The 71,590-nt window shown below is 44.8% G+C and overlaps 5 protein-coding genes across 5 annotated transcripts in view; 3 read left to right on the plus strand and 2 right to left on the minus strand.

The window, feature by feature from the left end:
- Positions 1-5,528, plus strand: part of cacnb1 (calcium channel, voltage-dependent, beta 1 subunit) — a gene marked incomplete at both ends in the record, with an annotated part of 29,885 nt that extends 24,357 nt beyond the window's left edge. Inside the window, 6 exons of the mRNA XM_080524296.1 lie at positions 830-910; positions 1,056-1,114; positions 1,212-1,321; positions 4,218-4,369; positions 4,933-5,028; positions 5,244-5,528. Of these exons, the coding sequence (XP_080380422.1) occupies positions 830-910; positions 1,056-1,114; positions 1,212-1,321; positions 4,218-4,369; positions 4,933-5,028; positions 5,244-5,528 (783 nt within the window). The remainder of the gene's footprint in view (positions 1-829; positions 911-1,055; positions 1,115-1,211; positions 1,322-4,217; positions 4,370-4,932; positions 5,029-5,243) is intronic.
- Positions 5,529-11,255: 5,727 nt separating this feature from the next.
- Positions 11,256-14,726, plus strand: arl5c (ADP-ribosylation factor-like 5C). Its single transcript, XM_080524398.1, has 6 exons — positions 11,256-11,313; positions 12,044-12,104; positions 12,286-12,433; positions 12,896-12,979; positions 13,470-13,621; positions 13,730-14,726. Exons 1-6 carry the CDS (start codon positions 11,268-11,270, stop codon positions 13,776-13,778), a joined length of 540 nt encoding a protein of 179 aa, XP_080380524.1. The 5' UTR covers positions 11,256-11,267; the 3' UTR covers positions 13,779-14,726.
- A 24,516-nt stretch (positions 14,727-39,242) lies between these two features.
- On the minus strand, positions 39,243-41,273 carry LOC308151017 (E3 ubiquitin-protein ligase Praja-2-like; the record flags this gene model as incomplete). The annotated part of the gene is made up of 1 exon (XM_080523823.1): positions 39,243-41,273. The coding sequence occupies one exon, from the start codon at positions 41,271-41,273 to the stop codon at positions 39,243-39,245; it is 2,031 nt and encodes a 676-aa protein (XP_080379949.1).
- Positions 41,274-50,202: 8,929 nt separating this feature from the next.
- On the minus strand, positions 50,203-51,211 carry LOC308151018 (N-acylneuraminate-9-phosphatase-like; the record flags this gene model as incomplete). Its single annotated transcript, XM_080523824.1, has 1 exon — positions 50,203-51,211. One exon carries the CDS (start codon positions 51,209-51,211, stop codon positions 50,474-50,476), a length of 738 nt encoding a protein of 245 aa, XP_080379950.1. The 3' UTR covers positions 50,203-50,473.
- A 16,574-nt stretch (positions 51,212-67,785) lies between these two features.
- The window catches only part of LOC308150543 (plexin domain-containing protein 1-like), a gene marked incomplete at both ends in the record, with an annotated part of 4,995 nt that continues 1,190 nt past the window's right edge, over positions 67,786-71,590 (plus strand). Inside the window, 9 exons of the mRNA XM_080523361.1 lie at positions 67,786-67,821; positions 69,181-69,315; positions 69,669-69,812; positions 70,411-70,480; positions 70,606-70,728; positions 70,810-70,928; positions 71,041-71,152; positions 71,272-71,367; positions 71,561-71,590. The exon at positions 71,561-71,590 is cut by the window's right edge and continues 52 nt beyond it. Of these exons, the coding sequence (XP_080379487.1) occupies positions 67,786-67,821; positions 69,181-69,315; positions 69,669-69,812; positions 70,411-70,480; positions 70,606-70,728; positions 70,810-70,928; positions 71,041-71,152; positions 71,272-71,367; positions 71,561-71,590 (865 nt within the window). The remainder of the gene's footprint in view (positions 67,822-69,180; positions 69,316-69,668; positions 69,813-70,410; positions 70,481-70,605; positions 70,729-70,809; positions 70,929-71,040; positions 71,153-71,271; positions 71,368-71,560) is intronic.

The raw sequence follows: 71,590 nt of genomic DNA on the forward strand, positions 1-71,590 counted from the left end.
CATGTCAGCTGTGGATTTACAATGTGCTGAAGTCGGTGTCAGAGACAAAGATGTTAGTCCACTCTGTGCTGTATGTTGAACCAGAAAGAGATATATGTTTAACTGTTTATCCTTTCTCTTAATCTATTTGGGTTGGAGGCAATGGACCCATTATATGCGACAAGGAGTCTTGTATACTGATACACACATGCACACACACACACACGCACACACACACGCACACACAAAGGGATGGGGTTTGGGAAATTGTATTTGAATTTGGCTGGACAAAAGCTGACGAGAGAGAGCTTTTTTATATTAATAATGTTCTCTGCCTCTCCCCATAACTCATTCTGCTCCCCAGACGTCAAATTTAATTATGGATTACTTAATTTGTTATGACTGCTGACTGAGAAATTTAAATGAGTGCTTTCTGTAAAAAAAATGTACCTCCTGGTTGTATGCCTTTAATCTCCAACAAAATAAATGGACTGCGATGTCTGAAATACACCGTATGTCTTTTGGATTGTAGCACATTGTACAGAGGGAGGGGAAACTCAACAGAGGGAGTGGGTTATAGTGTGTGTGTTGAGTGTGTGTGTTGAGTTTGTGTGGCTGGCCACAGATTGTTTGTGTCAGTGTCCTAGATGTGGTCTAAGCTCCATGCAGCTGGGTGAGTGCGTGCATGTGTGCATGTGTGCGTGTGTGCGTGTGCGTGTGCGTGTGCGTGTGTGTGTGTGCGTGCGTGTGCGTGTGCGTGTGCGTGTGCGTGTGCGTGTGTGTGTGTGTGTTCAGGTACAGAGCAACACAGTAACTCACCCCACTCTTGGTGCTCTCCCTGCTGCCTTAGATGGAGCACGTTCCTCCCTATGACGTGGTTCCCTCCATGAGACCCATCATTCTAGTGGGGCCTTCACTCAAGGGCTATGAGGTACAGCAGTCTCCACCTATCTCCACCTTCTTTCTTTCTTTCCAGCAATAACACTTTATTTCCATATCAAAAAAGCTTATTGTTTGGCTCATTGGATATAAGTATACCACAACTAAGCTGTCTGTTTCCTCTCCTACCACTCTAGGTGACTGATATGATGCAGAAGGCACTCTTTGACTTTCTCAAACACAAGTTTGAGGGCAGGTGAGTCTCAGAGTCGCCGTATGACCTGTTATCACGTGTCTGTTTCGACACACACGTTCCAAACTCAACGCCGATCGGTGGATATTGTTTGTTCCAGGATATCCATCACACGGGTGACAGCAGACATCTCTTTGGCCAAGCGCTCGGTCCTCAACAACCCCAGCAAACACACCATCATCGAGCGCTCAAGCACTCGCTCCAGCCTGGGTAAGAGAGGAGAATCAGGCCAAGACCCATCTACCTAAACACCCCGTAGACCTTAATACACACCTGACTACACCACATGTGACGTGATGTGGTGGAATGATCATCAAGTAGGCAAAGTCATTTTTCTGTTTTTTACATATGCTTAAACTACAGATTGTAAGCTTTCAAATTATGCGTCATACATAGAAATCGGGAAACATTTTAAGACGACATGAGTATTTGAAACTTGTTAACCCTGAAAACTAAATCCTGAGAAAAGGGCCTTCAAAGATTTCGTACTTTTTCACACCTTCACACAGGCAGGTAATGGGCGGTAACAATAGCTGGTTAACCCCACCCCCAACCACTGCCCCTCTAGATTGACAGCTATCGGCTGTCAATACCTGTCAGTGTTAGTCACTGGGTCAGACAGCTATAGTTATACAGCTATAACATTTGTCATACTACACTGGGAAACTAGAAATTGGTTATGTAACACACAAACTGGATCACCATTCTGCGTCGCTCTCTGGTTGGTTTGGGAGGAATTAAAGCCACAAGGAAAGAACACCACAAACATTACACAGTGCTGGACAGAATCACATTCATGTAGCTTGTAGCTTCATGTTACTTCGCCAAGTAAACAGATTAGTCTTTTCCCCCCAAAATGTTTTGGTTTGTTTGTTTGTATGTTTCTTATCATCCATTTGGCTATTGCTATGTGTTGTTACCTTTCACAATTTGTGTTTTTCCATATATCAATATTAGCGTTTGAATCAGTTTTATCCCTCTGACAGAACACGTTTGTTCTCGGGCACACACATAAATGGTGTTTCCATAGTGTCCGCTTATGGGGAGGAAGATACAGAAAATTGAAGTAGTGTTGTGTTTGTGAAGTTAGTATTTGACACAGAAATATCTGTGATTTTTAGTTAGTTAGTTGGTTAGTCAGTTAGTTAGTAAGTTAGTTAGAAAGTCTATACCACCTACAGTATGACACACATTCAATCAGTAAACCAATGACTTACATTGACTGGGAATTATTCTACACACAGGGAATTATACATAGTTCTAAGAATGTGATATCCCATTCATTACCCTGACCATAGAAAGCTTCCTTATAAATGAATAGGGTTCTAACTGAGCTAAGAACTCCAGGCCTCCTCCAGAGGCTCCAGGGAGGATCCACAAGAGCATAAAAGGTTTACGGCAAAGGCCTGCTCTGTCTAACTGCCTGAGTCTGATCTAGCCTCTTCTCTCTTTTCATCCTGTCTTTCCTGCCCTCCACCCACCCATCCCTCCTTGCCCCCTCTCTCTTCCACCACACACTTCCTCCACTCTCTCTTGACTCAGACGTACTGGGTACGTATGCTATCCTTCCTACGTGGAAAAAAAAACAATCAAGTACCTCCCTTCCCTTTTCTCTCCCTTTCTCTCACTCCTCTTCTCATCTGTCCATACATCATAATGTCTGCCTGTGTGTCTGCCTTGTCTGCCTGCCTGTCATTTTCTCTGTTCCTCACACTTGTGCGTGAAAACCTGTTGCTTGGCCATAAAAAGAACATAACAAAGGCAAGTGAAAGGAAAAAGAGCAATAACACAACAGTGTGAAAGCGGGGTGGCTGTGAGCTGCTGGGCGTCTGCCATCTGTGGTTCAGGGGAAATGTGAGAGGGTGCCTGGGGGAGGGGGACAACTGTGGTCAGAGATGAGCATACAGGGGAAGCTGATACTCCCCCTCCATCCCACGCTGCCCCTCCACCCCCCACTTCCATCCTGTGACCCAGAGTCCTACTCCCCTAAACAAGGACTCTCCTACTGTACATGGAAGACTTACCTACCTAAGAGGAGCCTGTATGCCAGCTCAAACTCACAGACTCCGTCGAGTGAGATTGAGTTAATTACCAATCTCTCTAGTCGGGAACAAGTTGTACGGAGAGATGCAGTGTGCGAATTCTGAGAAATTGAAGGTTTCGCAAGGTTAATAAAGGAGAGGACTATTTTGTTAGGTTTTCATTATTTCTGGTGAAGTTAATTTCTCTTATCTGTCCCTGGTCCCCGAGCTGCCTCCAGGATTAATTCCCTTCTCCTCAGCCGGCTGGCTGTTCCCCCTGCAGATTACCTTTACCTGTTATCTCTCTCTCTGCTGCTGCTGGGCTGGCAGCACACGCTTACAGCCGCTGAAGTTTTGGCTAAAGATTAGGCAGGTGTGGAAGCTCGACACACGTCAACACATTTGAGCTCATGATAAAGGAGGGCTCATCACTTATCTCAAACTGCCCAAAACAACATACAGGCTCTTCCCAGGTATTGCTAAAGGACAATAATCATTTGTTTCTTTAAAAAAGCCTAAGCAGCCTAACAGGCTTGACTTGTTCATTGAATAAAGATGATTGCCTGGCAGTTCTGACAACAACTAACGTTACGCTTCATCAGTTTAGTTATTTTTTGTTTTTCATTCACATAATCAAGAAAGAGTACCCTTGTGATTATTTCAAGTGCTGCTGGCATCTCATTCTCAAGAGCCTCCTTCCTTCCCGAGTCCTTAGAAAGAACTTTTCGAACAAACTTTGTATTCACATTAACAATACACTCAGTGTGGCTCGTTGGAAAGTGGCAAAAGAATGAGAATGCCCTACTTTTCCATTTTGCTGTGAGTAAATGGAACTTCAAATGCGATGGGTTCTGGTCGCACAGAACCTTTCGTCCAAAATGTGAAATGCATGACACAGTACTAACATGCAAAGTTGGCACAACTTTGTGTGTGTCTGCGTGTCTGCGTGTCTGCGTGTGTGTGTGCGTGCGTGCGTGCGTGCGTGTGGTGTTCAATCTCTTTCCAGCCAGATTAGTTGTGAGCAAAATAATGAATATGTGTATGCATTGCTAACTGTATCCCTGTCTTGTTCTCTGGCCCATCAGCGGAGGTGCAGAGTGAGATTGAGCGTATTTTTGAGTTAGCCCGCACGCTGCAGTTGGTCGCCCTGGATGCAGACACCATCAACCACCCCTCTCAGCTGGCTAAGACCTCCCTGGCCCCTATCATCGTCTACATTAAAATCGCCTCACCTAAGGTACATTCCTTTTTTTAATAAACTTTGTTTATTGGGTTTTACAAGATCATACAAGAGACAGAGCATTTATTAAAAAAGTAAAAAGGTACATATACCCTCTATAGAAAAGACTTTTGTCTGAAAAAAAAGTGACAGTTGACATATCGTGATGTTAGAATTAGAAAGGTTCTATCTCCATTTTTGTCCAAATTTATTTTTTTACATAATCTGATCCATTAGGTGTTTTTTTATGCCTGTGTGGTGTTATTTTTCCAAATGTTTAAATGTTTTAGTTAGTGATTCATAAAATACAAAGGTTCCATCTCACAAAACATAACGGAATGTAAAACCTTTGACGCTCAATATCTCTGAACTACCCTAAACGGAGGTAGAACCTTATAATTCTAAGCTCACGATATTACAAAACACAAACTTAAGGGACATGCCTAAAGAGTTTATTTATACTTTGGTGGTAGATTTTTCACACCGCTTCACTTGGAGCGTTGACTGCAAATGGCATGTTATGTTGGACTGCAATGGCATGTGTCTGTGTTGACATGGACAGTATGCCTCTGTCTCTCTAGGTCCTCCAGAGGCTCATCAAATCCAGGGGGAAGTCCCAGGCCAAACACCTGAATGTGCAGATGGTGGCAGCAGACAAGCTGGCACAGTGCCCTCCTGTGAGTGTCTCTAACCTTGTGCAGAAAAGCCAGACGTTCTTACAGGCTGTTTGGCCTGCTGTTTTCCCTGACCCAATTAAGTCAATGACCAATATGACCAACGGGCAATTGAAATTGAAATTTCAATCGATTTTTTTACATTTCTTGGTTGCAGCCTCAAGGCTGAAAGGTGAAAAACATAATTCCCACATGATTTAAAACCCATCTGTGTTTAGGAGCTGTTTGACATTATCTTGGATGAGAACCAACTGGAGGACGCCTGCGAGCACCTGGCTGACTACCTGGAGGCCTACTGGAAGGCCACGCACCCCCCCAGCAGCAACCCACCCAACCCCCTGCTCAACCGCACCATGGCCACGGCCGCCCTGGCCTCCTCCCCAGAGCCCGTCTCCAACCTGCAGGTACAGGTGCTCACCTCCCTGCGCCGCAACCTGGAATTTTGGCCCGGCCTGGAGGGGCCCGTGGCCAATGAGCAGAAGGAAGCGGAGCACGCCCTCTAAAGGCTCGCCAGGGGAGGGATGGGGCAGGCAACCCCCCCCCCCAAAAGAAAACCCCCAGATGCCTGCTCTCCAGATATGCCCCCCTCCCCTCCCTCTCTCTCTCTCCCTTCCTCTCCCAACCCCCTGAAGGAAGGTGAACGGAGAGAGCACACACGCACACACACACACACCAATTATTATAAACCCAGTGTATTCCTTATTCATACATACTGTATATAGAAACACACCACATAGATGGAGAGAGGGAAGCAGGATGCTTATACTGGAGAGTTTATAAGAGCACATAAAGTATGCAGGCATTCACTCATCCACACACACATACAGTCACCATGCTCATAACCATACAAGCCCCGCACATGAACAGCCTCCTTGGTTCTACTACACCCACACACAAACACAGAGAGGACTGAGGAGTTCTTCTGAGAAAAAAAAAAAACTCTCTGCAAATTACACGGTATCTTAGAGCAACACACACACACACACACAGCAATGGTAGTTTTTATGGGCAGGCCACTGGATCCAGACCAAACCAACACTACTTCAACTCCACAGGGAAGGGTTGTCCATGAGAATAATACACTATTCACTCTGGGGTTCTGAAATGACCAGGGCTTATCCTGACGGCTGAACATCCTCCCATCACTCAGTGAGGTGCCTCTGCCTCTGGTGCCCTAGCTGTGTTTACTGATCCAGAGAAAATGGAGTCCTCTGGCCCCAGCCTACCCCACTGCACTCCTGAGCTCCATGGCCTCCTTCTCCCAGCACTCTTTTATCGTCTGGGAAACCGAGTCCAGTTTTTGCTTCCCTACTCCGTGTTGCCATGGCACCACCCCTGAAAAAAAGCGAGTCATCACGATCACATGTGGCGTGTTGTTGCTTCATTTCTAGTTGTCAGATGTGTGTGGTGTCGTAGGGATGGGCTGGGTGTGTTTGCGTGTGTGTTAAGTGATTTCGGGGCTGTGACTAACAGGAATGTCCCATTTCATTAACTCACTCTGCATAGTGTTAACAGAGGAAAGAAAGGTGGATTGTCTGTTTCTCATCTCTAATCAACCGCTGGCTGACAAATATAATGCAGGATGTACGAAAACTGTCAAAGCTGCAGCCATATCACAATGAAGTGGTGCCTGTTTAATTAGACATGAATGAACCATTAAGAACAGTGCACTTTACTACACCACACATACATTATACTGGAGATGTGACTTTCAGTAAGGGTTGCTTATTACTGATAGCTCAGCAGAATGTTGCACACTGACCATGAACGGAAAATGTTTGGTGATTCCAAAAATGAGTTCAAACATTGTATAATTTACTGTGAATCAGTAGATCATCAATAAGAACTGAGAACACGGTTTGGGTGTATTTCTCTATCATATAGTTTATCTGCCACAAGATGGCACTGTTTCAGCAGCTGAAAACTGTTTTTTGCTTACAGAGTGACAGCTAGAATGTTTCTCTTACAGCAGATGTGTTTGACGATTGTTGTATGAACGTGTATGTGTGTGGGAGTGTGTGTGTGTGTGTGTGCGCGTGTGCGTGCATGTGGGCGTGTGTTGTGTGTGCGATAGTAATTTTTTCAATGCAACATGGGTTTGGAGCATAGTCATAACAATAACAGTGTGTGATGTATGCATAATCGCTGAGTGTAATGCTTGTTTAATGTCAGTGCTGCTCCAGCTGACCTGAATTGTGGACTGACTGATTTATATATTCCTCCTAAAAAAATGTTTTAGTCTAACCCTGTTGACTAACTCACTGCCTGGGCTTGCTCTGCCAACTGTGTCTCTGCATGTTTGGCGTATGGCATGGGCGTGGCTTGCTGCAGGGGCCGTACCTGGTTCACGGAGAGCAGAAGCGGGAGGGCCCTCTGTCGGAGCGCGGTGGCAGCGGCAGTCTCCATGACTACCAGAGTGACCCGGGCGGGAAGCAGCAGCAGCACCAACAACAGCAGCAGCAGACATACCTGCGCTCTTCCCGTGGTCAGTTACGGGGCGGGGGTGGACGGGGCCTGTCGAGACAAGACACCTTTGACTCGGAGACACAGGGCAGCCGGGACTCGGCCTACACAGAGGCAGGCGACTCCTGCATGGACATCGAGACCGACCCGTATGAGGAGTCTGAGCCCTACCGCGGGGGTGGGGGCGGGGGCAGCCGTCTCCACCTGGCCCAGCACCACGGCCGCCAGGCCTCGTGGGAAGACGAGGGCGCTGAGCCGGATCAGGAGAACCTCAACCACCCTACTATGCCAACCCAGCCACAGCAGCAAGGGCGGGCCAAGCTGAGGGAGAGGTACTGCCAGGACCCCGCAGACACCGGCGCCAACATAGGCCGCAACAAGAACCAGGAGGACTGGGGGAGGGACGTCTACATCCGCTAAACACACGTCACACTGATAGGGCTAGGAGGTTGATGGACAGACTGAGGGAGGACAGGAGGAGAGGAGAGGAGGGGAGGGGAGGAGAGGAAAGGGTGGAGGGCTGGGGGTTCAGGGCTGAGGCTTTGGGTTAATGGAGGGTGAGGGGGGATTTGGGGGCCATGCCAATCAGAGGCTCATGAATTAATCTGTTTACAACCCTATTAAATAGGTACTTTTCTCATTCTCGAGTACGCTGTAAAGAAAAACAACAACTGCCAGATACCATCCTCATCCAATTATTTTAGCTCTTCGATTTATTTTCTGTTTCTTTCTTTCGTTAGTACTGCATGAATTCTACTGACAGCACGAGGACAGTTATTGTTATGATTGTGAATTTATGATTGTGATCTGTATGGCTCAATCACTCACTAGTGCAGAACATGAAGGATGTTAGATCTGTAGTCCGTCATGTCTGTCCTCTGCAGTCTTAAACAGGGTCTAATGTCCCATCATGTACAGTGTCTGGGTTTCTGTAGAGCTTCAGGCTTTCAGGAGTCATCCAGTTTCAGGATGTACCCAGACTTTCTGAGAGCCTCCAATTCCTCATCACCCAGACCTTAAAGCTATCTGGTGGAAAAGTTGCCATAATTTTGTTTAGATCATATGTTGAGATGATTGTTTCTTTGTTTTTTGAACTTTACCGTAATGTTAACGATACGATAGCACCCCAAAGATACTTTACTTCTTGTCCCTGATCTGCTTCAGTCATAGTCATTTGAATAGTACTGTACATGTATGGTCCCCCCGTCTGTTCTGTTTCCTGCCGTTAGAGGGTGCTGTGAGTGATAGCTTTGCTCCTGTAGTAGTCACTTGTACTCTGTTATTCAAATGTGGTACAGTTTATAAGCAGCACTACAGTAGTGTTTGTGTGAATGAAGTGTCCTGCCTTAGTCTCACACCCTCAAATTAACTTCAAGAAAACTCCAATCACAAGTGCCGGAATGTCTCGCCAAGCCACGTCCACCATTGTCACGGTGGGATGTCTTAACTCTTGTCATCCTGTATCTGTGTCTCTCTTTGTCTTCTGGGCTACTCTGCAGTGTAGCCCATCCTGTTGCTCCAGCACAATGTTCATCTTGTTTTATTTGCACCAGCTTTGTGTTGTCTATGTTTTTCTCCAGAGTGCACTAATGGTTATGAAGAGTTGTTTTGCGTGGTAAATCACTCCAAACGTTCACCCAAACAGCTAGCTTGTCTGAATATCAAATGCCATGCACTTCTATTCTTGATTTCTGACTGACCTTAATGTTGTTTTTTTCTTGTGGACATTTGCATTTAATAAATCCTCAGTTGTTCTTGTGAGATAGTGAGAGTATCACTGGGGGGATAGGTGCAAACATGGTCTTTACTCAGTTATCTAAATGGAGAATCCATGAATGTCTTTGGTGGGCTCCTTCTGCCCACCCTTTTCTTCAGTTAAATAAATTAATATTAAATGATCAGTAAATAATGTTATTGTTGCGTTATCGCAATTGTTTAAAATATGAAAGAACATGTATCATTGGTGCCTGATTGTAGCTACATTTTGCTTTTCTGCCTTTGATTTTTAATCTGTGGATAAATTCGTATTTTAATTAAAAATTGAATCAGAAAAAATGCTATTGCTGAGAATGTAATTGTGTCACTTATTTGATTAAGTGCAATTAGATCTCTTATGATCACAAAGAATCAACACCTTGGTATTCTGAAGAGCAGACACTTCAACTTCCACATGCAGAGTACTCTTTCTGCTCATTTGCAATTTAGATCTTTGTAAGATTATGTAGTTAAAAGAGCTCAGTGGAAAAAAAAGAGCTCAGTTGAATATAAATAATTTGTGGAACTTATTATTGCAGTGGTGCCTGACCTTCCATAAGTCTACTGTACCTCAGGCTGTTTTTGAACCAAAATGTAAATACAGTATATCTCCTCACAACAGTCATAGTGTATGCCATTGAATTATTAATAAGCAGTTCTTCAAATACCAAACAGAAGGCCCCATTATCAATAGGCTACTTACTCTACAGCTCAGGCTCGTACACATTTCTTATAAACTGTGGGTATAATCTGTCTATTTTTGTCTACCTCAGAAGGAAACGAAAAAAGCCTTTATGACTTGAGGTGCTTGACTCATCTTTGTTTAAAAAATAAAATAATTTTAAAAAAAGGCCACTAGCTCAACACGTTTCTCTGGCTTTCACCTAAGCAATGGAAGATTTTTTTTTATTTTTAAGAAAGAATCAAAACAGTTTTGAGAGGAAGCTAGTACCACAATAATCTCTTGTAGTTTTACAAAGGAAACGGCTCTCTCTCTATCTTGCTCTTGACGTTTGTGATGATGTGGTTCTGCTCTCTTTCTTTTCTTTCTTATTCAGGATAAACAAGTAACTTTAGCAGGTCTCAGACTAGATCCAGTACAGTGAATAATGATAATAGCGCGTTTGAGTATAAGGTAATTGGTCAAGTGAGTTGTATGGTCTCAGTGTATCGTGTTCAAAGGACAAGCATGTCCCCTGTGCCATAAACATTGCTAACGTGCCATCAATGTAGAGGGACAATCATTAGACCTTTAACTATGCAATAAGGCAGCTAGGACAAATACAGAGGCTCACAGTCAAAGTTTGGTGTGATAACTTAAATTCACATTCGCTAGGTCTATCTGGCACAGTCAGGTCTTCAATGAGCAGCTTCTTTTTATTTATAATAAGCATTTATCGAATGGGAACTCCCGGGAATCCCATCTTTCACTTTTGAAAGTACCAAGAACACCCAGCCAAAACATTTATGATAAGGAAAGGGACTATGACCCAGCTAAATTCAGCAGAATTCCCCTGAAGAAGTGAAATTAAAAGTACATGGTTCCCCTTCCATATTTGGAGTGTGTGGGAGGTCTGGTGTCAGAACTGCCGGTTTCATTGGTCACAGGTCTCAGATACGTCATTGTTTTTCCTACAACAGACCCAGAGCCACGCCCACAAGTTGAAACTGAGGAATTCCTATGCGCCGCCTTTTCTTGACTCATCCAGCTGAAAAAATCCGAAACAAACGAATGCCCATCACAGAATCAATAAGATATCGATAGTAAGCTTACCACCTGGCTCTTTTATCGTATGATCTATTGAACGTTTGAAAAACACCGGCTTTTTATTCTGCTATGGTGCTAACTAGGTAGCTAGCGACGACTAGTCTAGCATCGAAGAGTAATTTCGTTTGTTTGAATAGCGGATTGCCTATATTTCCTATTATAGCCCATTCTAGGCTAATTTACAGAACATTTGCCGTGTCGGAATAGTGTTGTTTGGATATACCACAGTGCTGTATTCATTCGCATCACGTTGGAAATGGGACTCCTTTTCACCAAGTTAATGACTGTCTTCGGAGACAGAGGTAAGTTCGTTGTTTTTTTTTTACTTTTTGTTGGGGGTCCAGTACTTTTACTGCGTTCCATATCATTAAACATGATTTTTTTCATTAAACATGATTTTTTTTTTTTTGCAAATTCGGAGGGCTGTCCATTGACAAGTGAGCTATTGTCCACTAAGATTTTGTAGCCTGTTGGCGACCTCCAATCATAATCAAAGTCGCTTATCGTTTGCGATTATGTAAGTCTCTGCTTCTGGCCGTGATTTGTTCGTCGTAGCGAGAATGTCCTGTTAACTCAAGAGTTCTGCACACGTGTCGACGTACACTTTCTCCAGCTGTTCGCACGCTGTAGTGATACTTTGAGTTATTACGCAATCCAGAAGATGTTCAGAGATAATTGATCGGTGCCTTGTTCTTGCAAGGCAAGTTGATGTGTATCGGATGGCCTACCTTTCCTCCTAGACTTTGATTGCCGCTTTTAGGATATGGTTATATAGATTTGTTTTTGCTTTAGTTTTTCTTTCTGTTTTATCTTTTATTTTATGCACTTTTACATTATTATTGTAGGCTATAATGAGAAGCGCTTCATACGTATGTAATACATTATTATTGTGATTGACGAAACTATGATGAATTAACCGTCGATAATCTTTGACATCATCATTGGATCATTAGGGTCACAAAGATCTATGATTGGCGTCCAGTAAACACTGTGATTGTGTTATGTTCTACCTAACCCGTTGATCTCCTTCAGAGCACAAGGTCATCATTGTTGGCCTGGATAATGCTGGGAAGACCACAATCCTCTACCAATTGTGAGTGATATGCACATGTAGATTATTTATTATAGATCTCAATTTGTTTCTCTATTTTGAATTGAGTATTCCTATCTTAATGATCTTGCAGGTGCTGTGTTGTTTGGAGAAATAACAATAATGAGAAGAATATGTTCACCATTACTCATAATGTATGTTATTGATCCTCCCTCATATTCAGTCTGACTAAGGAGGCAGTCTTCACTTCCCCTACCATTGGCAGCAACGTAGAGGAAATATCTGTACGCAAGACCCGCTTCCTGGTGTGGGACATTGGAGGCCAGGAGAGCCTTAGAGCCAGCTGGAACTCCTACTTCTGCAACACAGAGGTGTGTGTCACACATGCTTGTATTCAGCACAGCAAAACCACAATATAGAAGGTGTGTGTATGCGTGCTTGATTGTCCAGTTACAGCTGGAGTATGCAGCCAGGTGAAGGGCCAAAATACTACTTTAAATTAACTTAAATTCTCCAAGAGTGACTATTTATTTCAGCTACAGCAGCAGACAAAATTATCATCAATTGTCCAACACAAAGCTATTAATAAGCTCTTGCTTTGTTGTCGTCATTTCCTCCAGCATGGATAAAGCATGCTGGCATTGTTACATAAGCAGTTATAGAACAATGCCCAGTCTGCTTCTCTGTTGGTGATGAAGCCTCCTGTTCTACAGGGCCTTTATAGAAATCACATTTAACATTGATAACACAGGCATGCAGTGGAGCAGTTATTAAGTGAGTGAATACGTACTCAACAGTGTGTTAAGTTGGCTTGTATGTCTTGTCTCCCTCAGATTGTTATTTTGGTTGTGGACAGCACTGACCGTGAGCGCCTCACCTTGACCAAAGAGGAACTGCACCACATGCTAGCACATGAGGTAAAAACACCTGAGACTTCTTTGGGATCAGGGGAATGGAGTAAAGTGGATGATGTTCAAATAACGTCACTGCACTAATCAATGAGTTTTAAGAACAGAAACACAAGTATCTCCTCCCTTTTCTGTGTATGATGTATGATAAATATTTGATATTTTATCTAATTGGATTTCCTCTTTGTAATAACAGGTTACAGGAAGTTTTTTTAAGGACAAGCACCCTTTATTTGCAGTTACTCATCCTGTATTGTCGCTAACTTTTACTAGCCCTGAACATGTTGCTGCGTATGATATGCTCATGCTCTCAAGATGACTCATGGCACAGATGTAGGAACTGATTGCGAAAAGCTGTTGGCAGCGTTGTTCTGCTGATATTGCATCTTTCCGTTCTCGTAGACGTCGCAGAGACACCGTAGATTTCCGCAGGAAGCTTTCGGATGTGTTAATATCTACACAGAGACTCTAACCACATCTATTTCTCACTTATGCGTAGGAACTGCAGAATGCAGCAGTTTTAGTTCTGGCCAACAAGCAGGACATGAAGGACTCCATGACAGTGGCAGAGATCTCCCAGTGCCTCACCCTCAACTCCATTACAGCTCACTCCTGGCATGTTCAGGCCTGCTGTGCCCTCACAGGGGAGGGGTGAGTAGTACTGCCACACACACACACACAGAATATCCTTGCGTCAATAAGACACCATTCTCAAACCCCTTTCTCTCTGTGTATGTCTGTCTCTCTCCTAACCTCCAGTCTACCTGCCAGTCTGGACTGGATGAGGTCACGTGTACTGGCCAGCTAAAATTCCTTCTGTGGGCTCATCCGATACCCGAATGGAACCAGGACAGCTATCCCTTGATCCAACACAACCTGACATTGCAGAAGCCACAGTGCCCAGATCAGGACCAGGACCTCCACTCTGTAGTGACGCTGCCCATCTAAGCCTCAGGACTGGCGCTGGACCTGGCCCTGACCATGCCTTACCCAGCTCAGTGTCTCTACAGGGGCCACTCAGGGTCCGGGCCCGCCTCAGGATAGAGGAGGCTCAGGGGAACTTGTCATGCCCTGAACTGTGTGTATGGGGATGTGCAAGTGTGAATGTGCATTTGCAACTGTGTGTGCGTGCGTACAGCTTTAGTGTGTGTGACTCTGTTCTAGAGGTCCACCCACCATGTTTACATAAAAAGTCCTACCTGTAAAACCTGATTCCATGTGGGAGCCCTGTGTGGTTGTCCCACACGCATGCTGACTATGACAGTGTTGAAGACCTCCTCTCCTCATGAACTCATTGCTGGAATTGGAGGTTACACCTGATTTGTGTAACCAATTGATGTTCTCTGGACAAATTGTGGTTCCCTTGCACCACAGAACAAACCTCTATGAGAGAGGTCAGATACTGATCTGAGTGGTGCCCAGCCTTTCAAGCTATTGATTGCACAAATTACTTGAAGTATTTATGTCCAAGAAAAAAGGATGATTGCCTAATAGTGAAAAATAGTACTGTAGCATGCTGAGCGAAGTGGCAGAACATGGCTATTTCAAAGTATGGTAGTATGTTGATTTAAAAATGGAATTTTACCCTGTAATCCAGTGGATTTGTGGTTCTCATTGTTCAATAGCAGACACATTCCCAAAAAATGGTGCTTTAAAATGACCTCTGAGTTAAGATATCTTGCTTTCAATGCCCTCATCAGTCCTGATGTTCCAAATTGTCCTCTTGAGTCAAATCCTACATCTCCCAAGACCCCCCTCTCATGAGAGGTTCTTCTGTTGAACAGAGCAAGATGAGCTAGATCGTGCTGCTCTCTGGGGGGGGGGAGCCGGGTTGGAGTCCGGTATGAGACTTTTTTAGGCAAGAAACACAGACCTTGCGTTTTGATAGCTGTGATACGAAATGATGATAGTTCGAGACCATATTGTGGATTGACTAGAAATACTAAACTTCCCTTTTAAGGAGGCTGATAATGTATTTTTTCTACAGGATGATTATACTGTGTACAAGAGTTTTGTAACAATAAATATTATTGTTGGAAAATTGGTGGTCATGTTAGTTTGTATTTAAAATGAATAGTGGATTCATTTGCAGACTGTGAAGCCTATCATTTCAATCATTGATTCGACATTATTACTTCTAATGATAAATGGATGAGGGGTGATTTCATTAATTAAAATCAGGGAGCATCCGGATTTGAACCGGGGACCTCTTGATCTGCAGTCAAATGCTCTACCACTGAGCTATACCCCCATAGTAAATTCAAAATAAAATACATGTTATGATCACGTCGATGTTATTCATAGATCATGAATAATGATTTTGCAGCTTTATAGTTTGGCTTTTGGGAGAGAGAAAATATCGTTTATTTTCATGACGTCGACAAAGAGCAACCATAGAATTTGAATAAAAGCAACAAACGCTGTTTGCCGCTTGAGGGAGAAGTTGTACTCCTGCATTTTGAGGAGGTTTTGTGCTTTTAAACATAACGTGAAATTGTGTGAGTATTTCTTTATCACACTATTCCTTGGTTGCTACGCCCAGGAAAGTTATAGGCACATGCCATGCGTGCATGTAGAAAGTAAAACCACTGTGGTTTGATTAAAACAAGTTCTTTTTGTTCAGATGGTAACACCCTCTGCGCCTTGTCTGCGTGTGAAACAGACCAGCCCCCGCATTTCTTTTTTTGTCTTTTATTATCAAACATTTATAATTTACATTATTTACACATAACAACACATAGCACCAGCCCCCTATCAACTCAGAAAAAAACAATAAAGTAAAAAAAACACAACTAGCCCCCGCATTTCAAGTTGCTCCGACTGAGTCTCGAACTCTGGATCTCTTGACTCAAATACCCTACAATATAAACATTCTATGCTATCGAAAAGGTTGCATGTGAACACAATAGTGCTAATCGTTTCTGATACTCCCCCAGGGGGAGCTAAAGGGACTTTTGTCCCTGAGATCCCACCTGCTATGTGGGATGAGGAGATGAGCAGAACTGAGAGGTCCACATTTCATCTACTGTTGATTATAGCAGCACACAGAGCTCCATCCATTGGTGTAGGACATGTCTCTATCCCTTGAATCACGTCTTAAGCAGAATTGGCAATGTGTAGCTCACTCTAGAGGGGGTAGAAGCTCAGTGAGAGCCAATTCCACCACCTCCTCCTACGGCTCCACCAACAACATCTATTCTTGTATGCTTCTAGGCTTGTAATTGCATCACTTTCATCTTGCCTTCCACAGTCCCATTTGACAAGCCTGTCTGTGCCATCAGTCTGTGCTTGTGTAACAAATCCAACAGGGGGAGTTGCTAATAGTCCCTCATCATGACAACTGAGGTGGATGATTGTGGTGTGGCCATGACAAGTCAGAAACCCGGAACCTCTGAGTTATTTGTGTAGAGCTATTGGTTGATTCTGCTACTCTCCACATGGAAAAGTTGGGTATCATCTAAGTTTAATACCAACATGTCATAGACACAGCATTAGTCTGATCAAGCAGACCGACTTAACGTTTTGTTTAACTGAAATGAAACACAGTGTGAGCTTGCGATATCTACCTGGGCTGGAAATATAACACAATGGTTCTGTTAAGACTGTTTCCCTACAACGCAGTCTCCTATAACGTATATGGATGTACATAACGATGGAACAAGGCCTCCATTATGGCTCATCTGTGTCTTAATGTGGCGTGAAATCTGCACATTTCCACAAAGCACTACTAAAGGGTAAACACAAAATCTGCACTCAAATGCTCTACCTTTGAGCTACGCCCCTTTAGGTGACATGACGTCTTCTGAAAATATAATTGTAATACATTCATACATCATTACAGGATGACCTGTCCTGGAAGATCAACACAGCAGCCATCATCAAGAAGGCACAACAGCGGCTCTACTTCCTGAGAGTCCTCAGGAAAGACCACATCGGACAGGAGATGGTGGTGACCTTCTACCGCTGCGCAGTGGAGAGCATCCTCACCTACTGCATCTGCATCTGGTTCTCCAGCTGCACAGCCGCAGAGAGGAATGCGCTACCGAGAGTCGTGACATCGGCCCAGAAGATCACCGGCGCCCCCCTCCCCTCTCTGGAAGAGCTGTACAACACACGCTGCCTCAGGAAGGCCTCCAATATCTCCAGAGACCCATCCCACCCTGGGTACGAACACTTTGCTCGGCTGCCCTCGAACAGGCGGTTCAGGACCATGTTCGCAAGGACAAACAGACTGAAGCTCAGCTTCTACCCCAGGGCCATTCAGGCCCTGAACACAGCAAAGACCTAGGTTCTAGGCCCTGGACAATCTAGACAATTTGATGGCAGCTACTAGATTGAAATCAAGTGCAACACTGAAACACAACTGTGAACATTTCAAACCTGCAAACTGCGACACTTTAAATGAATGTGCAATAACACTATGTGCAATATGACAACCCTCGGGTACATAAGGTTCAGAGATAGGAAATGTTAGAATAGGTATAGCATAGCATAGAGTACAGCACAGTGTTTTATTTGTATAGTATAGTATAGTGGATAGTGTACATAGCCTTTATTTATGTAAACCAGCTCTTTTCCCTTCTTGTTTTTAGTTTTTTTCCCCTAGCACCAGGGGAGCCCCCCCTCCCAAATTTCGTTGTTTGGTACCTGTACTATATCAATGACAATAAAGACCATTCATTCATTCATTCATTCATTCATTACTAATAATGAATAATAATCTTCATGAAATTTGGCTTTTTGGAGAGAAAAACTAATTAGAATGAGCGCATGGTTGTACTCATGAATTTTGAGTTGAAGTCAAACCCCTTGTATTCATAAATGTACACACATGTTATTGTGAGAGTATTTCTTAATCACAAAATTCATTGTACACCCGGGAAGGTTATAGGCAAATACATGCGTGTGTAGAGTAAAACCGTTATGGTTTGTTTGATGTTTTTTTTTCTTTAGATGGCAACACCCTCTCTGCTGCCAGTGTGTGAATTTGCAATAAAAAAAGACAGTATTGCTGTCATCATTTTAAACTGCCTATGTATAATACATACTGTTGACTGTCTAGCTGCAAAGAATTTAGAAACATTCCCATCCTATTTGCTAATATGTATGTGCTACTGCAGTTATGTTCAATTAATCGTTATTAATATTGTTGTTTATGTAATGGTTTGATGGACAACTGAGAGAAAATAAGGGGGCACCTGGATTTGAACCAGAGACCTCTTGATCTGCAGTCAAATGCTCTACCACTGAGCTATACCCCCTTATTTAGTTACAATGAAACATAGGTGTACTCATTGTTCTAACAGCTGGTTTCAGGTATCAGGTTAAAATCATTAGGATACCACTTCCAATATATATTAATGTGCTGGTATCTTCTCTGCTGTATCCCCTAATAGCACAGACAGAATACAAAGGATGGGAGAGCTACACAGATGGATGTCAGTATTGGTTTACTCTCTTATTCTCTATTTGCCACTGTTTATTTGTTAAATTACTTGGCTTTTGCTCTACAGAAAATCATAAAAAGAACATTAAAAATAAAATGAAATAACAATACACACAACACAGCAAATATGCTGAGCCATGAGGTTTATTACTTGTGCTGGCCACAGTGGCAGTTGTGGTGAAATAAACATTCACCAATTCGTGTGAAAATGTTAACAGGCATGGGGTTAAAGGGTTTAATACAGAGCCTCCAGAACACAGAACCAATATTTACCCAGCTGGCTGCAAAGCACAGGAGGAAAAGAGGGAAGCATGAAAGGTAAACATAGGAAACAGGAACAAGAAAATGGTGAGAGGAGAAAGAGAGAGAGAGAGAGAGTTGGGAGGTAGAAAGGCAATCTGCCTTCCCCTTGTTGTTCTAGAAATGATCTCCCTCAATGTTGCTGTTCCCCAGATGACCAGTAGAGACCAGTGTAGGCGAAATGCATTATTCGGACGAGAGGAGCATGCTATTAAAACACTGACAAGTATCTTGTCTTTGTGAGAGTCAGTACTATACAAATGTTTTCTTTGTGCAAAGGTGTTCTGAGCATCCTGTTTTAATGAATAAGGCAGCTAGGGCTCCATCGTTAGCCGGCACAAAACGAACGCAAGTCCAAACGCAGGCAATGTGTATCTTCGGTAACAAATGAAAATACCACTGCCCTGTAGCGCTGTCTCGCCTGCGCTCACGTGGGAAGAGTAGCGTGTTCATTACAATAAGCAGGCCAAAGCCATCATGTGTGTCTGAAGAATCTGACCTTGAAAATAGCACTAATATTTCTGACCCTCGCGCTGCCGGCAGCACCCCTAACAGCGCCCACATTGACTGTTTTTTACGCCGTAAAAATATAGCCCCCTAGTGTTTGTGGTTAATGACATAGGATGGGCCACTGTCTGTAAGCCTCTTCCAGCCGTGGCTCTAATAAAGTTTCTTACTGTCATTTCCTCACTAGGGTTCCATAGCCTGAGCTTTTGAAGTGGAACTGATTAAAGTGAAACAGCTTGTTGAAAGAAAAAAAAAAGTGTGTGTAAAGCTCATTTAATCAGTTTACCAGACCAAACTAAGTGGTCTGGTAAACACAGGCCTGATGAACTCATCCAAAAACGTATGTACTTTTTGTTTCATAGGGCTTGTATTTTCTTATACTAAAGTCTTGAGTATAGCAGTGTAATGATGAATGGGCATGGAATGTCACTGCTGCTTTTGACTTGTTTATAAGCAGTGCCTTTGCCTGTCATTGTTAAAGTGGTTGGGTAAGTGGCTGTGTTAAATGGCAATGGTTATCAGTACGACCAAAGAGATTATTCACTGGCACTACTGCTGACCCCTTGACTTGACACCCAATGCCCTACAACTGAACATATTTCAGAGAGATTTTACATGAACACAGGGAGGCGCCATTGCTGTCAGAGACTGTAAAACACCAAGAGATGCACACTCATTTACTATGTTCATCCTTCAGTATGGCTCAGCTATGACACAACCAGTATCCCAGACAAGAGGGAGAGAGACAGAGGGAGGAAGGCAAAACAAAGTAGATATAGAAACACCAGAGAGTAAGGGCACCCGGGGTGAGAGAGACCAGTTTCATCTTCTCAGCTGCAATGCCTCATCGTTTGTTCCTTGTGTCTTCTAATCACCATGACAACAGCATTGCAAGGGAGAGAGAGAGAGAAAGAGAGAGAGGGAGAGGGTGTAATAAGCACTGCAAGGGGGGGGGGGAGAGAGAGAGAGAAAGAGAGTGCAAGGGAGGGAGGTAGAGGCGAGGGAGGGAGCGACAGGGTGAGAGTGGGACCAGGAGAAACCGTTGTCGAAAGAGAAGAGAGGGAGCACTGTGTTTTGCTGCTGAACATGTGTCTCGGTGCGCTGCTACTCATCTGTCTCTCCCAGGTTGAGTTGGGGAGTGTTTGGGCTCAGCAACAAACAGGTAAGTTGTCTCTCTCCCTCACCTCTTTACCCCCCTCTCTCTTTCCTCTTGTTTCCACTGACTGTCCCTCATCCCCTCTTCAAACTCCTTAGCCTCACCTATCTTCTCCTCCCACCCCCCCAGGCATACCTCTGTCATGCATACAGTACAGTCAATGGAGGCTGGTGGTGGTAGAAATCATAGGACGGATTCATTGGAATACATAGAGAATGGTATGAGCCTGTCCTCCGATTTCTACCTCCACCAGCCTCCCTTGAGTACACTAATCCTACTACTACTCCTACTTTACTCGGATCACTCAAGTAATGCACTACTGCCATACAATATCCTCTCTCTCCCTGCAGGGCATCCTCTACTCTGATCTCCCACTTACTTTATCTGAATCCCACCAATGTCCACACCATTCTTCTCCCTCTTGCCTCTCTCCTACATTACCTTTCAGAGCCATTTATGCACTCTTCACAGAGGGGGACCGTACTTAAAGTGTAATGCAACAAATGAATGTCATGATGATGAGAACAAATGATACGTATCATTTAATACACTGTGTAAATGTGTTATTATGGCATCCTTTTTGATCTCATGAATTCATATTGACCTAGATGGTATAGGGGTGTGTTATTATAACACACTATTTGTCTTATTTACTTGTGACTTAGTTACAGGTAGAGACTGCTGGTACATTAGTCTGTGTTGGAGTGGACAAGCCTCTACGTATTGTTTGTGCAGAAAAGTGAGTGTACCATAAAAAACCCACAGATTCCACAAATACGCAAATGACTCTTAAAAACAACCCACAGAACAGCATTGCTATGCTTAAAATTAGATTTTGACATTTTTCTCTCTCTGTGCCTGTTAGCCTGGAGATGTCTGGAGAAATCCAGAGAGGCAGTGGCTGAGAGGAACTGGGAAAAACAGTTTAAGAATGTAATGCTTGAAAAAACAAGTGACGAGCTGTGTTTTCATATATGTTATGTTTTAGACTTCTTAGAGTGTCTTCTTAGGTGTTGCAGGTGTTAGCGAAGTGCAGGGAGACTGATGTCTCTGATGTAGGATGCATGTGGGATGCTGTGATATAGCCTAGACGTGTCTACCGAACACACCCCTGCTCCAAGATGAATAGATTTGTTTCCACCCATGTAGACTGTCCTCCCTCCCTTCTCAATAAATCCTATCACTCGTATTGGCCCCACTGCTCCCAATCCTGTTTATCTCTTCCCCTCGCTTTTTATGAGACACCCTATGATTAAGGAAACACATTTCACCAGAACATCCATCAGTGTTTTATTTCTTTGCATGTATCTATACTGAGTTTTGAGTAAAATAAAATGCATCCACTCTCCCTCCTTGATTTACCCTAAAAAAGAGCTAAACAGCTATTCCATGAACAAAAGGAATTGCTTCTTACTCAGCATAAAAGGCATTTTGTTTTCCTCAAAAACAATAGTTGCTATATGCAAATGCAGTACGAAATAGAGCCAAGAGGAATAAGAGAGACATTTTCTGCATCTAAACCAGATTATTAAAACACTAAAATGAGCAATGATAATTGTGATACTGGATGGTGACCTCAGTGCTTGGCTCTTTGTCCCTTGTCCTGTTGAGAATTTCACTTAACAAATGGCTTGTATCTGTTCCAGGCATTTCGGGCCAAGCCTGAAAATAAATAAATCGAATAGATGAGTATGGATGTAAAAGAAATCCACCCGTAACAATACAGTAAGGGCTAGTGTGATAGCTTCAAATGCTTCTGACTCTGAGAGGTTTCCCCAGAGAAGACAACAATGAAAAAGGGAAGAAGAAAGAGCAGAGACAAATACGTTCTTCATGGGTCTTTGTCAGGGTTTAAGAAACATGTTTTTTTTCGGGAAGATGAGGCGTGATGTTGGAATTGGGAAAACGGCTCCTATGGGAATGGGTTTTGGCCTGGATCCTTATTGAGATTCCTTTGTGAATTGCACACATGGGCTTTTTCTAACCATGCAATGAAAAACAGACTCATCTCCTTTACCTCATCCACAGAGAGATTGAGTTTCACCAGAATACAGAGGGTGTGTGATGTCATCACGACACTCTTGTGGGTTCTTTTCAGAATAAAAAATCATGGCTATCTTATCATGTACATCTTTATTTATGTAATCTTTATTTATCCAGGGAGACGCACTGAGACTGATGTCTCTTTTGCAGGTGCACCCAATACAATATGATCACAATGCTTGCTTGCTAAATCACATGCTTTATGTTGTCAATGTTATAGCTAGACAACACTTAGTGTTGAGTTGCATTTATGGTTTTTAAGACTAATTTCAACATGTCATTTTGTTGCACAACTGCTGCTGCTGCTGCTGCTGGTGTGTGTGTGTGTGTGTGTGTGTGTGTGTGTGTGTGTGTGTGTGTGTGTGTGTGTGTGTGCATGTGTGACTTGTGTGCAGCATCTCCATAGGAAAGGGTGTGTCCTCTCACCCCAGTCTGGGCTGACCGCTCACAGAAAAAGTCATGGCAATTCAGTGGTTTTATGGCATTTGGGCTACTTTAGTGCCCTGGGCAGAAGTCTGTTTTACACTCTGTGCTAGTTTGCTGTACTTTATGCTCAAAAGGATGACTCCTATTAAATTAATTTAGTCTGTGTTTTTTATTTTATTTCAGTCTTTTTAATGTCTTTCTACTTCTTGTCCATGAATAGTTTAGTAATGTAAAAGACAGCCAGAGGTCTGTACTAATAATATACCTACTAGGTGACAGTTCATTGTGGTTTTAGGCCGTACCTCAAGAACAAAGCTCAAACACAGTACAAGGATGTGTTTATGTAGAAATAGTGTTCTCACTTTTCATATCCTACTCCTCCGTAATCCTGCATTCACCCTTGCCTGCTGATGTCTAAAGCAGACATTCTTGCCCGATTCAATATACTGTTCATCCACTCTCCTATAACTAGCATGCCTTGATGTGATCCTGTAAAACAAACCTTTATTCCCCCTTAGATGTACTGAGTGGGGATTATAAATGTAAATGTCACTGGTTGGACAGTAGACCCTATACTATAACATACTTAGAAACAACATGTAGACATAACAGTATTTTTTGTGTCCCTTTAGCTATAACTCTTCATTTTAGGTGCCTCATATTTAACAGCAGCAAACCAGCTGTTAAATCCCCAGAATCCTGCCATGGTGTTGGCAAACAGTATGTGATAGATCCAGTTAGCCATTTTATGTTCAAATTTCCTCTAACAAAGATGATCAGCTCCATGCCCTTGTCCTCAAAAACAAGACCATGGGCCACATTACCATTTTGGAACTTCTGGAATCAAATTGAATGAACAGCTGCCCTAGCCTAACCATTGTCCCTGTAGGAAGACTGGCCTTGTACAAACATTTAGTCTGGATGCAAAGACGGCCTTCAACTACAACTTGCCCCACTTGGAGTTCAGACAGGCAGAGTGCACTTCCCCCTCATCTTCAACGTTCTCTGGATAGGATGACTGCTCTTGTTGTCTTGGTGATAAGCCAAATAATTTAAGTACCACTGGCCCGTAGCACAGCTTCAACCCCCTGCTCCCTCCCTTTTTAGGCCACTTCTTGCAAGGTTACAGAGATGGTCACGATTAAAACTGAACATTAGGCCTATTGGAGAGTTATGTTTTATCTGCTAAGTTCAGACATGATGACCACTGAATGAGCCCCCTCTTGAAAAGCACAATTACATAATCAGCTGTCATAGTTCAGACACTGTAAGAGGAAGGAGCTGAAAAATGGCACATCAAGAAAAATATCATACTCAGAATGTCATGTGCAAACAGAAATTAAGCCCTGATGGATTCAACAGCTACAGTGAATATGGTTAATGCATTTCTGTTGTGACGTTTCCCTGTGGCTGGTCTGTTCTGCTAAGAGCTCTGCATCACTGATGATCACATTTGAAGAAATCAATGTGGTAGTGTTTGAATGCACTAGAAAGTTTGGAGCAGGCTTGAGTGTTCTTACCCACTGTAACTCATGCCACTAATGTTAGGGTGAGGTATGACAGCTGCACAACCAGTACCAGCTAACCTACCGTCACATACACCCACACACTCACTTAAAGCCACCATGGCATCAGATTATAATGCCAACCCACATTCCACATGGATGTTATTTCAGTGTTTGGTTTGTGCTTCTGTTTATATGCTAACCTCAAGCATCTTTTTAGACATTTGTTGCAGGGTCAACCACACAGACACTGACTATTAATAAAATGCCATCTTACATTCTCTTTATTGTTGCAGGTACATGAAGGAAAACCGGATTATTGTAATAAGAGAAGATGTACACCCAGGAGAACTTCTTTTTCATAATTTGGCTGAATATTAAATTCTTCACATAGGGATAGTTGACCATTTTATGTGAAGAATTTAATATTCAGCCAAATTGGGTGGGGAACCTTTTTCCTGTTAAGGGCCATTTACATTTTTAGAACATCCTTCGAGGGCCATTGTTACGGCCTGGCTCTGGACCATAACAAAAAGGGACACACACACACACCATGTATAATCAGAATAACAATAATTTAATAGAACTAAGGTATGCCAAACTGAACAATAATCCAATGGGGTATGAGAATCAGTGTAAGTGAGTGAATGCAGTGGAAGGTATGGCAAGGAGGATGTTGTACGGTGTAATATTGAATAATGGTGCTGGAGGAGAGAGAGAGAGAGCTTGTGGACTGGAACGCCTTTTAAGCTGTAACCAGGACACCCAGTCAGCTGTCCCGAGTCCTTCTTAGCGATTAGCTGACTCACCACAAAACTAGCATGCGTAATGTTGTCTCGGTCAGATTGTGGTCTCATGAAGACTGCTTGTTGAGCACCCAAACTCAGCCGAAGAGTGTTAACTTTATCCAAGCGTATTTGTCCTTTCAAACTTGTCCAGGTTAGCATGTTTCGAGTTGTAATGACGTTCCGAGAGCGCCTCCCGACAAACTAGGCATACTGGCTTGCCTTTTACTTAAATAAATAAATAATCGTTTGTCCATTTGTCTTGGAAAGCGCAACATTCTGCATCTAACTTTCTTTTCTTGACAGTCGCCATGTTTGCATTCTGATTACTTTCTGAATGAAGCGATGAAAGGAGATTATCACGCAATGACACATTACGTTACGCAAGTGACCATGAACTTGACACAGACAGATAGACAGCTGTCCGTCACTGACCCTGAACGTGACACGTTTTATAGGAAAAATAATCGCTCGCTGAATTTCTAATGTTGCTTTTCTCTATTTTTATGAATTGCCTCGCGAACCGGATCAAACGGTCTCGTACGGCCTTATACGGCCCAGAGGCCGGAGGTTCCCCACCCCTGAATGGTTCCTAACTGTTGAATCTTGATCTCATTTGCATACTCACGCGGTGTGTTGTCATACGCAGGTTTACGTATGCTAATTACGTTCATGTCTATAAATGTGAGAGTGCCAAACAAATCCTTCTCTTTCCGGGATGTTAACCGATGCGTGCAGTCGTGTGTATTTCTTGATTACACAGTTAGCAAGCAAGGCTTGCTCGCCATGTTCGCTCTTCGCCATGTTGTCCTCCTGCTGAGGTAAGTTTTATTCGACAACATGTAGTTTCAGGGTGATATTAGCATAAGTATTACCATCAAGTCTGAACAGAATTGCATTTGTATGAAAATATTTGATCTTTAAAACCCATATCAAAACGTGTTTTTGTGGTTAGTAGTCTAGCGTTAGCTAGCTAATACTAACTTTAATTTAGCATACTGTCGGGAGAATATAATGAACTTTGCTATCTATTTGCCACCGTTTTTGATTATAGTTTTTGTCTTAGTTTTCACTTGCAACGGCCGACTGGAGTGAGATCAGAGGGAGCACATTGGATCGGACATTATTCTTCAAACAACACCTGGAAGAAGTCAAGGCCAAAGTGACATCCAGGGCCGCGCTGATCCGCCGCCTTGCTGGTACAACCTGGGGAGCCTCCGCTAAGACGCTAAGAATATCCACCCAAGCCCTGGTCTTCTCTGCAGCGGAATACTGCGCCCCAGTCTGGAGCAGAAGCCCTCATGCGAGAAAGGTCGACGTGGCTATCAATACCTCCCTCAGAATAATTACTGGATGCTTGAAGCCTACCCCTGTGTCCCTCTTGCCAGTCCTCGCGGGAATAGCACCGGCCGGCCTCCGACGGGAGGCTGCCACCCTCGCCCTGGCCAGGAAGGCACAAAAGCATGACTGGCACATCCTGCACAACACCACCATAACACCAGCACCTCCAAGCCGACTCAAGACCCGCCACCCTTACAACAAGGCAGCACAAGCCATGCTCAACTCCACCTCTGAGGACATCTCCAGAGATGCATGGTTGGCAGCAGCTTGGAAGCAGGAGTGGGAGTCAGCCGGGCCCTCCCGAATCCACCGCTACATCTGGGACCCAGGAGATGGCGCCATTGGAGGAGACGACCTACCACGCCGGCAATGGACCACACTGAACCGTCTACGAACTGGTGTCGGTCGCTTTAAAACATTAATGAAGGCGTGGGGCCTGGCGGACAGTGCGGCATGCGAGTGCGGTGACCCAGAGCAGACCGCCGACCACAATCACCATCTGCCCCTTATATAGACCACCCTCAGAAGCCAGCCTCTTCGACCTAGAACCAGAGATGCGGGCATGGCTACGCGACACCGAGTTGGACCTCTGACGTTACACGAAAGAAGAAGAAGGAGCCGTTACAACCAACTACAGTGATGGAGGAGAGAAAGGTGCGTCATTTTTAACAGTTTTCTGAGTCACGTTAAAAAATACATAACTCCTGGCAACTTGTCCAGGTTTTAGGCAGTGGTGTGTAGTAGCAGGTTTATTAATAGTGTAGCGAACCTGGTTCCCTAGTTAGCCAGGACAACGGTAGCTAATCTGCATATTTCCCTGCATTTCCCAGTTCGGCCGGTGTTCGGGCCAGCCAGGGTATCCGCGGTGTCTTGAAAAGTATTAAAAGTTGATAAATCAATTTTGGGAAAATCAAGACCCTTAAGTATTAAAAAGTCTTATCATGATTTTATGAGGTCTTGAATTTTGTTGGTATTTTTCTGAATTAGACTCTGTCCAAAGAGTTTGAGTCCTAAAAACTTAGTAAAAGTTCGTGAATTTATTAGTTTTATTAAAAAACAAAGATGAAGCGGAAATTGTGTTGTTTGATAGTGGTCTAGTCTATTGTTTGATAGTGGTCTAGTCTATTGTTTGATAGTGGTCTAGTCTGTTGCGTTCACTAGGGTGACAGATGGGAGCTTACCTGGTCTTGAAGTAACCGGTAGGCCTGTAAGCTAACAAACATTCGATATTCGATATTTAAAAACGTTTATATTTACTGCTCTGCTGGGTTAAGTTGTTGATACATATGGGTCGGAAAGGTTATCGCGTTGGTCGCGTTGTTTAATGTTGTTTAATGTCCGATCGTGTTGCGCTGGGGTTGTATCCGTAACGTTGGCAACAGTCGAGGTTGTCAAGCGGTTCCTCCGCTTCCTACTTCCGCTGTGCATTGTGGGTAATGTAGTTCTGGAAGATTGAGACAATGTTTTTCAGAAATGACTTGATACTCTAACATTGTGATGAATTGAGTTGATTGCTTTTGATAACTAAACAATGTAAAAGCCTACTGTTTAACTGTTTGAATACAAATTAATGCAATAATATTTATATGTATTTATATATTTATTCATTTAGGAAAATATGTATTGCTGTGTTATTGGAACATGACTGTTATCTACATTTTAGATTTTCTGTTTACATTTTAGGTTTATAACCTGCTACTGCTACTGCTACTGACTGTGGTGAACATTTATATTTAAATAAACCACAAATTACCAAATTGAGTTATTCCAACGTTTGATCTCTTGACACCCCGTTCGGTGGGGATACAGAACCGAACATCTATTGCAAACTAAAACTGTTAAGTTAAAGGCGTCACTGATGTAAACGGTTACATCTCGAAGTGGCGGTGAGGTCTGGAAAAATATTGACAAGGTCTTTAAAAAGTCTTAGAAAGGTATTGAAATTAACCTCAAGATTCCTGTATATACCCTGGCCAGCTAGTAATAATCGTCCAAAAACACCTGTCCGTAAAAAAATGTTCTGTTGTGTTAGTTAAGGGTTACGTATTTGTGTTTGAGCTAGAACGGCTAGCTAATTATGCCACACCATTTGATGGGGTCCCCGTCAGTGAGAGCAGGGTGGGGAAGCTAGCTAACAAGCGGGAACAGCTAACGTTGTAACCGGTGTACGTTGCAAGCTCGCAAATAAAGAAAATGGATGACGTGCGACACCATTTTGTCTAAGGAATCCGTGACTGGTCCACGTCACAATAACTTAGCCCCCCAGGACTAGCTAGCATAGCCCCCCATTATCTAGCATTAGCTACCATGAGGTCGAAAAAGCTATCTATCTAGTTGACACAATCCAAGGTTAATCTGTAAAATTCTTGAATATTTTTGCAACGATGTTTTAAATTAATTAAGGATGGCTGTTGGAACTGTCAGTCACATCACGTGTCATGTAGCTGCGATGCAGCGGTAGCATCTAGTAGGCTGCTGTATTTGTGTGTTAATATCAATCTGGTTTTGAATTTTCATTGAATTTCCACAAAAATAACCAGTGATAGCGGTTTAGATGTGTTCATTTATACTCAAGTAATTAAGGCCTCAAGTAATTAAGGCCTATGTTATTATTGAGCGAAAGAGACCTGTATGCTATTACAGTATAGTAGACATGTGCAAGACGTTTAGTAAGTAGATTGTGTTGTGTTCTGCCATTCTTCCCTTTGAAGTGATATGCTGGTTCCTGTAGCGTATAAGGGAGTGAGCAAATGGGTCAGGGTACCACAGACAGAGGATGACTACAATTACTCCCAGTTTTTACAAGGAGGTAATTTGAGTGTCATGTTTATTCATGCCTTCAGGGTTTTCTCTGTTTGCGTATGTTTAACTTAAAATCATGTTATGTATGACCCTTAGTGGAGTTCTTTTATTTTAATTTTTTTTATTTAAAATTCAATTTGCCAGGTTGTACTTCCTTGATCCTGAAGGATTCTTCAGGAGTGGAAGTGGATTCAGACATATTTGACGAACTTTTGAAGTCATCTGGGGTGTCTTTCAAGGCAGAAGAGTGTAATGGTAAGAAATTGCAGGCTCAAACTTGTTTAATGTAATAATTTAGAGAATGCAGCTCTGTTATTTATCTTGTAAAATGAATTTTACAATACAAGGCTGTGTTTGTGTTCTTAGGCAACAGTGTTGAGGAAGAGTCTTCAGAGGGCTCATCTTTATCAGAGTGGTCACCATCACATGCATCCCAAGGGTCATCATCAGGTTCAGACTCAACAGTAATACTGGAATCTACCAAAGCGCTTAAAAGAATGCTGGTTGAAGGACCCCCTGAACATTATTTTTGTGTGCATTGTACAGGTATGTTGCTACTCCCAATACCAGGTTCAAAATATAATGTGTTGAAATGTTTTCTTTTGTTCAATGTTCAATGGCACTGAACTGCTAGATGTAAAGCATGCATTTTGTATCATACATGTCACTGTATGCGAGGGGAAAGTGATTAGTGAAAAGAAGGTGGTTTATTTAATGTTGTAAAATGTAAAAGTCAAAATCTAAATATTTTCTGTTTATTATTATTATTACTATTAGAGCTCAGTCTAAATTCTATGAGACGGAGAGAGGTTGACTCGTGCTGAGAAGACACCTACATGTTTTGATGTTTCATTACAGCATTATTTTTGTGTGCATTGTACAGATTAAAAGTGCCTAAAGTACACATCAGCGTCCTGTCATCGGTCAGCACAGAACACAACGCAGGTAGTCGACTCGAGACAGACCGAGCCGGTTACAGTGGTGCCGTGACCCGGATATCTTCGCTCCAGATCATCGCCAGGGTGATCGCCGGTGGTTGCTGTGAAAAGTTGGAACCTCTTCGGAACATTGATGAGTACTTCCACTGTTGATGTGTATATCGTGTAACTCTTAAATGCCTCTATCTCACTTAGTATAATTTCACATTGTGATTTTTTATTTATTTTTTGTACATTAAGATTTTTAAGCAGCATTAGTCCTGCCTGGCAGTATGTATACAGAAAGGGGAGACAAAGACAGTAACAGAGCTCCTAACAAACGCTCTGGAGCTCACTGAGATCTTACACATGTTTATTTGATGTGGAGATAAAGCTGTCTGATATAAAGAGAGGCGGAGAGTAATATGGGAAAGAGTTAACGTTTAGAGTCTCCTACAGTATACTGTATTTCATATTTTACACCCTTGACTTCAAATTTAATTTCAATACCACCATGTCAATGTATACTCCCTTCACCACAATGAATCTCAATACTATCAGTATGTGAATAGTGCCAAGGATACTAAGGTAAGGCCTACGTCAATACGTCGACTTGCGTAATGTGCGTCGCAAATAAACAACATGGCTGCGACCAGTGGAAACATGGAGGAGGCTACTAGCTAATGTTACACAAGCAATGTAGCTCACCACAGTTTGTATGTCTTGTCTTCTGGTGTTAGTAACGTTAGCTATGTAGCTGGCTAGCTACGGTAGCCTATTGTCATTGTGGTGATCGCACCTACGTTATCTAGCTCGTAGCTCGCATGCTACGTTAGCATCAATTTAGCTAATCATAACATAGCAGCATTTCTAACTGCAATAGCGGCACTGCGCCGACGTGGTGGCGGGGGCGCTGTTTTGCAAATAAGTTAGCTTTCGTTTTTGCTTGTGAAATAATTGATAGTATGTTGACTGCTCAAGGAGAATACATATTTGAAAGTACAGAATGCCTGAGAGCCTTATATTGCATTATATTATATTATATTTTGAATGGTCATCTGGTGCCTGAATATTGTGTTTTCCTTTACATAAATAATGACATTTCCACCATAAATTGATGCAGAAAGGGCACAAATTGGTGCATATCAATTCACCAGAATGCAAGAAATTAAGTGTTTGATGTTTAAGGACCCCCAGACAGCCCTGCTTCATGCCCCCCCCCCGATGTCAAACACCACTGGTACCACCTCCGCCTCATTTTGAGCCAGGAAAAACCCTGATGGCCATGTTGGCATTCAAGTTGGCTAAACATAGCAGTGATTGGGCCTGTGTCTGGGGCTGTTTGACAGAGGCAGTTACAGTAGTAGTAGTAGCAGGTCGCCGAATTAAAGGTGTCTGTGTTTAATTGCAGGCCCACAGACAGCCCCCATACATCAGCTGATCATTTAAAGGGGCGGCCGTCTGAGTAATGTGCATGTCACACGCTGCTTTGTTTCATAAGAGCAGCAGCTATTACCCAGAGTGCTTTATAAAGACACTGTTAAACAGAGAGAGACAATACAGCCATTATTTTGGGGAAAATTAAGTGATACATTAATCGGACAGTAAAAAAAAATAATCGTTAGACTAATCGCTAAATTAGTCATTAGAGTAACCGACTAACCGGAAAAATAATCGCTAGATTAATCGTTAGAAAGATAGTCGTTAGGGACAGCCCTACAGTCATTGTGATGAAACATCTGTCCATGTCCACAAATCCCACAAGCCATAGTAACACCCACATGTTATGTTGGGGGACAATGTTGATGTGATATACCAGGGAGGGGGGGGGGGGTATGGCTCTGTTAGAGGGGGGGGGGGGGTATGGGTCTGTTAGAGGGGGGGGGGGTATGGGTCTGTTAGAGGGGGGAGGGGGGGGGGTATGGGTCTGTTAGAGGGGGGGGGGGCAGTGGGTGGGGGGGTGTATATGTTGTTGGGATGTTTAGAGACGTGCGCTTTCCTCCAATCACACTCAGTGAAGGACTCGGGGTATCAGGGGATGACTCAGGGGTTCTGCGTCAGCGGTTAGCAGGTGGAATCACGCTGGAACACTGGCTGCTGCGTTCGTAAATTCGCTCTGGAAATCTGATTAGCACTCACGGAACGCCTCTTGTCGGGTGAGGGTGATGTGAGGGTGATGTGAGGGTGATGTGAGGGTGATGTGAGGGTGATGTGAGGGTGATACGAGGGTGATACGAGGGTGATACGAGGGTGATACGAGGGTGATACGAGGGTGATACGAGATCTCTCTTCTCTACTTCTCTCTTCTCTCTACTTTGCATAGCTCCCCCTTTATATAGCGGCTGCACTACCTCCACCCTTTTAGAGTGTCACTCTCATCGAAGTCATTCTAGATTACTAGTATTACTATTACCGGACACAGTCACCCGGAAGAACGCCTGCAACAACGTGAGCACAGCAGAGGTCTGATCTCTCGATCTCTTATTCTTTTCTTATTCTTTTCTTATCTTATTCTTTTATTATTTTATTCTTCTATCTTCTATTAAGAGAAAAATCCCCTGTTTTATTTCCTACACATACATAGTATGTGCATAATGTGTGGTGGCCTGGGAAAACCCTTCACATGGTGGCATTTTGACATTTTCATTTTTTTATATTTCCATAAATTAGAAGTTCTCAGCTATTCAAAACTGGTTGAATGACTGAGATAGCCCTTCATTTTAAAAAGTTATGAGCATTTTAATGTATCATGTCCAAAAAAGTGAAAGGTGATTTCTTCCCCTTTCTCCTCCGGGTCGGGGGAGGAGCCTATGCAGATCGGCCGGTCTCGTTTGTCTGCTTGTGATGCGGTGTTAGTCTGCTCGCCTAGTCGGTATGCGAGGGACGGATCCAATTTTGTGTGTCTTCTAGTTAATATGTTATTACTTTATGCTTATATTGTGAGCATCAGTAAACTGGCAATAACACAGGTGGAAGTATCGTCTCTCCTTTCGCTCATGTGTGCGTGCGTTGCTTAACTGAGAATGAGGAAATGAGGAAATGAGAATGAGAATGACCTTGTTTCTCTAGCAAACTACCCACCACAAAAACATAAAAATAAGTACTTTCTCTTTTGTTTTCTTAAAATGTTTATTCACCATAATGTAGTATGGAGTTCAAAGTACTAGAATACCACATAATATCAAAATCTATTTTTGCTCTTTGCCACGAACGAACGCCAGTGACATCCGACGGGTTTTCCCAGGCCACCACACATATAAACCTTTATTGAACAGCTCTTTGAAAGAAAAACATATTTTAGTGCCTTAGAACAGTCCGGAGGCAGGAACAGGGCCACGGGGACATTTGTCAGGTGATGGGGTGCTACTAGCCAAATAGTGACCCTTTCCTTTGATGGTAAAATACCGTCAAATCAAAAGGTGACATTCCGTACTTTTGCTAAAACCTAAATTGGGCAAAAGAAGCGTTGCAGTATGTAGTCACCAATGTAACTAGAGAGGTCAGGGTCCATGTCACTTTCATAGTGAAAACACACAAGAGACCAGACAGAGAGGGTAAAATTAAGCATATAAACCTTTATTACTTTATTAAACATATTTTAGTCCGGAGGCAGGAACAGGGCCACAGGGCCATTTGTCAGGTGGGGTGCTACTGTGGTGATTCTTCTGTCTTGAGCTCCTCCTCCTCCGTCTGTGTTGTTTATGGCTTCCTGATGCGGTGGAGCTGGGCTCCATGTCTGAGTCTGGGTTGGAGCTCTCTCCACCCAAATGTGTGTCCTCTATTTCCTCTCCTATCACATCTTTCTGCACCACTTCTCCTCCTTCCTCCTCTTCTTTCACCATCACTTCTCCCTCCTCCTCTTCCACTACCACATTCTGTTCCAGTGTTTGACTGCAGTCCTCCAGGTTCACTGCCACCATCTCTGGACCCCGCTGTGTGCTTGTCTGGGCTGGAGAACCACAGTCCGAACCCAGGGAGTCTGTGGACTTGTGTTCAGACATGGTAGCTGGGCTGTGAGGTGGATCATCCATCTCCTCCACATCCTCTACTCTTTCCTCCTCTTTCACCATCATGTCTTTCTCCACCACTTCTTCTCCTCCTTCCTCTTCTGTCACCATCACTTCCTCCTCCCCCTCTTTCACTACCACATTGAGTTCCAGTGTTTGACTGCAGTCCTCCAGCTTTACTGCCACCATCTCTGGACCCCGCTCTGTGCTTTTGATTGATTGATTGAAAACTTTATTAGAAGATTTGCAGAAGTAGGTACATGAAAGTACATATTACATACAAGGTCAACTAACAGGATAAAAACCCAAGAAAGCCACTGGCTTATTTCAATTGGGGTCCTTGATTCTCAATTCATCGTTACATGTAAGACAGACAAAAAAAAAAACTAGTACTATCTACAAGATAATACAGACAAATAACTAGTACTATCTACAAGATAAATATACATCCATCATGGGAAGAACAATACAACAAAACATTAGGTATGTACAGCGGGTAGGACAGGTGGGGACATACACCACAGGTGGGGGCGGGGGACAAAACACAAAGTATGTACAGTGGGTAGTTCGGGTCTTTTAATCTGATTTTTGATTTAGAGGGTCCAGTTACGGATTGCAGACATCGTTGTTAGAAGCGAAAACTAAAGTGAAAGGGTTAGGGTATCACGTGTTTGATATAATTTGTTATTCCATTCCATGCATGGAGAAGAGCCTCACCACAAATAACAAAAAGACAAACATTAAACTATAACAGCAAACATTAAACCATACCTGTTCCCGCTTGGCCCTGACCATGGGCGGGGAGCTGGAAGAGTCTTTGGCCTCGATGCGGGCCTGGGCCAGGAGGGTCATAACGGACCCCCACGTGGCCTCCAGGACCATCCGCCGTATGCACACAAAGGTGGAGTTCCAGCGGCAGCTCTGTGGGGAGGAGGAGGGGGCAAGGGAGAGGCCGCACTCCTTCAGCAGCACCTCGTTCCAGTAGGCGCTGCAGCGGAAGAACGCAATGACATTGGTGACCTGGGAGAGGAGGTTATCGACCACGCGTGAGTTCTTCAGTGCCTCTTTGATGACCAGCTGTAGTGTGTTGGCGATACAGCTGAACCGTGACCCTAACGTGACCTCTGAGAAGTCTTCGGCACTGGGGGGAACCTGGTCGTCCAGAAACGCCAGCATCTCCTCCTCGTCGGGGTCACCCCTCTGCGACGAGCACATGATCTTGTAGTCGCAGAAGAGGTCATAGGTTGAGATGGTGTGCTTGGCCTCGCTGGTGATGACGTAACCCACGTTGTAAGGGAAGAGCCCGTAGCTTAGCAACACAGCCTCCAGCTCCCTCGCCACACCGGCGCGCATGTTCTTCTGACCCACGTGACGGAATGCCACGGTTGGCCGGTGGATCTGCCAGTCGTCATCAAGGAAGTGCAGCTGCACGGCCACGATGGGCTCAGCGTATTGGCTGGCCCAGACATCGAGGGTGACGTGTACCATGGCATTGCCCCCGGAGACGGTGGACAGACAGTTCTTCAGCCGGCCAATCAGTTTCGGTTTAACAGCCTTCTCCACCTCGTCGTAGAGACGCAGCCCCACCGTCCGCTGGGAGAGCCGCTGGTACTGGGGAGCGATGGACGCCATGAAAGTCCTGAACCCGGAACCTTCCACGAAGCTGAGGGGGAGCATGTCCTCTGCTATCATCCTCAGCACGTCTCCAGTGATGTTCTTCAGCTTGGACACAGCGGGGCCACTGGAACCGGAGCTGGGGATAGAGGAGGGGCTGTGGGAGTCTCTCCTGCCAGGGACAGAGGAGTAGACCACAGACTTCAGCTTGGCCTGGCGATGGTCCTTCCTCTGCTTCATCTTCAGCTTGGGGGTCACATTCTGTCTCATCACCTCTGGAGGTTCCGGCTCAGAGTCTAAAACAACATCACAGCGGAAGTCCACCTCTCCCTGCTCCAGTGTAGATTCAGAAGGTATAGTGACGCCCCCCTCCATTACATAACATCCCATCTAGGGCTGGGTTCAAAAAATCGATTTCCCGATTCTGAATCGATCTTCATTAAAATGAGCGATTATCGATTCATAAATCCCGAGATCGATTTTTTTTTTTTTTTTTTTTTTTTTTTTTTTGCTTGCAGCTTCAACCCGCAACGAGATCTCGTGGCCAGATCTCGCGCTACAAGAATTTATCATATCTCACGCAACGTGAGGTCTCAACACTAAAATCTAAAAACATGGCGATGGCAGGGACACTCAAGTCACCACCAGGCTTAAAGTCAGATGTCTGGGTGCATTTTGGATTTTAAAAATGTGACGATAGAGATGAGCTGGACAAAAGCAAAGTCATATGTAAATAAAAAGTACATTCATGTAACTGCTTTGGAGTCAATTCATTGATATGTTTAACAATGCTACATGTTATAGGGTTCCTTGAACCATTTATAGCATTAGTTCAGAGAATCTCTTTCATATTCAAGCAAAAAATGTATATTGTAACTAGATCGAATCGGAATCGAATCGAATCGAATCGAATCGTGAATCGAATCGAATCGGGCTGTGAATCAAGCTGTGAATCGGAATCGAATCGTTTTGGGAAATCAGTGGCGATACCCAGCCCTAATCCCATCTCTGCTTTGCGTCTGATAGTGGCGTTCCAGTGGTTTTTCACTGCATTGTCCGTCCTTCCGGGCAGCAGCTTGGAGATCTCGGCCCAGCGGTTCCCCAGGACGCAGTGGGCCTTGTAGATGATCAGGTCTTCTTCTGGTGTCCAGGAGGACTTCTTCACGTCGGGGTTCAGGTGGTTGTGCCATCGCTCGCGACACTGTTTCCCCTGACGACCCCTCAGATGCCGGGCAACCATCGCCCACTGCTTGTCCCCATACTTAGACAGCAGATCCATCATCTTCTCATCCTCCTCCTTGGTCCAGGCCCCTTTGACCAGATCTGGGTCCAGAACTTTCATGAAGCGATGCGTACACTGGTATTCTGAATTGGGGACCCCTTTGCCAGTGATGTCAGGGGTAGATACGAGGGGCGCTGGAGGGGCAGGGTGGGACTCTGCGGTGTATGCCGCTGCCGGGGCAGGTAAGGGGTCAGTGGCGGGGGCGGAAAAGCTGCAGGTGAGGGTGGTGGTCTCGCTACAGGGACTGTCCTGGGCAGGGTCAAAGGTGGTATTGGCTGTGTCAGAGTTGGTGGCTACGGAGGAGAGGGTGTCCAGTGCCAGGGCAGCAGTGTGGGCCGCCAGCTCTGGCTCTGTAAGGGGTGTGGTCTCATTGGGTTCTGTAGGCCCTGCTGCATTGTGATTGGCTGTGCACTCATCCTCAGTTCTCACTTCGACTATTGGCTCTTTCGACTCGTCCTTCATGAAGGCAGCCTTGCCCTCCTCCAGCGTGTGCCCTTTGGTCCCGGAGCCCGGCTTGCCACAGAGGCACATAATGAGACCACACTTATTGACGAAGAAGCAGGTGACATCCACGGCCAGAAGTAGCAGCACAAACGCAACGATGAGGATACCAGCAATAATGCTGGTGGAGAGGGCAGGTTCATCCTCAATGTCTGAGATGGTAGAAGGCTCTGGGGAGGTCCTGAAGGTCAGGATTCCTGGCTGGGACTTTCCTTGCTGGTTCTCTGCCACCACAAACACCTCATACTCTGTGTCCCACTCCAGTGAATGCAGAACCACGTATTCACTGTCCCTGGGCAACTTGATTTCGGGTTTCCACTCCGACATTAGCTTCGGTCTATAGTGGACAAGGTAGTGTGTGATGGGAGAGCCGCCGTCATCCTGCATCCCCCCCCCCCCCCCTGCTCCTATGTGAGTGTCAGACCCCCCCCCCCCCCTGCTCCTATGTGAGTGTCAGACCCCCCCCCCCCCCCCTGCTCCTATGTGAGTGTCATCCCCCCCCCCCCCCCCCTGCTCCTATGTGAGTGTCAGACCCCCCCCCCCCCGCTCCTATGTGAGTGTCAGACCCCCCCCCCCCTGCTCCTCTGTGAGTGTCAGACCCCCCCCCCCCCCCCTGCTCCTATGTGAGTGTCAGACCCCCCCCCCCCCCCCCCTGCTCCTATGTGAGTGTCAGACCCCCCCCCCCCTGCTCCTATGTGAGTGTCAGACCCCCCCCCCCCCTGCTCCTATGTGAGTGTCAGACCCCCCCCCCCCCCCTGCTCCTATGTGAGTGTCAGACCCCCCCCCCCCCCTGCTCCTATGTGAGTGTCAGACCCCCCCCCCCCCCCTGCTCCTATGTGAGTGTCAGACCCCCCCCCCCCCCCCCCTGCTCCTATGTGAGTGTCAGACCCCCCCCCCCCCCTGCTCCTATGTGAGTGTCAGACCCCCCCCCCCCTGCTCCTATGTGAGTGTCAGACCCCCCCCCCCCCTGCTCCTATGTGAGTGTCAGACCCCCCCCCCCCCCCCTGCTCCTATGTGAGTGTCAGACCCCCCCCCCCCCCCTGCTCCTATGTGAGTGTCAGACCCCCCCCCCCCCCCCTGCTCCTATGTGAGTGTCAGACCCCCCCCCCCCCCCCTCTGCTCCTATGTGAGTGTCAGACCCCCCCCCCCCCCTGCTCCTATGTGAGTGTCAGACCCCCCCCCCCCCTGCTCCTATGTGAGTGTCAGACCCCCCCCCCCCCCCCTGCTCCTATGTGAGTGTCAGACCCCCAAGTGTGTGTGTGTGTGTGAGTGTGAGCGTGCGTCTCACCTCTATGGCGCTGTATGCATCTAGGAACATGTTTCTTCCACTGATGCTACAGTAGCAACAGCCCAGAGTCATGAACAGGCAGAAGCAGAAAAAGTAGCGCTGGTTGAAATGGCCAACACAGTTATTCAGCCAGGCTGGGAGTTAAGAGTTAAGGAGCACACTGAAAACAGCAACACCCTGGTCCTAAAATACAACCTAATGGAGTGTATATAATATATATAATATAGTACAAAGCTTTCATTCTCCATGAGAAAGGATACGACAGTGGTGGTCCATCTTTAGGATCGAACATTAGAGGCCCCTTCTTTTTTTTTTTTGTGGCTGTTGAGTGTTGTGATGTCACCAGTGGAATTCACCGTCTTCCAGCCGCGCTGTGATTAGAGGGTGGGATGTCCTGGTCGGAGACAAACGAGGTGGGAGCAGGACTCTCAGTGAGAGCAGGCAACAGGACGTGACGACACACAGGGCAGGTCCCAGACTTTTGAAGCCAAAGAGTCACGCAGATCTTGTGGAACATGTGGTGGCACGGCAGCTGGGTCGCAATTTCATCTTTAACATATTCACAACAGCAGATGGCACAGCACTGTTCTTGCCCGCTGTGGTCCTCCAGCACTGGGATCTGAGGCAAACACTCGATGATCTGCTCTGTGGCCGGAGGGTGAGCCTGCTCTACATCGATGGCCAGGGACTCCAGGTGTGCTAGAGCTGCCTCCATAGCTTGGACAAGGCGCTCCTCTAGAGCCATGTAGGTGAGGAGCTGAGGATCTACGTAGGAGATGGCCTGGGCCATTCCAAAGCCCTCTCCAAAGTCATCAAGCAACCTCCACTCTGCGTCTAAGTCCTCGCTCATGCTAGAGTCGTCTTCCAGGTTGTTGTTGCCGTCGAGTATGAAGAGGCCTGGGTGGACAAAGTGACTCATGCCATCTGGGTCCTCGTCACCGCTGCTGCCCGTCCCCTCGTGGTAGTTCAACCACGGAATCTCACCCTCCTCAAGTGGAGCCGGGTCCTCGGGAGGGGGGCTGAGCTCAGGGACGTCCTCCAGACTGCTGCTGTTACTCTGCAGCTCATCCACGCCGGGCAGAGTCTCCCAGCTCTCCTCACTGGTGTGACGCTTCTTCTCCAGCCCGGAGTCTGACGTCCACGAGGCTGACCACTCCCCCTCACTGCACTCAGAGCTTTCCTCTGCCTTGATGAAGGGAGCATACTTCTCATTGAAGTCCTCAAGATCTTCCCAAACGTCATCTTCATCGTCTGAATGTATATTGCAACAGGCCTCTGTGTCTTCCCTCCTCCTCTCTACCACATTAAACTCAGCTGGAGGGAAATTAAAGAGGAAGTCCTGGTTTGGCCTCTCAGTCTGTGTTAGAAAGAACGGTGGCGCAGACACACACTTGGTCTGGCTGGCCTGTTTACCAGACCCACTAAGTCCTTCTTCACGAAGAGAGCTCTCCAGGTGAGTTTCACTCGTCTGCTTACGGATTTTGGGTCTCACGACCATCTCTGAGGGGGTCGCTGTTTGATCGTAGTCCCTAGGCTCAGGTCCACTAGGACTGACGGGGGACACCTCGGCCGCTGCACAGTCCTCAGACGTAACAGTGCTGTTTGACGTATGACTGGTTCCGTTGTGCTCTGACACGCTCCTCTCTGGGGGCCTTTCCTCTGAATTACAAACTGTTAAGTCCTTCTCTGATGAATCTTTGGGGGGGCAATCAGTCCCTTCACATGATTTCGTATACAAATATGAGTGCAAACCACTAAAATAGTCAAATTCTTTCCCCAGCTCAAAGATCATATCGTCCAGTCTTTTCTGAAGGCCAAGGGACGGACCTGAACCGGGCTCCTCCTCCTCCTCCTCACCACCACTACTGTCTGGCTCATAAGCATCAATGTTCACAAAGCTCAACACACTTGAATTCGAGGGGTTCCTGTCCTCCTCCTCCTCGTGGACGGGCCATGCACTGGCCTCAGCGCTTTTCTGCGAGTGTCCGTTTTGCTCCAGGTCACTGGTGACAGGCTGCTCACTCCTCTTTACTTTCTTATGGTGGGTGGAGGGCTTCTCTGCTGGTTTCCTAGAGGCTGATTGTTTTTTATTGGGGGCATCTTTGCCTGACTTTGCTGTCTTCTCTGGGTGAACCGAATTCGATGACACAGGAAAGATAGCTTGAAGCATGGAGGAGATATTCCCTTTTGGCGGTATGGAATGCTCTTTGTGGACACGGTTGCTTTCTGTATCCTGCCAGTCCGGGCATGATGCATTCCTGTGCTTGGCAGAGGTTGGGTGGAAGCTGACATAGGCATGTCTCCTGCCATATCTCCTTCCTGTAATCGTCTGATATCCACCAGCTGGTTTGGGCCAGGTTGACTTACCAGCTTCCTGACCCATTTTCTCGGCGGGCCTGTAGTACTTCCCGAAGGCCTTGTCCTTGGGGATGTCTGGGTAGAGGAAGCGTAGAGGGTTCTCTGGGATGTTCTCCGCAGCCATGACCTTGTACGTGCGGATGATGTCAGACAGAGGGACCGCAGTAAGCTCCTTCTTCGTGTAGGGCTCCACCGCATGGAACACAGGCTTCTCGTTCACGTCGTACTCCACCCAGGTGAAGGTGATGGCGCCCAGGGTCCCTTCCGGCCTGCAACATTTCCAGCAATCAGCATTGTCCTTGAGCTTCAGCCTGAACATCCTGGAGGGGGTCCAGTAGAACCGGTTAAGAACCTTGAACTGGATCAGTCTAATTTTAATGTCTCTCGATACTCTCTTAATGTTCTCACATATTTTGTCCCATTCTTTTTCTGTGAAATCAATTTTCAAATCAACTGACCAAATGACCATCAATGCAGATTGATTATGAATTGGAATTGATTAATCTATTTTTAAATGGAAATAATATACATGACACAAAAATATGCACGTCACGTCATTGACCCATTTACTGATGTCATGGACCATAAACTTAAACTGAGACCATTGACAAAAAATATGTTTGTTACGTTTCTTGGAAACTGAGAGGGGTTTCTTAAAAGATCATGGTTGTTAATTTGTTAGTGGAAAAAAACTATACACAACAGAATATTAATATTACATTAGTCCATCAAAAAAAATGAAAAAACACTCTCAAGGTAACAATATGAATGCAGTTTATGTGGAACTTGTTTTGCCATATCCAATTATCAATGATTAACAAATGTAGAAAACATTGGTGCATGAGCTGGTAAGAACAATAAGAGTTATGTAACAAAACGTTCTAAATATATACAGCCCATGTCAAGGAGCTACAAATATCTAATAAAATTACAGATAGACATTTCATCATCAGAATTATTTTTATCTAACCAATAATACTGAATAGGAGATGGCTTCCCATGGATTAAAACTAAATTACTTTAATAATATTAATATACAGTAGAATCATAAAAAGGGCTGCACAGGCTTAGGCTGTAAAGTAGTAGATGTAATCCTCTAACTCAGCCCATGTTCTTTCTAATCATCTCAAGAGCATTCAGAACCATTCTATACAATGCATAGGATACCTTAACCGTCTGTTGGAAAACCATTTTATAATAGATAGCCGCCTCATGTCCCATACCCATTATCTTTGTAATCTCAGACAGAAGAGTTGACTGTTGAGGTGTGATTCCTTTACCTAGAATACTGTCCAGCAAATGGCGGAGTTGCAAGTATTTCCAAAAATCATGTCTAGGCAACCCATATTCATTAACCAACTCCTCAAATGATTTCAGACCATCTCCCCCATATATGTCTGTTAATGTTACAATTCCTTTTCTTACCCATTCCTTCCATATAAAGGAACACTTATTTATTTGCAATTTGGGGTTATTCCAAATACAGGATTCAGAGTTAAGATAGACATTTACTTTAAAGGACTTACATATTTTCTTCCATACATTGTAGAGGTTGGCTATTATAGGATGGGATCGTAATTCAAATGATAATTTGCTGGACATAGAATTTATAGGGGCAATAGGGGAAAGCAATTTTTGCTCAATCTCAAACCAAGGAGGGGCCCTTTCAGGTGGCAGTGTCCATTGAGCAATGTGTCTCAGGCAGTAGGCATAGTGAAACAATATTAGTTTAGGTAAACCCATACCACCCTTATTGATCGGGACTTGGAGCTTTTCCAACTTTATCCTAGCACGTTTACCATTCCATAGAAACTTTCTGCAAATTTGGTCAAACCTTTTGAAATACACCTGGGGTATGGCAATAGGAAGGCATTGGAGCAGGTAATTCAATCTCGGGATACAGTTCATCTTCAGGACATTGACTTTCCCCCATAATGATAGAAATAGTGTTGACCACCTTTCTGTATCTAAAGCAATTTTCTTAAAAAGTGGGTCGAATTTTTTTTCTATTATTTTGCTGGTTTGATGAGGAAAAGGATACCTAGGTATTTTATACCTTCCATAGGCCACTGAAAAGACCCTGCCTGGAATAAAGTCTTAGGGCAATACGAAGTTAGTGGAAGAGCCTCGGACTTAGACCAATTGACCTTGTACCCTGATAGCTTGGAGAAGGACTCGATGTTGTCTAAAAGTGCTGGGACAGATCTACCTGGGTCCGAGGCAAGCCATAATATGTCATCCGCATATAACATAAGCTTATGCGTGGACTAATTTATTCTAATTCCTGGAATATTCAGGTTGTTACGAATCATTACTGCAAGGGGTTCGAGGGCTAGACAGAAGAGACCCGGTGACAGCGCCGAGCCCTGCCGAGTGCCTCTACCAAGTGTAAAATAGGATGATATTAGACCGTTTGTGTTCACCGCTGCCTCCGGGTCTTCATAAAGGATCTCAATCCATCTCAGAAATGTTTGGCCAAACCCAAAAGCCTTCAATGTTTGAAACATGTATCTCCATTCTATCCTATCAAACGCTTTCATAGCGTCGAGCGAGATGGCCGCTGTTGGATTGTTAGAATTTCGCATAAACCACATAATATTTATAAGGCGCCTCACATTATCAGAAGAATTTCTACGTCTAATAAAGCCCACTTGGTCCGGATGGATAAGTGACCCAAGTGTTTTATCTAATCTATTAGCAAGTATTTTAGATAGTAGTCGACAATCGACTGAGATCAAACTTATCGGACGATAGCTTTTGCAATCAGTCGGATCCTTCTCTTTTTTCAATATAAGTGTAATAATTGCTTGATTTAGAGACTGAGGTAGCCTACCACTTTCAAAAGCCTCCGTAAGCATCTTTTCAAACAATGGCAGGAGATCTTCAGCATAACATTTGAAAAATTCAGCTGTAAAGCCGTCATGGCCAGGCGATTTGCCTGCTGGTAGGGCCTTGATTGCTTCAATAATCTCCTGTGAGCTAATAGGTGACTCTAACTCCTCTTGTTGTGCACCACTCAGTTTAGGGAGGTTCAAATTATCAAGGAAGGATACTATCTCGTCATCCGTGGCAGTGCTTTCAGACGTATAGAGGTTTATATAAAAGTCTTTGAAGATGTCATTTATCTTACTAGGTTCAGTTGCCAATGTCCCTTCTGCATCCCTCACTGCTGCTATAATAGATTTAGACTCTTTCTGTTTAATGTATCTAGCCAAGAATTTTCCCGCCTTGTCTCCAGATTCAAAAATAGTCTGCCTAGCTCTAAACAGAAGAAACTCCGTTTTCTTAGATATTATAGTATTATATTCATACTTAAGATGAGTCAGTTTTTTACAAAGCACGTCAGATATATTCCTTTTTAATTTATCCTCTATATTCTTAATTTCCCTTTCCAAATCTAGAAGTTTAGCAGTGGAAGCCTTTTTTTTATGAGAGGAGTACTGAATAATGAATCCCCTGAGAAAAGCCTTCATGGCCTCCCATGCTACTATGGCGGAGGGAGCCGTAGGGACATTGGTCTCCAAGTATAGATTGATCTGTGCCCTAAGCTCCTCCCTAAAACCAACGTCCCGTAGCAGCGATGAGTTAAAGCGCCACACTCGTGACCTCATGGTCTCTCGATATGGAGTCATATCTAATCTAACCATAGCATGGTCGGTCAACAGAATGCTGTCAATAGTGCAGGCCAGTATGGAGGGCAATAAGGATCTCGAAATAAGGAAAAAGTCTATTCGCGAGTATACTTTGTGTGCTCCTGAATAGAAAGTATAATCCCTATCCACTGGATGGTTCAGCCTCCATACATCTACAAGGCCCATGGAATGACATATTCTCTTAATAATTAAAACAGAATCAGTCTCTCTACCTCCTGTTGGCTTACTGCGATCCAGGATTTTATCTAGAGCATTATTGAAATCTCCCCCTAAAACTATAGGGTACTGTCCAATATCACACAATTTACTTTCCAAGTCCGCAAAGAAACTAGGATTATCTGCATTCGGTGCATATACATTGGCCAATATCAGGGTCTGACCTTGTATGTCAGCCAATATTATAACTAATCTGCCCTCCTCATCTTTAACCTCCTTCCTTAGCTTAAATTGCAAACCTTTGTTAATTAGTATGGCTACCCCTTTACTGTTAGAAGACCCAGCACTAAAGAATACATGCCCCACCCATTCTCTGCATAGTTTAACTGATTCCTGATGAGAGCAATGTGTTTCCTGCAAAAAAACTATATCCTGTTTTTTAATTGTCAAATGTCTCAAAATCTTTTTTCTCTTAGCTGGACACCCTAATCCATTTACATTCCAGGTGGAATAGCACAAATTCCTCTGATTGCTAGTCATAGATAAATGTTTACGTATTTAACCATAGAATGAGTGTTGGTTATAATATAATGTAAGACCCCTGGTGCATTAACAAAGTAAATAATAACATGTAACTTATAAGACACAAAACAAAAAACTTGGTGATCTCTATAAGCAGAGAACAATATGACTAAGAACAGTATCATAGTAAAACAAAACAATAACCTTCCTAGGTCCATGACTTAGAACAAGTCAGCCCAAAAGCCCTCTGCTTTGGGTAAATTGTCCAAGATGTGTTCAGATGATGTGTCCATCAGAATTGTAAGGGGTTGTACAGTTAGTAAAATAACCCACTGGAGAATTATGGCCATAACAAGCTTACATGTTGGTCACATAGCTTAGAACAAACTCAAATGTCAGATAAACTGTACAAGGTGCCAAGCGGGTAATAGACCAATACGCATATTGCGTTAAAACAAATTAAATAATCCCCGCACCTATTAAACCATATCCCAAATTAAGGTTTCTTGAAAACGCACCGTTACAGTAGGCCTACCGTCCTCAGCGATGCTCAATAAACTGTAACGCTGACTCCGGGTTGTCAAACACCCGTGGGCCATTTCCATCGGTGGAGATCCTCAGACGTGCAGGGTAGAGCAGGCTGAATTTGATCTTGCGCTCATGGAGTGCTCTCTTGCAAAGGTTGAATGCTTCTCTCTTCCGCTGGGTCTCCTTCGAGTAATCTGGGAAGATCATCACCGGTTTGTTGTCCCACGTTATGCGTCTCTTCTTCCGTGCCTCCTCGAGGATGTTCTGGCAATCTTTGTAGCGCAGAAAGCGGGCGACGATGGTTCTCACTTTGCCCTTGTCTCCGGTATCCAAACGTGTTCCAATCCTATGAGCGCGATCCATTTCGATTCCACCTGGGGGAGGGTTGATATCCAGGGATGTTGAGATGAGTTTGTTCAGGAAGGCAGTCATGTCGTTCTTTTCAGCTCCCTCTGGTATCCCAACGAATCTGAGGTTATTGCGTCTGGATCTGTCTTCAGCGTCAGCTAGCCTGTCTGTTAGTTGTTGCAAGTCCGCTTTAGTGACTGCAGGAACGGCACTCCTGTTAGCTTGTTCGTCCTCCAGCCTACTCACTCGTTCCTCCACCTCAGTAGTGCGTGTGCCGAGCGAGGTCAGTTTAGCGTCCATGGAACTCACAGAACGTCGGATTTCTTTCATTTCTGCCGTGTCCTCCGATATCTTCTTCAGCATCTCGAGTATTTGAGCCATATCATACTCAGTAACTCTGCTATCAACAGGAGCTTTGCTAGCTAGTTCTACCTCGTTAGCATCATCCCCGTTAGCTTGCATGTGGAGTTGCGTTTGTGTGGCTGAACGAAGTCTCTGTCTTGACTCCTTCGCCGAATTTTTGGGGTCTTCTGCCATATCTCCCGTCACTTAAAAATGTCCCCCTCAAATTGTTAACAGTTGAACACTATTAAGGATAATTTAAAGGATTTTAGTCCCAAAGTCGACGAGAGCACGCTTTAGGCTGCCATCTTGTATTCCTGCGTCACGTCCTCTGTCGATGTTCTTGAGTCTTTCAAAAACAATACATCCCCAGATAGTTTTTCGAAAATCTTTATTTGTACAACGATATCGATGGGCAGCGGTAAGATAAAGAGATGAGCGCCAGTACACTGTTCAAAGAATGAGTGACAAGCTACTGCCTCGACCCTTTCCTTTGATGGTAAAATACCGTAAAATCAAAAGGTGACATTCCGTACTTTTGCTAAAACCTAAATTGGGCAAAAGAAGCGTTGCAGTATGTAGTCACCAATGTAACTAGAGAGGTCAGGGTCCATGTCACTTTCATAGTGAAAACACACAAGAGACCAGACAGAGAGGGTAAAATTAAGCATATAAACCTTTATTACTTTATTAAACATATTTTAGTCCGGAGGCAGGAACAGGGCCACAGAGACATTTGTCAGGTGGGGTGCTACTGTGGTGATTCTTCTGTCTTGAGCTCCTCCTCCTCCGTCTGTGTTGTTTATGGCTTCCTGATGCGGTGGAGCTGGGCTCCATGTCTGAGTCTGGCTTGGAGCTCTCTCCACCCAAATGTGTGTCCTCTATTTCCTCTCCTATCACATCTTTCTGCACCACTTCTCCTCCTTCCTCCTCTTCTTTCACCATCACTTCTCCCTCTTCCTCTTCCACTACCACATTCTGTTCCAGTGTTTGACTGCAGTCCTCCAGGTTCACTGCCACCATCTCTGGACCCCGCTCTGTGCTGAAGCATATAAACCTTTATTGAACAGCTCTTTGAAAGAAAAACATATTTTAGTGCCTTAGAACAGTCCGGAGGCAGGAACAGGGCCACGGGGACATTTGTCAGGTGATGGGGTGCTACTAGCCAAATAGTGACCCTTTCCTTTGATGGTAAAATACCGTAAAATCAAAAGGTGACATTCCGTACTTTTGCTAAAACCTAAATTGCTAGAGTAGGCCATGATCAGACCAAAATGTACTTTTTAGACGAACTTTCCAAAGACAAACAGAGGGCACTTTATTATGTCATGCTCCTTTCCTGACATGGGACTCCTGAGCCAACAGGTAATCGACTTGTTGACTGTTGGCACTGATCAGCAGAAAGTCTTCCTTCATATGAAAGCTGGGCAAAAGAAGCGTTGCAGTATGTAGTCACCAATGTAACTAGAGAGGTCAGGGTCCATGTCACTTTCATAGTGAAAACACACAAGAGACCAGACAGAGAGGGTAAAATTAAGCATATAAACCTTTATTACTTTATTAAACATATTTTAGTCCGGAGGCAGGAACAGGGCCACAGGGACATTTGTCAGGTGGGGTGCTACTGTGACTCATCCTCAGGACACTGAGGACAGGGGAGGAAGGTGAGCCTCTCCTGATAGAACGCTATGACCACTTGAGGACAGCGAGTGTTTGCCTCACGGGCCGGAACCAGATCAGCCTTGTCTGAGCTCTTCCTGTAGAGCAGAGGGAGAAAAAGAATAGCTCAGGACTCATACTAATTATAGACCTTTAACAGCAAGTTTGATAAACTTCCATCATGTCAGTCATGCTCTCATTTCCATGGCAACCCAAAGCTTACAAACTAGCAAGGACAGAAGCGTATTTATTTAAGACATTTCTGAAAATGTCCCTAATAAAAAGGCAGATTCACATAAGTGTAAACAAAAGTTGGAAGTGCATTATGAAAAGTACGGTAGTAAGGAGGACTTCAAAAGGCAGGGAGTACGCAGGGATGGGTTATGATTCAGTTTTAGTAATTCTATAGTATGGATGTAAAACCATATAGCCTGTATACCAGCCAACTTAATGGCAATCAAATTGTCTGTGATTAATGTCCAGTATTCATTACGAGCCACCAGAATCGACCATTTAGGGCCAATCCCATTACACCCCTTTGGCTCAGTTTTGAACGTTCACGTGTAGGGGTGTCCCAATTCTTGTTTTCATTTAGAGTATGGCTCTGTTTGGAGATTTTTCATGACAAGACTACATTCAGAGCCATGGCCCTACCTCCCAGGATGCCTTGCGAATCATCAGAAATCAGATTTTGCTCTAGGCAATGTGGAAGACAACCACAAATGTCATTAGTTTCTCTGTAATTACTTGTTAAGAAGTAAATGAAGTTTTTTATTTTCACAATTAGAAAGGCAACATAACATTCCCATAACAACACTTATATAATAAATCACAATAAACTCTAAATCTTGCACATGTGAACGAGCGTCTTGTCCCACCCTTTTAACGCCCATAGATGCCAAGAAACGGTCAGTGAAGCGGCGTAATTAATATTAATCTATACTGACTGCATGAGGACAATGAAGGGAGACAGAAAGGCTAAACATTTTTACATTTCACCCAGTGCAAAAGCCATGAATGTATGGACAGTGCATGGTGGGACAGTAGCCTATACGGTATTACAGTGAGTATAAGTAAATTAATATAAACTCAGTATACGTGCAATGAATATGAATGTAAAAAGTCAATATGTGTGTGTGATTATTAATATGATATGCACAGTAACTATATATGTAGGCCTACAGTGTGATATACAGGACAAGGGCGAAGATATGTACAGATAAGATATGTGCAAGATGAGCATGTTTGTTTTTCAGAAATCCCAAAATGTGCGTAAAAGTGGCTTAACACATGCTTTTAACGTTCATAAATGACCCCCTGATGCTGATTGGTTCACCAGATCTCAAAGCGCTGGTCTGTCAGGAAGGGAGTTCTGTCCATGATGCGGTTGTTGAAGAGTCGCACAGTCTGCATTGTGCTGTTGGTGGAGACCAGTTGGAGGACTCTGTCAGTCAGAGCGTCAGTGATGTCATTGTGACTCAGGTCCAGGACTTGTGCTTTGTGCAGGTGTGTGAGTAATCCAGGCGGGAGATGACCAGTGCCTGGGTCAAGAGTTGCGTTGCCTCTTTGGTAAGGAATGGTCGTATCCTTCTGATGTTCTGTCCATGATGCGGTTGTTGAAGAGTCGCACAGTCTGCATTGTGAAGTGAAGTGAAACTGAAGTGAGTGAAGTGAAACTTTATTTATATAGCGCCTTTCGTACATGAATGCAACTCAAAGCGCTTTCAGTAAGAAAGAAAAGCAGGTCATTAGACATTTGCAATCAAATGAGATTCAGGGTTTTGCCAGAGGCCTTCACTACTTCACCAGCGTGCTGCTCCTTCTGGTCAGTGGACTTCATATTCTTGAAATATTGCGTTGTATCAAACGAAATGATATCACTTTCATTTTCATGTATGTTGGTTCTAAATATGACAATATCACCACCAGGTTCCCAGTCCAAGGCCTTCCTTGACAACAGTACTCTTTATCTGATTGGTTGAGATCCCCTTTCCACCACTCGTAGAAGTCAAGAGCCTCATTTCATACTGGCTAGAATACCAGGTAAGTCCAGCACTGAGGGAATGGTATAGTCTGGTTTGACTGCTCCCTCAGGCAGAGAGCCCCCCCTATTGTTGATCCACACTGTGGCGCGTACCCCTGCGTCGAAGCCCCCGAGAACGTCTGTGTCCAGTGAGTCTCCCACCATCACACAGTCCAGAGCCGTCACCCCCAGCAAGCTGAAGCAGTGGGTGAATATTGAGAGTGCTGGTTTCTCTTCTGCATGTTCTCCCCCGACCACAACAGCGTCAAAGAGCTCCTCGCACCCCAGCGCCACCACCTTCTCCCTCTGCGTCTGGGTCTCTCCGTTGGTCAGTAGGAGCAGCTTGTGGTTGGTCCTCAGCTCTGTCAACAGGTCGCGTACCGGGGGCGTTATGGTCAGTTGCTCCAGACGGCTGTTCTTCCACAGGTAGTAACACTGCCTCCCCAGTCTAGTGGATGCTCTCCCACCCACTGCCTCCTGGATGCTCTCCTCCCAGTACAAGATCCGGAGCTCGTCTATAGTTCTGTCTCCTGCAGGGTCAAAGGTCTCTCGAGAGAGCTTTCTTTTGAACCCGTCACAAATGTCACTGATGCTAGAGTGGTCGTCGTCGTGGTCCAGTCTGGTCTTCAACAGCTCACTGACTTTTTGTATGGCCACTCCACCGGCACCCGCTGTGTCAATGAGTGTGTTATCCAGATCAAACAATATGGCCTTGATATCTTCGCAATTCATTGTAGCAACAGTTATCAATATATTGTACAGAAATAACGAGTGGCAATGTTTTATAAATCGTAGACAGGGACGGTTCCTGGATACTTCCCAACGCGGAAATTGTGCTGTTGGTGGAGACCAGTTGGAGGACTCTGTCAGTCAGAGCGTCAGTGATGTCATTGTGACTCAGGTCCAGGACTTGTGCTTTGTGCAGGTGTGTGAGCAGCGGCTCTAGCAGGGCGTCCGTGAGTCGGCAGTGGCTGAGGTCCAGAGCCTCGTCCTCCCGCGCGTGCGACAGGTCCACTGAAGAGGAGCAGGAGAAGTCCAGCCTGTGCTGCAGAGCCCTGAGCAACGCTGTTGCTGCTGCTGCCCCCTGCTGGATGTTCGAGGCATCGCAGCAGCAGTGGAGGAACCTTAGTAGCAGCCTCCTGTCAACACTGAGTTGGGACACTTTGTCCAGGAGAGGCAGGGTGCTCTCCATCTCCCCCGGTGGTATGGAAGATGGAGATTTGTATCAGACTGGTGTAACAGACTGGTCTAGTAGAGGACAGGTGTAACAGACTGGTCTAGTAGAGGATAGGTGTAACAGACTGGTCTAGTAGAGGACAGGTGTAACAGACTAAGTGTAACAGCTACCAGCCATGGTGACTGGTGGGTGAATTCACCACCCACTCATAAAAAAATAAAATATTATGTAACCCTCCAATCCTATTCCCCAACATTAACAATGATGTGTATTAACAACCTACCTCCTCTCATCGAAGTTCTTATGATATCCTCGATGTTGAAAGATGAACCTGTAAACAATGTTTCAAATAAATGTGAAAGACCCAAACTCTCACACAACAAACTGTAACCTGCAAACTGAGCAGCAGGCTGAGTTGGACGCTGTCACTGTGCTTGAGGGTGAAGCGCAGAGAAGCACAGTCCACTCTGTCCATCTCTCTGGTGTTCAGGTTGATCACATGGTTGGATGACCTCAACAAACTGGACACACAGCCACTGGCACGACTCTTGTATATCTCTCTGATGGCTGACATCATAAAGCTGGGACTGGGCCTTTTGAAAATCACTCTCCCTAGAAAGGGCAGAAGATCGGTAATGTCTTTCTCGAGAAGCCTGTTCTTCCTGAGGTCCACAGTGATGTCGAGGGTTGAACACTGCAGCAGGTAGAGGTGGACCTTCCAGTCCAGAGTGCAGGAGGTCAGGTCTCCACCAACCTTCTCCAGGAACGACTGAGTCAGGTCCTGGTCTTGTGCTTCGTATACGACTACAAGCAACAGCTTCTCTGTCTCAGAAGACAATTTCAAAGTCAGAGGACCTTGGTGACCAAGGAGGGTGAAGAGAGAGTGACCAGGGAGGCAGCACCCAGTCAGGTCCAGACACTGCACTGTGCAGAGTCTCAGCAGGGAGGCCACACTACTCACAACCCTGGACAACTCTCTCCGGTGGCTGGGGGCTCTTTAGGACTAAGGAGAGCTTGTGGATTGTCAATGAAGCGCTGCCTCTCCATGTCCCTGTTACCAGTCTGGCCAGTTTCACTGCCATGCTCTGATTCAGTCTGAGCTTGTGTAGCCGTGCCACATGTGTGAAGAGAAGTGAGGCTCCCATGAGAGAGATCTTGCTGGGTGTGAGAGTGAGCTCCACTCTGGAGGCACAGAGGCCCAGGACTCTCCCCACAGACCTGCAGGTTTGCCTGGGTTACATTGACATTTTTGATCAAATAATGGTTGTGGTAATGTATTATTAGCGACCCCCACAGATGTATGATTTGACTGCTTTCATGGGAGCTCAGACCTTCCTTATGGGAGCTCAGCTCCCATTGGCTCCCACATAACTCGAACCCTGTTCTTACCACACTGGGAGCAGTGAAAAGCCTGGGAGCAGTCTGACGTACTCCTCATGGTGGCATCTCTTCACATGCTTGTGGAGGAACGTCTGGGAGGTGTAGGAGAACGGACACAGAAAGCAGGAGAACGCCTGGGACCCCCCCGCTCACCTGTTTGGAGGAGCTCTTCACGTCCCACAGGAGGTCGAAGGAGATCCCCAGCTCTCTGGCGTACTCTTCACCATACCAGACCAGCAACTCCTGCCCAGCAGCCACAGGCTGACAGCAGCGGTACATGATGGTTCCTCTATACTGGAACGCCACCAAGTTCTGCTCCTGCTCTGTACGGGCACAATTCACATACCTCATCCAATTTGAGTGGGTCTCTCTCCTGGCATCAATATAGTCATCCCTGTGTCTACATGAGATGATGATGAACTGGGCGTTCTTGGTTTGTTGGTCTTATAGATCAGCCAGGAGTATCCACTCTTCACAGCCAGCTCCGGGTCAGTCAGCTCTCCTTCATAAGGGCCATAGTGTGTTCCTACAGCCAGGCTGGGTCCATAGCTGAACACCCCCAGGCCGGCTCCAGGGATGCCTGAGGTCCTCACCTCCAGGCCAGGGGGCAGGGTGAGCCTGGCCCTGTCTGCAGCCCCCAGGGGGGCGGGGCTGTCTGGGATGAAGAGGGGGGGGCCGTGCACCTCACACTCCTCAAGGAAGAAGTCCTAGCACTCCTCACAGTAGAGGTAGTGGTCATCCTTCGGTACCTCCTCTTCCGTGTAGGAGACCCTGGGTCGGTCCCTCAGGCTCCCGCCCCGGGTGTGTGTTCATGCCCGAGGTTGATGGTGTCGGGTCCGGCTGGTGTCTGTTGAGACTACCCTTTGTAGTGAAGCCCCTCCCACACAGATCACAGTGGTGAGGTCCAGGTTTGTCTGTGTCTCTGTTTGCGGTTGGGGGGCAGGGGGGTGTCTGAGGTGGTGGGGGGCGGTTGTGGGCCTCTGGAAGGAGCGAGGGGGGTGTCTGTGGTGGTGGGGGGAGGTTGTGGGCCTCTGGAAGACGTCTCTGGTCTGATCACTCCTGTCCTCAGCAGTCTGACGTACTCCTCATGGTGGCATCTCTTCACATGCTTGTGGAGGAACGTCTGGGAGGTGTAGGAGAACGGACACAGAGAGCAGGAGAACGCCTGGGACCCCCCGCTCACCTGTTTGGAGGAGCTCTTCACGTCCCACAGGAGGTCGAAGGAGATCCCCAGCTCTCTGGCGTACTCTTCACCATACCAGACCTGTCGGCGTCCCTGATGCCGGTTGACTGCGGGTTGCTGGCCTGAGAGGCCATAGGAGACGCAGAGAGGAGGGTGGTGGTGGTGGTGGTGTCAGGAGCCTGGGAGGCTGCGGTGGTGGGGTGGGTGACCGGCCCCTGAATCTGAATCTCCAATTTGAGTGTGGCCTCCACCGCCTCGGGCACGGCATGGCGGGATTGTGGAGGACTAAAGGAAGGTGCGGTCAGGCCTCTGACAATGTCCAGACTGGATTCCTCAGCCTGGGTGGATCCCGGGGTCTGTGTGTAGGCAGGAGGGGGTGTGCTGCTGGTAAGTAAGTAGCAGCAGATCAGGGTTATCTATAACACAGCCAGGTCCCGTTAGTGTAGCAGCTTCAAGGTCAGTCGGGCTTAAATCAACAGCTGTAGTAGTAGACTCATGGTCACTATTGGTCGGGATGAAGTTGGTAAGAAGCTGTTCGCCTCCACTGTTTGACTGAAGCACCTCAGTGAATGTCTGAGGGGGGATATCGTCCTGAAGGGGTGGAGCCGCTGTCTCAGTGGTGGTAACAGGCGGTGGGCTTGGAGAACCAGGTGGGGTGGTCTCTAGAAGCACGGTGGCCGGCTGTGGGCAGAGGTGTTGTTCCACGGTCGCTAGGTGTGAGCATGATGCCTCAAAGCCATCAAGGCCCATAGCCCCAAGCTCTCTGGAAAACGAGTAATTTAAGAGGCAGGATCTTCTTCTTCTTCACAGAAGTCACTGCGCAGAGCTGGACCATTTACACTGTCTCTGAGTTGGGCCTCTAGATATGTGTAGCACTCAGTACTGCGTTTGGTGCTGCCTGCAGTAGTCCCTGAATTGTTGAGTGACCCAGACCTGCGCCCACCCAGAACCTTCCCCAAGTGGCCTTTATTAACATAACGCAGCGTTCACATCCTGCAGACTGGATTGGACATTCAACCGTGTGCCTTTAGGGAGAAACATTTATTTATCCATATGCACACTTTAATACAGTCAAAAGCAAACAGCACCTACTGGGACAGTATGAGTCAGAAATGGAACACTGAAGATGTCCAAGGGATTCGTAGCAACTCGAATTAGCATTAGCAATCCAAATACACCAATCCAACTAACTGTTTTGATAACAGACACACTTTAACTCCCATTGCTGGATTGATATCCATGGCCTATAACAGCAACAATGACGTTAGTCTTTTTTTTTTATTTTTTATGCAGCCTTTTTAAAATTATTATTATTATTATTCATTCTGCATTTTCCATTGAGAAGTACTGAATATCCAGTGCTCTTATCCAAAAACCATTTACATTCTGAGAAAATAAACTATTTTACAACTCTGTGTAAACATAAGAGAAGCAAAACTATAATATCTTATCGATGGAGTTGCTGATTCTTGCATCGGGTGATTTAGTTCGTCCTAGGCCTTTGTTTATAAAGTCCCACCACTGCTTGGGGTTCTTTTTCTTTAGATTTTGCATTTCATTTTTATAGTATCTTGTTTTGGCCTTGTGGATAAGTCTTTGGATGTAGTTTCTAATTTCGTTCCATTTTCCAACTTTCCCCCATTTGTTGTAGGCTTTTTGTCTTTTCTTTATAGCCTGCTTTATTTTCTCCGTCATCCACGGTTTGTCCGCGGTTGTTATTTTTTTCTGTCTCACAGGCAAGCATATGTCCATCGCTGTCTGGATATAGTTGTTAAAACTTGCTGCTTTGGTGGTGATGTCCTCAACCTCGTAAACAGCAGACCAGTCAGTCATAGCTATGCATGTTGCAAGAGCCTCTTTTCTTTCGTTCGTCACTAATCGGCCCCTCCTTCGCTTCACCTGTTGTTTCTGCCCTGTTGTGTTTATTGGGCTCAACACCAGACACTTGTGGTCGCTGGAACCCAGGGGGGCAAGGGTGGTTGGAGGGCTATAGAGTTTAGCCATGTTCGTAAAAACATGTAGCTTAAAGTAGCTTCATGTCAAGTAAGTGGGGTACAAGGTTTAATACGTCTCAGTGTAAACAACATTGCGTCGATGTAATCAGATCGTTAGTCAATGAATCGATGCATCGATGTGCATCGATGTGAATCGATGTATCAGCCCCGAAAGCCTTGTCCATCTCCGGGGACCAGTCCAACACGTCCTTGGACCCTTTTCCCCGCAGGGTCTCGTACAAGGGACGCATGAGGTGGGCGGCATGGGGAATAAAACGGTTGTAAAAATTCACCATGCCCAGGAACTCTTGTAGAGACTGTATCGTGCGGGGACGGGGGAAACTGGTGATGGCCTCCACCCTGGCGGGAAGAGGGGCGGCTCCCAGCGGAGCGACATGGTGTCCGAGGAAGGTGATGGATGACTGCCCGAACTGGCACTTGGCTGGGTTCTGACAGCTTCTCGAATATATTCAGCTGGTCCTCCATCGTTTCCCCAGATCCAAGTCAACTGGAAAAAAAAAAACGTTACATAAAATCTAGACAGAATCCTACTAATACATGACAAATATGAACACTCGAAAACATTCGAAAAATGCACACCGGGCTGTGCATCTACGGACCAATCAGAGAGCGCCCGCCCCCCCCCACCCCGGCTGATGTTGAAGGAGAGGTTATTTTCTCTTACCTCTTGAAGGTCTACCCTGGCTACAGGTGGGTGTCTTTCATGATTCTGCTACCAAATCAGTCACCGACGAGTAGCTCTGGTTCTTACCTGCTTCTCAGTCCTTTCTGCAGCAGCTGAGACTGTATCATGGCCTTTATGTTCATCCACGGAACACAGGTAACAGATACACTGCTGGTCAGTGCGACAGAACATCTTCATCACTTCATCATGACGAGAGCAGATCTTCTCCTGCAGTTGTGTGGAGGCTTTGACCAGCTTGTGCTTCTTAAAGGCAGGAGATTCGTAGTGAGGCTGGAGGTGAGTCTCACAGTAAGAGGCCATGCACACCAGACAGGACATGAGGGCTTTCTGCTTTCTCCCAGTGCAGACATCACACGCCACATCTCCAGGTCCAGCATAACAGTGAGCAGGAGGAGCAGCTTGGAGTCCTGTCTTCTTCAGTTTCTCCACTAATTCAGCCAGTAGAGTGTTTCTCCTCAGAACAGGCCTTGGGATAAAGCTTTCCTGAGCTCTTCTTGTGGATAGCAAATTGAATTCAGTCTGCAGGTTCAGCCGTTTTTTGTATAATTCTGCAGTGGGATTGGAAGAGTAGGCGCGGTCCAGATCAGAAATAGAGTTTGTTAAGTTGGTTATTGCAGCTTTCTCTGTTTTGTTTTTATGTGCGGAAAAATAGATAATTTGGCCTCTGAGAAATGCTTTTAATGTTTCCCATAGTAGAGAGTGGGAGACCGAATCACCTTGGTTAATGTTAATAAATGTATCGATGGAGGAGGTTATATATTCACAAAAAGTTCGGTCTGATAGGAGGAGGGAGTTAAGTCTCCACTGGGGAGGGTCTCCCTTTGGATTAGCGAAAGATAGGTCGAGTGACAATGGGGCATGATCTGAAACAACAATCGCTTGATAATCTGAAGAAACTACAGCCGGGAGGAGTGATCTGAAAAAATAATCTATCCTAGAAAATGAATGATGGGCATGAGAGAAAAATGATTTGAATTTTTTTTATTTGGGTTATTAAATCTCCATGGGTCTACACATCCATTCTGATCCATAAACAAAGAAAAAGCTCTGGACATATTAGATTGTGTTGTAGTACTAGAACTTGATCTGTCTAATGCTGGGTTAATAACAGTGTTAAGGTCGCCACCAAAGATCATGAGGTGTGTATTTAAACCAGGGAGGGAGGACAGAAGCCTGTTGGCAAAACTTGCGTCATCAAAATTCGGGGCGTAGACATTAACGAGCAGCACTGGCGTTTGAAGAAGGGTGCCTACAACAACCATGTATCTACCCTGTGGATCTGAAATAGTAGTGGAAGCAGAGAATTGTATTTTCTTGTCAATAAGTATTGCGACACCTCTGGATTTAGAGTTAAAGGAAGAGTGAAACACCTGTCCAATCCAAGATTTGCGAAGTCTAGCATGATCTGATATACGTAAGTGTGTTTCCTGCAAAAAAAATATTTCCGCTTTTAGATGTTTCAGGTGGGAAAGAACCTTTGACCGTTTTTTCTGACAATTCATACCCTTTACATTCCAGGTGATAAATCTGGTTGGAGTGGCTATATTAGCCCTCCCGATGTTTGGAATATTAGCCATTGTCTAAAATGCAAGTAGGAGAAAAAATTGTACAATAAATGATAAGAAGTGAGAGCACGGAATCACATTGAACGTTCAAGGAAAATAAATCGTCTTTCAAGGTTACCCACCCTCTACCCTCCCCACCCCCCCCACTTACCAACCCCAAGTCTCCTTCCCCAAATGAAGAAGACAGCAGGTTACTTCTATCCCTTAACTTCCGATGCATCTAACTTGTCTCAATTAACTTGTCTCTAGGGTGGCTCCCTGATTACAAACATAATGGGTTATCTCCAGTGTGAAGAGTCTGTAAGAAATAATAAAAAAAATCGAATTGGGAGAGCAAATAAATGCTATCTCACATTGCCTAATGGGACATCAGTGTTAAGAACGGCCTGCAGGCTAACGTAGGGACCAAGGGTCCAAATACATAATATGGAAAAACATAACATATGGATTACTTGAGTAGTAATAGCTGTTTCAGTATCCAAGACTACAACAGGAAATAGTTCTTTTTGAAGCCCGGACAGTTATTCCTCCCACCCAGTAGGTGGCGGCATTAGCACACAAACTGTCAACCTGAGCAGGATAGGTAAACATGGCATAGCCACATAGCATAGCAACTAAACATAATGCCGGCAAGCTTAAACATAAGATAAAGCTTACCAAATAGTATTGATCATGCACTCTGTTGTGACGATCCACACTGGTACCACCAGTGGGCGCCAAACATCTATTGTCTTGTTGACCCTCTCTCTTGGTTCCTGATGGGCACAGGTGAAGGTGATCATCCTGATTGTCCCAGGAACTTTAAGAGGGGGTCAAATTGATGGACTCGCTCTCTTCCTTGTCGACCAGCAGCCATTTTTGGGTTGTTGTTACTATTTACGTTATCATTATTTCAATTCAATATTATATACTTTAATAAATCTCCTATTATTGTTATCCATGTGTCGTCTCCCTTTTTGTCACCTTGTCCTGAGCCAGGCAAGCGTAACAAATTGGGTGCTCGTCCGGGAGTGAATTTGGTGAGAGCAATATTCTCTCCCTTTTCATAGTTGATATTCGGGATTGGATTGTTGGATTTGTCCAACTCTATATTGGGAGACCCGCATGGTTATTGTTTATAGTTATTGGGTTTTTGTTGGATTGGATGTAATGTATTGTTTAGTATATTTGGTACGTTGGTTTGGGTGCTGGTGACGAGGGGGAGCTGGCCGTCCGACTGTGCTGACAAGGACGTAACTCTTGGTATTGGCTGTGATCTTCGGCTGGAGTTTGGTGAGTGCTGTGTTCTATGCAAAGCAGAGAAGGATAGGTAGGGCGGGTGGTTTAGATACCATCAGAGCTATACGTGAACCCCCGTGCTAGGAGTAGAAGCGCTTAACGCTTGTTTATTGTTTTCGTTTGTTATTTTTGGTGTGTTGAACGCGGGGGCGCCACCAGGCATTTGCTTGGTGGAAGAGTTGCATGTGAACGCACTGAAGACTAGCTGAGTGGTTAGTCAGTCATTACTGAGTTAGATGCGGGGCAGCTCTTACGAAGTATGTTAGTTACTTTTCTGTTTTGTATGTGTGCACAGTTACTCGCTTTAAATGGGCTGAAGATTATGGCTGATATGGGAGTAGTTTATAGGAGGAGTTTGTAATAGGAGGGGAGATTCCCGTTTGTTAGGGTTGGTTAATATTGGTTATTTGATTATATTGAGTTATGGATGTTTTTGAGGAGTTTGTGGCAGCTCCGTCGGTCGATGGATTGTTACAGTTAACGAAGGAACAACTGTGGAAGGTTGTGGAACATTATGAGGTTAAGCTTGAGGTGGTGAAAGGCCGAGCAAAGAAACAGGACGTAGTGGAAATTCAAAGGGGCATACTAAAGGGTAAAATGTCTGTCCCTAAAATATCCGTTGGGGTTGCATCTGGGTCCACTGAGTTAACATTTGATCAACAGAAAGAATTGTTAGCATTACAGATGGAATTTCAGATGCAAGAGCGTGAATTTCAGACGCGAGAGCAGACGCGAGAGCGTGAGTTTCAGGCACAAGAGCGTGCGAGGGACAGGGAATTGGAGTTGGATAAATTAGCTCTTGAACGGGAGCGCCTTAGGTTGATTGCTGAGGGAAAGTTATCTGACGGTGGAGGTGGCGATTCGAGTAATTCAAAGAGGGATAATATGTCTGTCATGGTTAGACTGTTGCCAAAGTTTAATGAAAAAGATCCTGATGTATTCTTTTCACTGTTTGAGAGTGTTGCCGACGATAGGGACTGGTCTACTTCAGACCGCACCGCATTACTACAGAGTGTGCTTATTGGCCGAGCTCAGGAAGCTTATATTGCTCTTAATGGTAGAGAGAGGAAAGATTATGATACAGTTAAGGCCGCTATCCTTAGGGCATATGAACTTGTTCCTGAAGCTTACAGACAGCGGTTTAGACAATGGAAGAAACATGACAAACAAACTCATGTTGAGGTTGTAAGAGAACTAACCAGCCATTTCAATCGTTGGTGCGTGGCGGTAGAGGTGAATACTCTGGAGGATCTGTCAAATTTGATTATTTTGGAACAGTTTAAAACCATTGTCCCTGATCGCATTGCCACTTACGTTAACGAACACAAGGTGAAAACAGCAGGTCAAGCCGCGGTGTTGGCAGATGAATTTGTACTGACTAATAAGAGTCAGTTTGGTGAACATCGTTTTCGTAGCGAGGGGAGCCGTAGACAAAATCCGACCGTGACTGACCTATTGGTAAATCGTACACAATTCCCTAACGAAGGTCCTGGTTATTCTGTCCCCTTTTCAAAGTCGGAGCATGGCAGTCAGAGTAGAGTAGATCCTAACTCGACATGCAATTATTGCCTTGAGAAGGGTCACTGGAAACAGGAGTGTCCTGTCCTAAAAGGAAAGAAAACCTACAGTGGGAAGGGGGGCTCTGTTAGACCGTTGGCACTTGCAGTGCATGCTTGTGGGGCAGCAGTAAGAGTGTCTGGGGTTGCCGAGAGGTCTCCCTTTAAACCAGGGGTGATGGCATCCTCAGTATCCAGCCCACCTGCGGCTACTGAGTTGGCGGGGGCACTACAGGGCTCTGCTTCCATACAGATTAGCGAGGAGGATCCTGATTTTGGCCCGTTTATTACTACAGGTTTCGTTTCTCTGGTGGGAAGCCCACAGAAAGTGCCTGTCCAGATACTTCGTGATACAGGGGCTTCAGAATCTTTTATATTGGAATCGGTTTTAACATTCTCTCAGGAGTCAAGTGTGGGGACCAGCGTTTTGATTAGAGGGATGGGGATGCAGACTTTGTCTGTCCCCTTGCATGAAATTGAGCTTTGCTCTGATCTGGTCCAGGGGGTAGTGACCATTGGTGTTCGACCCTCTCTGCCTGTGGTGGGTGTGGCAGTCATTTTAGGAAATAACCTGGCTGGAGGAAGAGTGTGGAGTGATGTGCCCCCACCTCTGGTAGTTAGTTCTGGGTTTACACGACCAACAGGACCCGACCTAAGTGTGAAGGAGTTTCCTGAGGTTTTTACTGCCTGCGCCATGACTCGTGCTATGAGTTGCATGGACCCTAAAATTGATGATGGTAAAGAGTCTGATAAGTTCACTCCTGACAATTCTGTTTTTCAGTTACCAGATCTGCCACCGTCTTTGTCTCGGAGTGAGTTGATTTTAGCCCAACAGGAGGATCCTGAGCTGAAGCTGCTGCTCAGAGGGATTCAGCCTAAGGATGAGCTGGAGAGCTCTGAAAGTGGTTGTTTTCTCTTGGAGGATGTGTTGGTTCGTCAATGGCTTCCTCATAATGATTGTTCTGTGAGTGACCCAGTTTTCCAAGCAAAATTTACTGGTCCCTACTCTGTTGTACGACAGGTGTCCGAACGGAATTGTTTGATCGATACTCCTAACCGTGGAGAGTTTACACAACTTTGTCACCTGAGCTTATCAAAATGTTATTATTCTCGTTCACCTAGGGCCGGAGAAGATGCGGTCTTGGAGGTGAAGCCGGTTGTGTTGTCCACAGTGAACGAGGGGTCTCCATCTCCATCCACTCCTGTGGTGGCAGCAGGGTGGGAGGAGGATGTGAGTGGGCCTGGAGTTTGGTTATGGTTTGGTTATGGTTTGGTTATGGTTTGGTTACTGTTTGGTTATTGTTTGGGTTCTGTTTGGCACTGGTTTGGGCTCTGCAGCACTTTGATGTTATGTGGGAGGGGGGTCCCATCCAGTGGTCGTTTGTTAAGATCATAACCCCCTGACCTTTTTGCATTCTTTGCAGAGTCCGAGCCAGCACCTTTCCAGGTGAATCAATGCTGCCGGTCTAAAACTCTTGTCTCTAATCTCTCTTTCTCTTGCTCCTCCCTCCTTAAATAGAGCTTTTCCAGGTACCAGGAATTGCTGGAGGGTGGGCAGGTTGTGGGGGAGGTTGGGATTTGACGTTTAGGCTGTGTGTGGCAGAGATCACCGTTTTTTTTGTTGCCATAGACTCTTGTTATTATTTGTATTATTTGTAATCTGGGAAACAAATTAGCAGAGACCTTTTTAGTAGGCCTCTGTTTTAAGGGGGGGGATGTGACGATCCACACTGGTACCACCAGTGGGCGCCAAACATCTATTGTCTTGTTGACCCTCTCTCTTGGTTCCTGATGGGCACAGGTGAAGGTGATCATCCTGATTGTCCCAGGAACTTTAAGAGGGGGTCAAATTGATGGACTCGCTCTCTTCCTTGTCGACCAGCAGCCATTTTTGGGTTGTTGTTACTATTTACGTTATCATTATTTCAATTCAATATTATATACTTTAATAAATCTCCTATTATTGTTCTCCATGTGTCGTCTCCCTTTTTGTCACCTTGTCCTGAGCCAGGCAAGCGTAACACTGTATATTACCAATATATATATATATTATTTGGGCTGTCCCAAACGACTATTTTTCTAACGATTAATCTAGCGATTATTTTTTCGATTAGTCTAACGACTAATTTAACGATATATTTTTTCCCTGTTCGATTAATGTATCACTTAATTTTCAACAACTTCTCATCAACATTTCAGTATTTTATTCAATTATTCTTATACAAATATATAAATCGTGGTCAGACTGTATGAAGTCAGCTCCCAGTCTTCAGAGATAAAGTGGCAGGTGACTCCTAAGTACGCCTCGGTGGCAATACTTGTCCAAGCATCTGTGGTGAGTGTGATTTTCTTATTTTTTATTTCAGATTTCACTCTCTCTAGAGTAGCTTCGTATTTCTTCTCCATCAAATTTGTGAAGTGGTGCCTGGAGGGAAGTGTATACCCTGGGTGTATACCCTGGGTGAAATGTGTTGATCATCTCACGGAAGCCTTGACCCTCCACAATAGCAACAGGTCTCATGTCCTTGACGATCATCTCTAAGATGCAGTTAGAAAGCTGAGCAGCCATCTGGGGTGTGCATGGAGTTGTGTTCTTTTTGTGGAAAAAGTTTTCCACACTGCTTTGCCTCCTGAAAATAAAAAAAGCACACATTTCTTATCATGTGTAGGCCCCTTAATTTCCACCTCACTGCTATGTTTAGCCAACTTGAATGCCAACATGGCCATTTAGAAGTCTGTCCATCACCACAACACATAGCTAGCTAGTAGCTACATGGCTAGCTAACGTTACTCTCGCTGTTGTTATGTTATGATTAGCTAAATTGATGCTAACGTAGCATGCGAGCTACGAGCTAGATAACGTAGGTGCGATCACCACAATGACAATAGGCTACCGTAGCTAGCCAGCTACATAGCTAACGTTACTAACACCAGAAGACAAGACATACAAACTGTGGTGAGCTACATTGCTTGTGTAACATTAGCTAGTAGCTATCCATTTTTCACTCATACACGGCCGGAAAAGTGAACAGAAATACAACGGTGACTTACGGTGCTATCTTGCGGCTGTCTTCACAAAGAGCTCCAGGATGCTTTCGCTTGAGGTGCTCGTTCATTGCAGACGTACTGCTGTGATAGGCCATTTCATTTCTGCACAGTTTACAGACCACCACATTGTTTTCTTTTTTTGTAAAGTACTCCCACACTTTGGACGATCGTGGTCGAAGTCTTTTAGCTGCCGGCTCTCATGTTTCCACTGGTCGCAGCCATGTTGTTTATTTACGACGCACCGATGCACATTACGCAAGTCGACGTATTGACGTAGTCGATTACGTCGACGCGTCGTCCCAGCCCTATAACTTACAATACTGACATTAGTTCCCATACATGGCTCTATCCTGTGTTCATGCTGTTCTACCCTGCTGACCACTGGGTAAGGCTCCTATGTCCTTAGAGTTAAACTGGTCTCACTGTTACTTGATATGGTATATGCCTGCTCCTAAGAATGTTGTTTACTACTGAGAGTGGGCACACTTAAAGTATGTTTAAGGTTAAACAATGAGTATTGCAATATTTGATAGGCACACAAAATTGGCATATAGTCACACAAAAACGCATCATATCATATGACCAATAGTCAGACACCCACACAAGCACAGGGGCCTGAGACACAGGTAGTCAGGACACGTACAGGCAGGGTTGTTAAGGCAGTTAATCGCTTGATAGAGAACATGGCGCAAAAAACAATCGCTAAGGGTTTTGTTGAAGGGATCAATAGAAGGTCACTGTCCTTATGCACCTTGTTTTAGATAGAAGGGAAATACTTAAGTGCTGTGGTATGCTTCTTTTCTTTTATCACATGTAGTATGACTTGAGTAATGAGATGTTCATATATGGGAAGGAAAGTGTGCCAAGATATTATGTGGTGTAAAAGGCATCATATTCACTAGAAGAGGCAATAGTCTGATCAACTACTGTTTTTCTTTCAACTTACTTTGTAAGTAGCTTCATATGCTGTGTATGGGAAAGTCCCCAGGGTTATCTTGGACCAAGTGAACATGAGCCTTGTTTTGTATCTTTTGTTTCTTTTCCTACCCTCTACGCGTTGAAGGATTTTGGTGAAATTAAAGAGGGGTGAATGTAACGGGTTAAGGAAGGGGTCATATTTTTGTAACCTTTCATTTTATATTTTGTGGTTAGGTAAGTTTTATTTAACCAAAATCTGGTATTGTTCATTGTAATTTGTAGGTATTGGGAGATTTGTGTGTAATTGCGCCCCTAGGGGGCAGTGGTGGCTATAGGTCGCATTTTCCGCGTTTCTCTCTCAGTCTAAATTCTATGAGACGGAGAGAGGTACGTGTCTACAGCAGTGCAATGTAAACTTATAATCTACCTATCATAACTTTAATTTGAGTGCACATGAGAAGTTGTACATGCATTTAAGGATGAGTGCACATAAATTCTGTCATGTTGTATCGAAAACATAGGTGTTATGAGCGTTTTAGAGACTTTAATTTAGCTAACCTCGTGGTTCATTTTTCTGTATGCTAGCGCTCATCACTGTCAGCTAGCGCTCGTCACTGTTCTCCGTGTCAGTTAGCTGAAATGTTTCAGTTGTCCTTTTTTGTGCTAGGTTGACTCGTGCTGAGAAGACACCTACATGTTTTGATGTTTTCATCATACAACATTGCTCCTGCTAACTTACAAAGCTATAAATGGCACCGCTCTTTCTTATTTAAAGGACCTTCTCGTCCCATATGTGCCCTCACGGGCTCTGCGCTCACAAAGCTCTGCCCTGCTCACTATTCCTAGGGTTAGAAGAAAGACAATCGGTGAGCGTGCGTTCTCTTTCCGGGCACCAACTCTCTGGAACCGTCTTCCACTTGTTATCAGACAGGCAGAATCAGTGGAAGTGTTTAAAAATAAGCTAAAGACCCACCTGTTTTGTGTTGTCTACATGTCATAGGCTGTTCTTTGTGCTGTTGTAATTTATGTGTGTTTTTAAATTGAAATAGTTGTTTTTAAATTTGTTTAACATTTTTGTTTTTACCTATTATATTTGTGGTGCGAAATTGTGTGTTTTTAAAATTGAAATAGCTGTTTTTATATAGTCTAAAATGTGTTGTTTTTTACTTATTGTACTTGTAAAGCACTTTGACGGAAAGTGCTATATAAATAAAGTTATTATTATTATTATTATTATTATTTTTGTGTGCATTGTACAGGTATGTTGCTACTCCCAATACCAGGTTCAAAATATAATGTGTTGAAATGTTTTCTTTTGTTCAATGTTCAATGGCACTGAACTGCTAGATGTAAAGCATGCATTTTGTATCATACATGTCACTGTATGCGAGGGGAAAGTGATTAGTGAAAAGAAGGTGGTTTATTTAATGTTGTAATGTCTAAATTCTATGAGACTGAGAGAGGTTGACTCGTGCTGAGAAGACACCTACATGTTTTGATGTTTCATTACAGCATTATTTTTGTGTGCATTGTACAGATTAAAAGTGCCTAAAGTACACATCAGCGTCCTGTCATCGGTCAGCACAGAACACAACGCAGGTAGTCGACTCGAGACAGACCGAGCCGGTTACATATAGAAAGCACAGCTTCTCTGCTTTTAGGAACCGTTGACATGTTTTCGATAGCACATAATTATAGTCTAGGAATTACGTTAATGACAACAACGTGTTCTGTCGGTTAATGAATGAATGAATGGTCTTTATTGTCATTAATATAGTACAGGTACCATACAACGAAATTTGGAAGGGGGGCTCCCCTGGTGCTAGGAAAAAAATACTAAAAACAAGAAGGGAAAAAGAGCTGGTTTACATAAGGGTTAAAAGACTATCAAGATTAATTTTTCATTTCACCGATTTGAATCGTCTCATATTTGTATCGATAATTTAACTGTCTCACAATGCATCGTTACATTCCTAATCCTAACCATAGAGGAAAGAACAGTTTTATCTCAAGATCATGTTATCCATGAATGACATTCAGTATGTAACAACGCAAGCTAGCTACCTCGACATTAGATAAGAGGAAATGTTTGCGCGCGGGGTTTCTAACAGGATCATAGAAGGATCCGCAAAAGAGTGCGCCCAGCTCAGTTTGATCTACTCAACAATAATTATTCCGGCAGAAAATCACCAGAGCAGCAGAGACTAACTCTTCGCGGCAGCCATGCTGACCACGGTGTGTTCATGGTGTTTCTACCTGGAAAAGTGAGCTTCAGAGTGAAGCTCTATGCTTTTTTGTTTGCCATGCCTACCGCCATTCGAAAACTTCCTGTCGTTTACTGAAAGCTATAGAGGAAAAACAGTGAACGGTGAAGTCCAGGAAGCTGTCCCAATTTAGGGTTAGATGAGACACTCTGGTTAAAAAAAAAACTCAGAGATAACGTTTATATAGTATACGTGACGTCATGAGCACACCCTCTTATTCCTTAAAAGGAGCGCAAAATGTATGGCTGCATGGAGACAAGCTCAAGCAACAAAGTGAGACAGATAAGACACACTTAGGTGATACCAGAGAGTATTCGTATGATTAGAAAGAGGCTTTGATTATACAACATCAGAAGCAATGATATAAGAAGTAAATCAAATAATGAATTCTATTCTCACTGCTGGGTTTGTCATTTCAGAAAGCTGTGTGGAAGTGACTGTTCACTCACTTGGACATGTATTGTGGCCCTAGGCAAAGTGATGTTGAACTGATTTCTGTGTTATGATAACCTGGAGGTCCACTGAGATAAGTCCCATAGGTCCACTGAGATAAGTCCCACCCAGTCCCAGCAGATGATCACAAATCTACATGGTGTGTTTGGATAATATTTCAGCAGGATGTTGTGGAAACACATGCTGTATTGTAGCTGGCCTGTAGCCTTGGGAACTTAGTTTAGTTTAGTTTAGTTTAGTTTATTAGTTTATTATATCGAGGACAATCCAAATACATGAACCATATAAAATACAGTAAAAAAGGCAGCGTTAGCCTAGTCGGCTAATTTTCAGCTGAAGTCCCCGGCCAGTTGCAACATGGCATCCTGAAAAGTAACGTCATTAGTTAAAATAAAACATTTAAATATTCTAAGAACACGTGGCTGAGACAAGGTACCCCAACATCACACTTGACAAAAAAAAACACGTAAGCAAGCTGAGGTGATTGAAGGGGCTACAACAAACACCACATACACACTTATGGGGGCAGCGACATTTCAAGCACATAGAAGCCACAGGACAATTACAGGCCACACAACATTAAGCACTTACAAACAGCAATACATTAAACAAAACAAAACATACAAAAAAAAGGCATTATGGGGAGGCAGCACAGAGAGGGATTAATGAGGACAAGTATAGTTCTGTGTCAGCCAGGCTTTCATGTGTGTTGTGAAGGTGGAGTAAGTATGTATGTCTTTGAGTTGTGCACAATGTTGGATTTGAGAGAGACAGAACAAAGCCTATGGGATATGGGGGTCTGGAAATAGTGGAGAGAAATTCATGATGGCAGACAAACAAAAATGCCTCAGTTAAATGCCTCAGCTCAAGGCCTTTCCGGTCTGTTGTACTGATTAGATTCAAGCTAACAAAACATCTGCATGTGTGTAGTGTGTCTGTGTCTGGTCTGTGTACATGTGCTAAGATATGTGAGAATTGGACTAAGTCAGGGTTCAGAAGTTTAAATGCATAAACACAATCATATTTTTTAGAACTGTTACAGTTAACTGTTGCATAAACACGTCATTGGCACGTCCTCTTAGATGGAGACAAAGTCAAAGAAAACAGGTTTTACTTTATAACATCTCACCCTGCATTACTGTGTTTTGGATAGGTGTGCGCTCTGATGTGTATGCACAGCAGTATGAGGAACAATCAGAAGCAGTAAGGACCAGAGACCAGAGGTTCTCTTTTGGCCATGCCAGGGTGGGCAGGGAGACACTGGGGGGAGGACTGACCATCGACACCCTGCCTCACAACATGACACACTTAGTGGTGAGTGCCGCCATGGAAGTGGTCCAAGAAGCTTTGTCTGAGTAGGATGTGTGTGCATGTATGTTAATAGGGGAATTTGCCTTTTGATGTGTTGAATGTTTGAGTTGTGGTAAAAGACTGCCCCCTTCTGGCAAAATCAAACCGCACTCAGTCGGTTCAACCTTTCTGTTGAAAATTCCATGACATGGTCAATGTTATTCTAAGGTTTCTAGAAAGATTTCTTAACTTATTATGTGTGCGCCATGAATTGTGTATAACATCCTCTACCTGCTTGCGCACCATTCATTTACCTCTTATCATCCAATCACCTCACTTCCCCTCTTACTCTTCCCACAACCTACTCTTTACTTTAGGAGGACTCTGCCAGGTATTACTCTTTGCGTAGTTTTGGCCCTGAGGACCAACGCACACATGAACTCTGGGTAGACATGAGCGACCCCCAGCATGGCCGAGTCAGAATGCATGGCATTCTGTCCAACACACACAGACAAGCTGCGGTGAGTCACACACACACACAAGCTGCGGTGAGTCACACACACACACACACACACACACACACACACACACACACACTCTCTCACACACACGCACACACAGTGGGAGGGTGGTGCAATAGCTTGCGAAGAGGGGGGACTGGCCAGTTGTTTGAACTCAGTTGGGGGTATAGCTCAGTGGTAGAGCATTTGACTGCAGATCAAGAGGTCCCTGGTTCAAATCCGGGTGCCCCCTCATTTTCTCACACATATCTAAAATAAACCATGAAACCTTCAATTAAAGTGGATTTGCCATTTGCAGATAGTCTGGGATTAGGCATTTGATTGAGTAAACTGCAGCTGGAGAAGGTAGAAAGTATCAAATCATGACAATGTCCATTAGCTATGACATAAGTAATGCCATTTCTCAAACTCCACAACTGCGAACCTAAAATATTGTCCTTACCATCTGAAAACCATGATGATATAAATTGATATACAACCACATAAAATGATACATACGTATATCTGAGTGAGCTGAAATGGTATTTATCCATAAATTCTCAGTTTTGCACACTCCTACTCATATTCTCTCTCTCTCTCTCCCTCCCTCCCTCTCCAGAACGTTGCCCTTTCATTTGACTTTCCCTTCTACGGACATTACCTGAGGCAGATTACCATAGCAACAGGAGGTACATTTCATTATTCTTCATACATACTGCACCTGCTCAGATGGAGCCACTTGTGATATTTTATGCGTTATACTTTCTACTTTACCCTTCTACAACTCTGACCACTCACCTCTCACCATCCCCAGGGTTTATTTTCATGGGGGAGGTCACACACCGCATGCTGACAGCAACGCAGTACATCGCCCCCCTTATGGCGAACTTTGATCCAAGCTTCTCCAAGGAGTCTACCGTGCAGTACCTGGACAATGGTGAGTTGTAGTGTGATGTTTAGAGAGGTTTTGTTCTCTGTTTAGCTGGGCTAACCCCTCTGTGACCTGTGTTAACCCCAGGTGAGGTGTTTGTGGTGCAGTGGGAGCGGGTTCGACTCCAGGGGAGGGAGTCAGAGGGGGCGTTCACCTTCCAGGCTGCCCTGCACCGCACAGGAACCATCACCTTCAGCTATAGAGATGTGAGACAATCTTCCACCATGTACATTTATGGGCTTCACACACCACATCTGGGAGACTTGCTCACATATGTCCGTTTTTTTGGGTCTCTGTCTCTCTCATGCTATTGGTCAGATACCTTTGTCCATGGAAGTGCTAAGTTCTGCTCAGCACCCAGTGACGGCAGGCTTGTCTGACGCATTCATGGTTCTCTTGCCCTCACCACAATCCTCAGGTCAGCAGCGAAGTGGTTCTTCTCCAACCCCACTAATATCAGTCATCAGACACTGAAGTATTCTATTTTATTCTATTCTATTCATGTGGACAGTCAACCCCAGTTCAAAGGCTTGTATCTCTCTCATGTAGATACTCAACTTCGGACTATCTATGAGTACCATCGGGTGGAGATTGATACAACAAAGATCACCAACCGTTCTGCCTTTGAGTTCACTGCACTGCCGAGTAAGTTCCTCTCTAGTGTCCATCTGTCATCATAGTCCTCTCAGACATTTCACCCAATCAACAGAGAAATGTCCTTAGAAATGGTTTTCAATAGCTTGTTGTGTGTACTGCCAATCACCCTCACCCAGCCACATAGCCACTGTCTCTCTCTCTCTCTCTCTTTCTCTCTGTGTGTCTGTCTCCCCCCGTCCAGCCTGTCTACAACACCACAGCTGTGAGCTCT

This window comes from Nansenia antarctica (genome assembly GCF_963989245.1).
Source record: "Nansenia antarctica genome assembly, chromosome: 2".
NCBI classification, from domain to species: domain Eukaryota; kingdom Metazoa; phylum Chordata; class Actinopteri; order Argentiniformes; family Microstomatidae; genus Nansenia; species Nansenia antarctica.

Excerpts from the sequence above, each read along its gene's own strand:
- arl5c (XM_080524398.1), top strand. The coding sequence starts at position 11,268 with ATGGGACTCCTTTTCACCAAGTTAATGACTGTCTTCGGAGACAGAG. Across the intron at positions 11,314-12,043 it reads GACTGTCTTCGGAGACAGAG|AGCACAAGGTCATCATTGTT; the intron begins GTAAGTTCGTTG and ends GATCTCCTTCAG. Across the intron at positions 12,105-12,285 it reads ACCACAATCCTCTACCAATT|TCTGACTAAGGAGGCAGTCT; the intron begins GTGAGTGATATG and ends CCTCATATTCAG.